The 72,089-nt window shown below is 35.8% G+C and overlaps 2 protein-coding genes across 3 annotated transcripts; one reads left to right on the top strand and one right to left on the bottom strand.

Moving 5' to 3' along the window:
- Positions 1-18,658: 18,658 nt before the first annotated feature.
- LOC114285372 (F-box/kelch-repeat protein At1g57790-like) lies at positions 18,659-38,898 on the top strand. Of its 2 annotated transcripts, none has more exons than XM_082910327.1 (2): positions 18,659-19,205; positions 21,313-22,587. In XM_082910327.1, the coding sequence occupies exon 2, from the start codon at positions 21,325-21,327 to the stop codon at positions 22,474-22,476; it is 1,152 nt and encodes a 383-aa protein (XP_082766453.1). In that variant the 5' UTR covers positions 18,659-19,205; positions 21,313-21,324; the 3' UTR covers positions 22,477-22,587. The 2 variants fall into 2 exon arrangements, with proteins under 2 accessions (XP_082766453.1, XP_082766454.1); XM_082910328.1 differs by lacking the exon at positions 21,313-22,587 and adding an exon at positions 37,812-38,898 and having other exon boundaries at positions 19,070-19,205.
- A 6,839-nt stretch (positions 38,899-45,737) lies between these two features.
- On the bottom strand, positions 45,738-46,542 carry LOC145812954 (F-box/kelch-repeat protein At1g57790-like). The gene is made up of 2 exons (XM_082908209.1): positions 46,261-46,542; positions 45,738-46,217 (listed from the first exon to the last, which is right to left on the bottom strand). Exons 1-2 carry the CDS (start codon positions 46,540-46,542, stop codon positions 45,738-45,740), a joined length of 762 nt encoding a protein of 253 aa, XP_082764335.1.
- Positions 46,543-72,089: the final 25,547 nt, after the last annotated feature.

Genomic DNA, 72,089 nt, shown 5'->3' with positions numbered 1-72,089 from the left:
CCGATTGAACCCAACTCATTTTTATTACCTTTGTTTTACCTCTTTTATTCCGATTTTATTAGTCTCTTTTACATTACCTCACCATTTCTTATCTTTTATTCATTTTTGTCCAAAAGTGTAGAGTATGTCCACTAAGTCCAAAAAGCAATAAGAAGAGGTATCAAACAAGAGATTGTGCTTTAGCATAAGAGAAATGTAATGCCTTGGTAATGAACCTCTGAAAAGACTAAACCATTAAGCATGGAAGGTCTCTTTCTTATGCTTTGAACATCAATCTTTTGTTTGATTCAACTCTTTACCAAATTAAACAAAGAATGGAGGGAGGTTGCAGAGATGATTATGCAAAGGTGATTACTTACAAGGGTAAATATTTACATGAAAACTATATGAAGAAAGCTACCAACTCAAATAGATTGGTATCTATAGCCTAAACAACCAAATCTATGAGGACTTACAGCAATACAAGCATAGTATTCAAAGCCTAAATCAAATAAGCAATTAAAACAGCCCCAAAAACTAAAAAAAAACAGTGCTGAAATTATTTTGAAAAGGGTAGAAAATATAGACAAAAATGGAAGAGAACAAAGCTATGAAGCAAGCCTAAGGAAGGGTGGCTAACCCCTCCACTTTTTGGACTTTTAAATCACATATTTAGCTTCTCAAAACTCTAAAAAATAGTTGCTAAAAGCAAAGAAACAAATGGGAAGAACAAGGATATAAGCTATGGGATAAGGTTCAAGAAAGGGTTGTTAAGCCCTCCACCTTTGGTAGCTTTTAAATCACATGTTTCAGCCCTCAAAATCAATCCAAAACAATGTATAAATAACAAGAAAAAGAGAAGAGAAGAGTAGTGTAAACAAGGAAAAAGATGGCAAAGGTTATACCTCTTGAAGAGAGGATACTCTTGGTTAAGCAAACTACAAGGTAAACACTCTCAAGAGCTAAAATTTAGGGTCAAGAATCTCAGCAAAAGGCCTCAATTTTTTGGTTTAGGAAGTGTATGGATAGTGTATGTGTATTGCAAGACAGAGAGGTAGTGTATTGAAAAAGTTTTGGCTCTTGGGAAAATTTTCTAACCCCAAACCATGAAGGGGGGTCTTGTGTTTATAGAAGAAAGCCTTCTCATGTAGGAAATGTCTATAATAAGCCAGCTAGTGCAATGCATGCACATGGGGACAGCTGGCAGCAAGCAAAATATCTGTTGCGTTAAACATGGCCGGCCGGCCAAGGAGGGGGATGGCCGGCCAACCAAAAATGACCTCCACTTATTGGCCAGCAGGTCTTTGAGTGGTCAGTCTAGGAAAAATTAGGTTTTAGTTAAAAGAGAGTACAAGATTTAGGTTCTAAAACTCAAAAAGCGAAGCCTTTTGTTGAAGAATTCGAATGATTGTACAGCGTAATATTATTTTATCATCTTCAACGTGAGGCGCCTAAGTCTTACAGATGGTCAAAATAGGGTTTCTACAGTTCTATAATCGATTGAGGCATGGTTAGCAGCCAGCCAATCCATTCTTAGGATTACATCAAAACTACTGATGTGTAGTGGAGTCGGGTCCACATTGTGAAGCCCCCGAAATATGTATTCACTTTGAAAACCCTAATGTTTGAATTATTTTCTTAAAGCCCCTCGTTTACTTGAATTAATTCGAATCTTGTCGGTTAGCATTACTATTTTTATTTTTATCAAAACAAGAATTTCCCTAACCGGATTAGGATCCCTAACCTAATTTAATTCTACACAAGTTACATGTATTTAACTCCAGGCCCTCACTCTTTATTTAAATTCTAAACTTACCCAAGAACTAGTACTTGTACCTTGTACCTTGAGTACCATCAATCTTGTAAGATACATATATACATATATATACACCTAGAGGAGTGTGCCTAGAACCTAAAATGATTTAAATAATAACCCCATTACACTTCCCCAAGAAGGAGCCAATTTTCAAGAACCACCATCATGATGTTCTAGGAAAACCAAGACCTAGTACCCTAGACCTAGGGTGATGTTTTCAAAACAAGTTTCCTTTCAACTAAGAATCAACCAATTGTTGCATAATCCTATGGTTCAACTCCAAAACCACCCCTATTCCATTAGATTCCAAGCAAAATCCTAACTTTTCCATCCATATCCAACTAAGGGGCTTTTAGGACTTTTTGCCTCAAAGGTTTGTCTATAAATACCAACACACCCCCTAGCATGCAAACACACACAACACACTCACTCACACACACATTTTGGTTAGAGAGAAGGAGGAGAGCAAGAGGGAGAAGTCTAGAGGAGAAGAAGGAGGAAGAAGAAAGCCTTCTTGTGCAAAGCTTAGTAGGTAAGCCACAAACACAACCTTCTCCTTCATTTTTTTTTTCTAATACATGTTTCTAAAAGTTCTAAATAATGTTTTCAGATATGTTATTACTAATTTCTTATGTTAAAAATGCTAAGGATTGAGTATTGATTCCATCTCTCTTGTATTTTTCCCGTTTTGGCACAAAACCATCTTCTTTTTGTACCAATCTCTCAACTTTTCAAGAGCACTCTTTCAAACAAATTTTATGAGTTAAACATGTGATATTTAGCATATTTTCTTCACAGAAGAAATGAAACTTTCCCTTGGTGAAACCCCTTTTTCATAAATCTTCTTGTTTTGGGCAAAGCACCTTAGAATCTGTTTCTGCAGCCCACTTCCAGAAATTCTAGAAAAATGTACAAAATTATTCTGGGCCTTTATTTTATGTCAAAACCTTCCTTAAGATGTTAGCTTTCAACTAAAATTGGTTTCATCGAAAAACATCAAGTGGTTTGCAAGAAAATCAAATTTTCGTAACGGTCGACAGATCTGGACAAATTCTGGACAGCGCTGGAATATTTTCTAAATAACTTAAAATCTGGAAAAAAGCAATCCCATTTCTGGAAAGTGTTCTAGAAACTAGATCAAATTCTCTACGAACCATAGGGAGACCGAGTCCGGTGGAAGATCTAAAATAGCCCTTTTATTTCAATCTTCATGTGATGTTAAATCTGGAAACTGTGTTATGCATGGATGTTTTATGCCCTTGAATTCATGAAATTGCCTACTTACATATGAGCATATCTTGGCATGTTATTATGTGTATTATGGTTATGTTGTTTATCTTCCTCGCTTTATGGATGCATGCCTATGTGGATATTATTGTCTTGCAAGTTGAATTAACTTGATTTAAAGCATTTAATTTAACGGGAAACCTAATTGGGAGGGTATTGGGTTTTCGCGCACTTGAGTAATGAAAAGATGAGAAATGTGATATATGGATTGTTGGGATGCGTTCCCTATTTGAAAGTTAAAGTCTTGCGCAAGTGGTTTTCGGAACCCTTGAACAGAGCGGTTGTATTCGGACCCTAGGAGGTTTGGTGTAAGGAGGGATTTCGGGCAAGGCCCTATTTTACCATCTCTTTTGAGGCCCTGCAGTTGGCGCTACACGGTACATAACCGTTGGTAGGCATCCGAGGTTAGGTCTACAACAAAGAAGCAAAAGAGGGGGCATACCGAATAATCCGCGTCCGATTCTTGTCGTTGGGAGGACAAAATCTCTTTGGGGGATTTCTAGTTGCTAACATCTAACTTAACCCTTCATTTATTTATTGAAGTATCATGCTTTATTAGTTGATGTTATAATTGTGATTGTGTATTGGACTGGAAAAAAGGGGTACGGTGTGTGTGTGTTTACTGGGCATTCAAAGCTCACGACGTATCATGCCAGGTGACGAAGTAGAACTCATAGCTGGAGACGACAAGCCCGAAACTTTTGAAGACTTTTGGTTATCCTAGAAAAAAATTAGAAGTTTCTTTTTGGATGTTTTGTAAAGACTCATTTGAGGACTTCAACTTTCTTCTGGAATGTAATGTAATGGAACTATCTTTTGAGTTATATATATATTGATTGTTGTATATTCTATGTATGAACCCTTTCGTTACTTATGAGACCTTGTGTCAATACCTTTTAAGATCTGTCAAAAGGGTAGTGCGCTGCCTAAGAAAGCTGGACTTAGAAGGGAGGCTATTTTGACTCATCTGGCGATCTGGGATCTTACTTGATTATTGACCATAGGACTCATTAGTGACTCTCCTTTGACTACAACCTATAGTGTAGAATCGGGGCGTCACATATATACAAGGTTTTATCTTTCAGGGATATAGTACAAATTATATATATATATCAGTACTAAGTGCAGAACTACCGGATGGAAAAGACACAGTTAATGCATATTCCAAGGGTTCAAGTATTGATGCCAATTTAGAAGCAAAGTATGGGGTAACAAAAGAATGAGTTGAACCAGAGTCGAAGAGAACATAAGCTAAATGACCATAGACAAAAAAGTGTACCTGACACAACGTTCTCGGTAACTTTTGGGTTTCTAGGCACCAAGGAAAAAGCTCTTCCTTGACGTTTTTAGTCCTTCCTCACTCCTCCAGGTACTATGGGTTTTGGGGTTGGTTTAGAGGGGCCTGTTATAGGATTGGTCAACCTTGGACAATTTCGCAGTAAGTGGCCAATTTGCCAACATTTAAAGCATGCTCCTGTGTCTTGATGGCATCATCCCCAATGAGTCCTCCCACAAGTAAGGCAATTTGGAATGGTGTCACCTCTAGGGTTGGTAAGATCTTGATTGCCTAAACTAGTTGAGCCCGTTTTTACCTTTTTGGAGGCGCGGCACTAGATCTTCTGTTGTTTCTTTCCCAAAATCACTTCTTTTGACTCGTTTCCCGGAACACAAGGCTTTAATTCCTTTTTTGGCGATGTATGCTCGATGCACCACTCCTGCAAATGTTAGCATCTTCAGAACTTCAATCTTGTTTCTAATGTCATCATCTAAGTTGGCTTCGAACTTCCTAGCTTTCTGGCCTTCGGTGGGAATGACATATGTCACGAATCGGGCCAGTTGAGTGAATTTACTTTCATATTCAACCACCGACATCATTCCTTGCTTTAGATTTATGAATTCTGATACCTTTTGTTCTCATAGTGAATCCGAAAGTATTTTTCATAAAATATTTCCAAGAATCTTGCCCAGGTCACGATTTCTTCTTTTTTCAAGGTAAGAAGCCATCATTCCTGTGCATCATTTTTTAAGGTGAACATGGCGAAGGTTACCTTCTGTCTTTCCGTACAAGGTAGCGCGCGAAAAATCTTCTCCATGTCCCTAACCCAAGCTTCTGCTACCAGTGCGTTTGGATTGCCGGTAAATGTGGTGGGTTTCAAATCCTGGAATTGTTTTATTGTAACTAGTTCTTCTCGCCATTCGGGCATTCCATGATTTATGTTGGTTTGCAGGGCTTGCAGAAAACTGGTAACTGCTGTTTCCATGATTCTTTCTATTGACTCTGTTCCGCTAACTGACGACCCAATTTTGTTACCATCATTGGCCATTACTACAAGGCAGACTTAAGTTGAAATAATTTAATAAGCATGGCATCACATTTATAAAGCATCATAGATATACATATATATATATATATATATATAATACTAGCTTTACTGCAAATATGATATTAGTACAACATACTTATATAGTAGTCAGGAGTTAGTGTCTAATCCTACTAATACAAAAATAAGAATCAAACTAATCATGGTCAGTGTCACAACCCGAACTTGCCCCTATAGGTTTAGCGTCGTAATTGACCAGTAATCCTGGGATTACCAAAGGCCTTTGAACAGATTAAGCAAAAGTAAAGGGAGTCGCGGAAGCAAATACGAAAATACAATGTCCATAGAGCTGTGGATACATACATAAGACAAAAAACTTTAAACATTTGCATACATATATCATAGCATCATTACTACACCAACCAAATGCTGATACAACAAAAAGGGATTTGGCCCTGTATAGAAAATAAACAAAGACATTAAAAGCTTAAAACTTGGTCACAAAGCATCTTGATCACATTGACTTTCAGGAACCTCTATGTGAGGCACGGTGGTTAGCTTGACAAAATAGAAGTCAGACAGAAGCCCTCAAGCCTAGTCCTGCACATGCTCATCTGCATATATATGCATATATATACAAACAGTGAGCAAAAGCCCAGTGAATAACATTATGGTAAAGAGGTTAGTGAACGAATTCCGAACATATCATATTTATAAAACAAATCATAGCAGAATCAATTCTCATATCCGAACATAATAATGGTACATCCAATAGAACATAGCACATCGTCTTCCGACTAGAGTAATCGATTCCGGATACCGATTAAACACATATCACCATAATGAAGTGGCTAACGAGATCCCATAATCACATATATGTCATGGACCCGCATTAACATGTCGTCCCCCATGACTTGGGACTATCTATGGATGCCATAATAGATTTCAAACATAGGACATTCGTTCACGTAAACAAATATTATTTCAAAAATCATTAACTTATCAAATCACATTTGGAACATAATTCATATGAACATATCTTTATAATAACGTTACTCACAATGGGCTTTCCGAAAACGGTCAATCAATCTTCGAATGTTGACCTACAAACACAAAAGTACAGTGCAAAACACAAACATATCTTATCATTACACATGCACTTGGCCATCACGGCTTAGCTTTCTTTACATTGATTCTTATTCAATCCATTTCTAATGACTTGTACACATTAACCACATTCTCGGATTAGCCTCAAATTTTCTAATTCAATTACTCATGTCACTTCTCAGCTTAGTACTCTTTAATGCCGAACTTATTTGAATTCGAAGAGCTTGGCTCGAATCGGTATTCATGCCTAAATATGCTCAGAAAATGATAGGAACAAAAATATGAACACCAAATATCTTTTAAAAATATGCTCAATTTGGCTTGGCTGCTTGAGCACACCTTTGGTCACTCGAACAGACTGCTCTGTCTACAAAAGTACTAGATGGGTGAAAAATATGCTTGAGCCAATAACTTCTATGCTCGAGCTGTGATAACCCTGCTCCGTATTATGCTAATTAATCTTAATTACGAATGTGATTATGTGTTTAATATGATTTTGAGTGCCATTTATATGAATATATGTGGTTTTGAATTTCTATCTGTTCACCGTAGGAAAATCTGTTTGATTATCTGCTTTAGAATTTAAATTGAAGGCCTTATCGGCCACAGAAACCGAAATTGACTACGCTATTGTGATTGGCGTAATTTTTAGAGCCTACGATGAAATTTAATTGAAAATTGATTCAGATCAAATTAAATAGATTAAATTGATGAAATAGTGCTCAATTAATTAGTGTTAATGGAATGTGATTAAGAGAGCCTATAAAAAGGCTCATTTTCACTCAATTCCCCTCTTTTATTCAATTTGGCTGAGAATACTCTAAGGAAAGGGAGAGAGGGTCCGCTAAAGAGAGAGGGGGGAAAGCCATTAAAGATTTGAGCAAGAAACTTGGGTAATTTGAAGACCAACTCAAGAATTAACCATAATTTGAGAGAGTTGAGCTCCTAGGTGAGTAATTGGTTATGAACTCATAAGTTTGATATTGTAATTTTGTGAATGCAAGGCTTGATGGTGATCAAGAACATGACTTGAGTTGAATTTGTTGAATATGGAGCTCGTATGTACATGCATGTGTATAATTACCATGAACTACCATATAGATGCATATTTGAAGGTGAAGCATGTTAATCATGTTGAAATTGAGATCAATGCGTGCATGCATGTAGTGAATTGTTATGAGTTCTCATGTTTGTGTTTAAGACATGTTGATTGGGTTGAATTGGAAGTCATTTAAGACATGCATCCATGAAAATGAGACTATGGACTCAACTACATGCTTTGGAGATGAATTTGGCAAGAATTGTATAAGTATGAAATCGATCCATGGGAATTGAACTTCAAAATGTTGTAATTTAGCATTTGAATCATATTAGAAGGTTTGCATGTGAAGTATAAGTCGTGATATGCAAGTTATTTGATTTTGAATGCAAGTTTGAGCCTCAAGAACAGTTCTAGAAAACCCAGAATTTGGCATGTTTGCTCGAGCGGGAAAAGCCGCTCGAGCGTAAAATGCGTCGCTCGAGCATAAAATGCAAGCTCCCAGCAGTTTTGCAGTCAGTGATGTTCGCTCGAGTGGGAACATTCACGCTCGAGCGGGGAGCTATGTTGTGTGACCTTCAGTTCGAGCGTCCGAATTCATGCTCGAGCGTAAAAATGAGGCAACTAGTACTTTTGCAGACCTTGAGGGTCTGCTCGAGCGGCGGAATCCACGCTTGAGAGGGGACCCCTGTTTTAGAAAATTTGTAAAGGTGTTCTGTGTTTCGTTTTCCATTCTCTTTCATTTCTAAGCACTCTTAGGCATGCATTGAGTATTGTAAATGAGTTAAAAGGATAAGAACGAAGCCTAAGAGGAATATATGAATTAAAGGCGGAATGAATCGTTTGTGACCCATATGTGTTATGTAATGTGTAGGGTTGAGCTCCAGGGCAAATTTACCAGCAAAACACTGTGAGTAATATCTTAATAAAGATATTTTGAAGTATGTTATTTGTCCAATTGCTTATTCCCATATAAGTCTTATAAGTTGTTAATTTGAATTGTGGACAAATGTTTGCTATGCCATATGGTTAGGCCAAAGGCCGTTGGGTACAATTGAATGGGCCAAAGGCCGTTTGACATGAATGACGGGTCCAAAGGCCGTTTGACATGAATGAAGGGGCCAAAGGCCGTTTCACATGAATGAATGGGCCAAAGGCCGTTTCACATGAATGTTGGGCCGAAGGCCGTTTCACATGAATGAATGGGTCAAAGGCCATTTGACATGAATGAATAGGCCAAAGGCCGTTTGACATGAATGTTGGGCCGACAGCCGTTTGACATGAATGAATGGACCGAATGCCGTTTGACATAATTGTTGGGCCGAAGGCCGTTTAACATGAATGAATGGGCCAAAGGTCGTTTGACACGAATGAATGGGCCAAAGGTCGTTTGACGTGAATGAATGGGCCAAAGGCCGTTTGACACGAATGATTGGGCCAAAGGCCATCGAACAGGAAAGATTGGGCCAAAGGCCATCGGATATGAATGAATTTGGCCCGAGGCCGTTTGACATGAATGAATGGGCCAAAGGCCGTTTGACATGAATGTTGGGCCGAAGGCCGTTTAATAGGAATGAATGGGCCAAAGGCTGTTTGACAAGAATGAATGGGCCAAAGGCCGTTTGACACGAATGAATGGGCCAAAGGCCGTTTGACACAAATGATTGGGCCAAAGGCCGTCAGACAGGAACGATTAGGCCAAAGGCCATCGGATATGAATGAATTGGGCCCGAGATCGTTTGATGTGTTTGGAACCGCAGTCACTTGACCTATATATATGTATCTACTAGATAGTAATATGAATTAGGCCCAAGGCCATCTGATGTATGTTGTTCTAAATACCGTTCGTGTATTTTCTTTATTTGATATTATTCACTAGGCTTTCCCTCACGCTCATTCATTTGTCTGTAGGTGAGCCAAGGAAGGTCCAACCCAGCCTCAGTGAAGTTTGTGTGAAACAGTCAAGGTTTTGAAGGGTCAGCCCATACGTCTCACGCACGAGACTTGTTTTTACCCTTTTGCTATTTTGTTATATTTTGTCATGTTGGCGAGAACTTTGGAGTACAATTGTACATAGTTTTGATTGGCTGACCATGACTTGAATGATCCTGTTGTGTAAAGCTTATATGTTAACTTTCCTTGATGTGAGTTATTAGTGTATGTTTGTAAAATGTTATGACGTGCCATGTAAACACAGCTCTACGGACAAAAGTTTGAAACTGCTTCTGTCTGGCCCCCTTAACTCTGTTAAAATATATCTGATTTGGTTTAAGGCCGTAGGTAATCTCGTGATTACTGGCCGGTTATGTCCTTAATACACGGGGGGCGGGTTCGGGTCATGACACGAGCGGTCTAACAACATACAAAGGGTTCGCTCGAGCCACCAAGTGGTCGCTCGAGCGGTCTGTAAAAGACTGCAAAACTACTAGATGCTCAAAATGTTCGATCGAGCGGTAAATCTGTCGCTTGAATGGCCTACAAATTTTCTGGGTTTTCAAAACAGAGTCTTGAGCTTCCAAATGCAAATTCAAAGGCAAAACTCATGCATGGCTTGTCTTTAAAGCTTGAAAACTTATCCATAAACATGAATACATGATCTTTTACAAACCCTTTGCTCAAAACTCATGAATTTAACCAAAATTGGGCTCAAAACTCCCATGCATGTAAGTTTTATAAACTTTTTTCTCAAATCCCATGTTTTTAACAAACTTGAGGTCAAAAGCTCCATGCATGTCCAAAACTCTTTTTCAAAACATGATTTTAAGAGGTAAAATGTAATGGTTCAAACATGATTCAAACATGCATATGCCAATTACCTATAATTTCTACATGAATTGTCAAAATCAAACTTGACATAGCAAAACTCAACATATTTATGCATACATGTAGAATTCTCTTCCTAATTCCTTTCCAAAACTTTATAAACATGAAATTCACTCGCAAAACTTGGTCAAATATGCATGCATGTTCACTTTATTCTCCAAATTCAACATAGATGATGAAGCTCATAATCAAAATGATAGTCTAACTTATATATATATAGCTACATGTATAGATTCAACTCTATCTTGGCCTTTTATGACAAAATACATGCAAGAGATCATGTCAACTCCATGGGTTCAACATTAAAACACATAACCTACAAGAATTAATGACCAAAAGCTAACCTAGAGTCTTGAATTACTCTTGTTCTAGCTTAATCTTGATGGTTCAAGCAAGACTTTGAAATTCTTCTTCAATTTATTGTTTCTCTCTCTCTAGAATGAGAGCTTTCTCTTTCTCTCTCTCTCTCTCTCTCTACAATGCTCTCTCTTAGAATTTTCCACTTAGAAACGAGGGGTTTTGAGCTCAAATGAGCTTAAGATTCATATATATATAGTTATGATGTTATAATACATTAATTAGAACATTAGGCTTTCCAAACACAACTTAATTAATCGAATCGAATCAATTTTTAATAAAATTTTCCATATACTTCTTAAAATTTTGAATACCATATTGATGTAATCAATTCCAATTTCGGAGGAAAATAAGGCTTTCAATTTTCAGATCAAAGCAGAATTCCAGACAGATATTTCTACGAGTAACAGATAGAAAGCCAAATAGCATACAAAATACACAATTAGCACATAATTCCATTCTAAGCACTTAGTTAGCATTCTTAATTATGGATTAATAATTAATTATGGATCAGGGTTGTTACAATCAATTTACAAAAGTCTCCTGATCGAGTGTCTAAAATAGATTGTTAAGCAACCACAAGAACTGGCTTTGAAAAACTGGGCCATGAAACAGCCTTACAAACTTATTCTGCATAAGGGACTCAAACTGCTAGCCACTATGCTCTATCTCAAAACAACACCAAACAACCTGGACCATATAGACAGGAACGCCGTGATCGTACCCCCAGGACCCTCGCTCAGTAATCCGTACAAGTACCTCCAAGTATGTTGCGCTATCAGTGAAATCCACAACTGGGACATGGATAATGTGTTATGGGAGAGGTGTCGTAGTACATATGTGGCAACAAGGGTACGCATGCCCTCTCCTCTCAGCACAGCTCAGGGAAAAAGGTGCAACCACAAAGTATAGATGTCCTAGATTTGGCGCAAGACCAATAACATGGATCGGTCTAATGTATCTCTCGCATGTGCTGCCACAACTAAGTCTTCAAAACTAAAAATCCTCATCGGGGTTAGCTTGTAAGCATACAGGTCTCCCAATAAGCCGGTCAAGTCCTGGGTGGGCTTGTTTGATGATACTCTCTAAATCTCCTGACCCTTCTAGTAAATTTGGGACAATATGGGCTCCTGGGGGCTCGAATCAGAATAACTCTACCAGATTTGCCATTTCCTACTACACAGGAAAACTTAGCCTAAACTTTATTTATAAAAATGATTTAATCGTATAAGGTGTTTTGTTTTTTCTTTTGTTGTTGTTGTCGTTGTTGTAAAGACTCTGATACCACTTTTGTCATGACCCAACCTCGGTACCCAGGGGATAGGCGTCACGACAATAAAAACAAAATTCTAAAATTTCTATATTAATAACGGAAGCGAATAAAATAAAATAAATGGGTACAAAAAAAAACAAGCCTATTTGAAAGAAAAACATTTATTTGGGCCTTAGTTAATTACAAGAGTCTGATCAAAATTATAGGTAGTAAAAAAAACTACGATTTATGCCCAATTTCGACCCCGCTAAATCTCATTGCAGATTGAGAAATATTATACAGTGAGCAAGAGGGTACAAAAATTACCATGGATAATTATTTAGGTTAAAATAGTGAACAATTTAGTTTAAATAAATAAATTATTTAAACGACAAAATTTTAAGTTAGAAATTATATAAGCAAAGTAATCATAACCACGATTCATTACAGAACAGAGGTCACCAAGGTGACAATCAAAATAGAGGTCAATGGATCCATGACAAGTAGAGGATTACAAAGTGACCAGCCAGAAGCCAATGGTTTATTTAAATCTCCCAAGGCATGGGATTCCCGTGATGGTACTTACAAAAAAAAATAATTATATATATAACCATTGTCAAATAATTTCTAAAATTTGAACAATCATATCTATAGGTTTTAATTTAAACAAATAGAGGTCAGAAAATAATATATAACTTATAAAACATGAATTGCATAAAATAAATTATGGTAACTCAAGACATACATAAAATATGTTATGGTGACTCAAGATATAATATAACTCACCTTAATGTCGACTTCTATTATTTTATATTTCCTCTGATTTTCCAAACCCCACTCCTTGCTTCTACTTTTACTTTGTGATGCCTCCGTTTATTACCTCAACCCCTATATATAGATGTCCGAAGTGCTAACGCCTTAAGCCCAATTTCTCCTTTAATCATTACGTGCATAGGTGGCACAAGTTGGCTTTCTCCCGCAATGTTCTTGTCATGACCCAAACCCATCCCTATGGATTAGAGTTACAAACGGCCAATAATCATGAGATTACCTACGACCTCAGTCAGAAATCAAATCATATTTAATAATAGGAGGCCAAATTGCATAAGCAAAATTTTTAAAGATTGTCCAATGAGCTGTGCATACATGGCTTAACCAAAACATTCTCATATATGCAATAACTCACACTATACAAACATCCATATTATGTATTCATAAGTCCAGGATCATTCAAAAGATAGTGTTAACAAAAACCAAGGTTATACACAGATTTGGTCATACATGATCACAGAAAAACAAAAAGGAAAAGTAAGGCAAAAGTAAGGCCTCTTGCGTGAGGCGACCTTGGTTTACTCCTCAAAACTCAGTTTCTCATTGCTCACTAGGACTAGGGCTGGACATTCTGCTATTCACCTATACACATATAAATAAGGAGTAAGCCAACGCCCAATGAATAATACCAAAGTAAAGGAGTTCATGAATGAGATTCGTTTAATCAGAAGTTATAAACTAATCTTGTTGATCGATATCAACGCAAAACGACCTTAGGTCTAACACATCATATATCATATCCGTATTCATGTACCAAACCACATCCGGTCCAACTCGTATTTGCAGCACGACCTTTGGTCCATTATATGCAAAACGACCTTAGGTCTAATTCATAGGCATAATGACCTTCGGCCTAATATATGCAAAACGACCTTGGGTCCACCATACATAAAACAACCTTGGATCCATTTCATATCCGTAACGACCTTGGGTCCAACTAATCCATATTCACATCATGATCCATGATCATGTTCACATTCATTTTAGCGTTCAAAACGACCTTAGGTCCAATCATTTCTATATCCAAAACGGCCTTTGGCCCGTCTCACAATTATATAAAACGGCCTTAGGCCCATGTTATATCCTCTTCAAGTAAACCGATTGGCCTTAGGCCCATTTCATAATCATATATCATTTACTTCACATATTTCATTGCAAACCAAGCGGATAGAATACTCATTCACAGTATCAATCAGAAGTTTAGAAACTTACCACACATGTAACATTTAGAAAATAATATATATACTCAAATTATCTTTACTAAGATATTACTCAAAATATTCTGATGCCTTATTCGTCCTTGCACTTGACCCTATGGCTTGAATTCAAGTGTATTCTAGTCCAATTCTCCAAATCTCCTTCAATTCCTTCACAATTCTCTTCTCCCCCTCTCTCTAAGTGTTGAGTTACTCTCCCTAGAGTGTATAATTCAGAATTTTTAAGCTCAAAGATATGAGCTAAGTCCCTAATTAGTATATATATATATATAGGCCTCGCTAATCATATAGGCTAATCAAAGCTTAGGCCTAATCAAATAAACTCATTTCAATCAAATTAATCTAATTATTTTGATCCGAATCAATTTTTAATTAAGGGATTGTTTGGGGTGTCCTAAATAAGTGTACTTTTTGACTTTTTGGACTAAAAAGTTAAGGAAAAAATATATAGTTGTTTGAGATAGCTTTTTGACTTTTTACAAAAAAATATGTATTAAAAAATTATATAAATTAGTGTATGGGAGAAGATTGGATGGAATAGGCTGTACGATAAGATGAATTGTGGGACAGCGTCGGTAGAGTAGAGGCTGGGAGATGATTCCCGGCTTTTCGGGCATTAAATTGGAGGTGCTGTTCGGCTCGTGGGGGCCCACCACGGGTCTCGTTTTGCTAATCAAAACCGTTCTATGTGTAGAACTCGTCGAGTATTATATTCTTGTAAAAAAACACGTTGATTGGATATTGATAGCTATATAATCGGATTAGTTTGTTTTCAACCGTTAACTACAACACCATCCATTTTATAAATTTTAACTAATTTGATCATATAGTTACCGATATCTAATCAATGTGATTTTTTACAGGCATATAGTATTCGATGAGTTCTACACATTCAATGGTTCAGATTATTAAAAAGGGACCTGTGATAGGCCCTCACAGGTCGAACAACACCGTATTATTTGTACACCTAAATAAGTACAATTTTTCCCATCCCCAGCTGCGCTTGCTCTACCGTCAAGGTTGTTTGAAAAGGAAGATTGTGTAAAATTAATTTTTTAATATTTTTTTGGATAAAGAGTAATAACTTTTTAACTTTTTGAGTAATTTTTTGGCTTTTTTTTTAGTACTCAAACCACCAGGCCTAAATTTCACCGTTGGCTCTAAAAATTACAGTAATCACAATGGGATAGTCAATTCCGTTTTCTATCGCCTTTACAACTTTCAATTTAAATTTTATAACAAAAAATAAATAGATTTTCTTATAGTGAACAGATAGAAATTGAAAAACACATATAATCATATAATTAGCGCTCAAAATCATATCAAGCATATAATTATAAGCATAATTAAGGTTAATTAGCATAACACAGAGTAGGATTGTCACAATTCTCTTAAGCCTTCTAGGCTTACACTCAACTCTTGTTAAGTAATTATACTTGGGCCCCAAGTAACATAAAAATTACATCATCCTCTCTTGATAACATACCATGATTCATAATTAAATTAAGTTATATTTTAGCACACACAACTATTAAATTAGATATATTGTTATTATTATTATTATTATTATTATGGTATTAACAAGATGTTAAAATTAATTTAGCATTTGGGTTGCCACATGTGCAGCACCTCAACACTTCCCATATAAACCACCCGATTGCAACCCCTCACTTTTTTATTATTCTTTTTTGAGAACCCTACATCTTTTCTTTTCTTTTTTTTTTCCATTATGAAAATCCTAGATTCACGGACGACGCCAAGGTAATGGTCCCATCCACCCATGACCTTTCCAAAAAGCTTTAGATTAAAAAAATAAATAAATAAATAAATAAATAAATTATTTGATAACTAATTAATCCCATATAAAAAAATAAAAAATAAAAATAAAAACAAAACAAAACAAGGTGGCCCCATTGATTAGAAACCAGAATTCATTAGGAACCTACTCATTATCTATTACATTTTTCTTTTCAATACTCAAACCAAAATAAAATTGTTGAATGTTACTTGATCACGTATATATGTAAAAATAAAAAAATAATAAAAAAGAAAAGAAAAGAATGTGTTTGACAATATTGACAATAAAGTTATCATGTAGGTGTCGTTTGGTAATATTTACGTTTTCAGTTTTTTGTTTATATTTACAAAAATTTAAAAAACTCAAATAAAAATTTATTTGGTAAAATTTTTGATTTATAAATCAATGGTCTCAGTTTATAAATTTGGCCAAAAAATGAAAGCACAAAAAATGTGTTTCTATTTTTGAGTTTTCAGTTTTTTTTTTACCACCCTACACTAGCCACCACCCGCCACCATTTTCCACCACTGTCTTCCGCCGCCACCACCACCCACCACCCACCACCACCACTCACCACCCATCTGCCACCACCCGCCGCCACCACCCACCAACCACCACCAGCTACCACCCACTCGCCACCACCACCCACCCCTCGCCGCCGCCACCACCACCACCACCACCTACCTGCCATCCACCCGCCACCCGCCACTACCATCTACCGCCCACCACCACCACCCGCCACCGACTTGCCACCACCACTTACCACACACCTGCCACCACCATCCACCACCTGGCACCACCAGCCACCCACCACCACCAGCCACCTGCCACCCACCCGCTACCACCACCTATCACCACCACCGCCACCACCACCATCACCTCCCACCCACCCGCCACTCACCTACCACCACCACCACCACCACCCACTCACTACCACCGACCACCCGCCACCGTTACCCATCCATCCGCCACCACCACCACCACCACCACCACCCGCACCCGCCACCCATCTGCCACCACCACCCGCCACCACCACCACCACCACCACCACCACCACCACTCCCTCGACACCACCCATTACCCGCCATTGTCACCCACTCACCCACCCACCATCACCACCCACCACCCACCCGCCACCACCACCCGCTACCGTCACCCACCCACCCACCACCCGCCACCTACCAGCCACCACCACCCACCCGCTATCCGCCACCCACCTGCCACCACCACCCACCACCCGCCACCACCACCCACTCGCTACCACCTGCCACCGTCACCCACCCACCCACCACCCACCGTCACCACTTTCCACCACTGTCTTCCGCCACCACCTGCCACCACTTGCCATTTTTTACTCTTTTTTATATTTTTAAAATTTTTTAAATAATTTGTCAATTACCAAACACGTTTGTAGTTTACGTTTTTCTAAAAATAAATAAAAAATAAACAAAAACCAGTTTATAAAATTTTTGTAAATATAAACTGAAAACGTAAACGTTACCAAACACACCCGTAATAATTCAAAAAATGATACATCATCAAATACGATTGTAGAAATTTATTTATTTGTTTTTTTGTTAAACAATAATATTTTATTAAAAAATTATTTTACCTAAATGCCGAGCAATTCAAATGTTAATTAGCTTATTTCTTTATCTATTAAAATTTGTGAAGTTTAAATTTTTCGTATGACTCTATTTATAAAATTTTATAAAGTTGCTACTGCTCAGATTTGAAGTGAGACAATGATTCATCCCATTAAAAATATCACCACTAATAGCACTAATATATTAAAAAAATAAAAAAAAAATACAACTCCAAAATCAAAACATCACATCATTAATGACGAAACCCACTGCCACTTAATCAGTGGAAGCACTAATTAGTGCTCCCAAACATTTTTCTTTCAAGTGGGAGAGGACCAACCGAGAGTATCATGTCATAAGGATATTAAAGCTGCCCACTATATTCATTTATTTATTATCAAATTAAATTATGAGAATTTTATTTCCAGCTTCCTCATCATAAATTTTTACTAGTTTAATGGTGGAAACAAAAACTTCAAAGTTTCTACCTTATTATAGTAAGCTACAATTTTTATTTTTTTATAACGAAAACACCCTTATTGCTTGAAACAACCAAATATATTGACAAACTTCGGTTTCATTTTTGTAATAGATTTCAAAATTTAAAAGTCAATAACTTTTGATCTATTTGCGTAAAAGTAAAATGTTTTGGGACCCGAATCTACTTTGCCCTAAATGTCCCGAATGCTCAAAACGACGTCGTTTTGGGCATTCCGTTTTTTTTTTTTTTTTTTTTGCCATTTTCGACTTCTGCAATGCAGAGGAAGAGGGAGAGAAAGAGAGGGAGAGGGAGAGAAAGAGAGAGAGGTCGCGTCGCCTGCGCCGATCGCGTCTGCCTCGCCTCAGCCCCTCCTCCTCCAGTTTTAAGGCCCCCTCCAGTCCCTCCTCCTCCTCCCCCTTCCCTCCCTCCCTCCCTCCCTCCCCCTCCTTCTCTTCTTCGTCTTCCTCCTTTCTTCTGCTAAAAAGAAAAAAAAAATAATAATAATAAAATTAGGGGCATTCGGGGGTCCCGTTTTCGGGCCCAATCACTACCGTTGCATAAAATTTATACTTTTAGAATTCTAAGATTTGCTAAATAAGATCATGATGATAATAAAATTTTGAAAGAACAAAATAATGAAATTTTCATTGAGTTGTTATCTTCAAGCAGACAGAAATTTCATTAAAATTAGTTAATCTCTTCGCACTCTGTCCCAGCTCATCAAAAGCCCAAACCGATTACACAGCTCCCTTATCTATAAGGGTATGTACCCACGAATTTCTCTGATTATCCACTGTTGTCATCTTCAACTTCATGGTCGACGATGGTGGACTACGCTTTGATTTCTAGGGCTTATCATTTCAATTTTCGATGTCAAATGGAGAATTAGAGCTACGATGGAAACAGACCAGACCCAACCCCTAAAAACCGCCCTTAGGCTTAAGTGACCTAATGGAAAACAATTCTTGGACTAGAAGAAGAAAGTCTAACCCTGTTATGGAAGGAAAGGTTTCTTTCTTGTTTCTTCTTTCCTTTTTCTAATTTTTTTTTTTTTTTTTTTTTTTTTTTTTTTTTTTTTTTTCATTCCCAATCAAAAGAGGAAACAAACACGGAATACTAAACCACCCTCGGCTAGGACTACCATGTTTGAAGCCTCGCCAGACTCTATATATATAAGACTAGACAACATGCTTAGCCTTGGATCAAAATAGTATTAAGCCCCATTCTCAAGGGCCTAAAGTCAGAGCATCATCGGTGTGTGCAGTGGGCAGCCAATCAGCCACGACAACAAGCAGCAAAGAGCCACGTCCGGTGAGTCCTCTCTCTCTCTCTCTCTATCAGATTTTAATGGAAGAATAGTTGCCCTAATTCATGTGCCCTGAGGTCTAATATATTTGCAGAGTTGATTGTGAATTTATGTGACTATAATCATACTTCAGAGGAAGTATAGTAAAAAATTTCTAATACTGATATCTAACCTCATCTATTTCTCTGTTAATTGTTGTTCTTGTAGAAAAAAAAAAATATATATATATATAATATTATAAAAAACAAATATCTTGTGAAGCAAAGTTGTTTAAATTAAATATATACATGCATCAATACATATTTGTCTTTGCAAGGAATAAATTAATAATGCAATATACTTAATACTATTTATACAATAGATATGTTAAAAATTACTATTATCTTCCCAAAAAACTTTTTTTTAGTAAGTTAATGAAATTTTTTTGATAATATTAATTTACATAAAATAATTTGAATAATTTTTTTCCAAAATTGCTAAAGAAATTTAAGTATTTGTGTGTATTGCATTTAATTTAAGATACATATTGATGATAGTATTGATTTAGCTCTGAAAAGTATTCTAACAACACTCTTGTATAGTATTTATCACTTGCCATTGAAGATCACAAACCATACATTACTTCTAAAAGATTTAGACTGCTGTAGTTCTATAACCTTCTTCTCTACGTTTTGATAAATTCTTGATGTTTTCTCAATCATCCATATTTGTTTTACTAACTAGTCACTAATATTTCAATCAACATATTGTTCCCTATTAGTAGTTTCAATGGTAGTGTGATTTACCTAGCTGTGATATTGATTCCCATGTTTGTGAATGAATGACAGCATATACAAAGTTCTGTCGCCTGAGTTGTCTTATCTAACATAAAATTAATTGGTATTAGGAAGGAGTTCACTTATGTCTTTTATTACATTTGACATTGTGCCCACCCATAGGCCTATTTTTAGAGCAGCAGATGCTCTCGTGAATCACCTAAAGCTAATTAGTGTTAGGGAGCGGTTCCACTTATGTCTTTTGTGGCATTTGATATAGCGGCCGCCACTAATTATATTAATAGAAGCGGTCGTATATAGTGACATTGTATAACCAACAAGTTCAATAGCGCAAAAGTATCAAAAGATTTGCAGTTGTGATGGACAAATAATAAGAATCAAATCTAACCCCCTCTCTCCTGCAGTGTCATGTTAACGCTTAAATTGTTAGTGATCTAACAAATTTTAGGAGCCCAAATTATGAGTCATAATTGTAGAGCTATCTCACATTCTCTTGATGCATTCATTCATGTTAAATTTATGCCTAGCTAGATTGACTGAGAAGATGTCAATGTTTTGCTTGTTCTTGTGTTAACATAACTGAAAACTCTAGTAGTGGCTTCTTTTTTTTTTTTTCCCCTTAAAAAAAAAGAAAAGAAATTCTCTTAGCTTTCTTTCCATTTATTTTGGGAATGATTTTAACTTCACACTAGAGGCTTCCTCATGACCATGATCTCCCTATTATGGTTGATACGTATATTTTTTGCTGATACCAGAAATTTAAATTAATTTAGTACTTTTTTAAAAAAAATTATTTCAGCAGATCATAATGGATGAAAGTTTACAGATAATTTTATCTCTGTATGTGTTTGGTACTCTTAGATCATCAATTTTGAAAATATGCAATAAAAGCTTGTTAGTAGATAATATCGTATTCAATAATTATATGAAGTATCTGAATGACAAAGTGCATTACAGATTACATTTAGGCTGGATTGTCTTCTTATGACCATGATTTCCATAATATTATCTACAATTTTCCACTCTTGATTATATATTCAATTTGTCATAAGTATGCCCTTTCTTTGTTGTGCAAGTATTATTCATCATTGATAATTTTATACTAGTTCTGAAACTCCTTACTGATGTGTAGATTTTCTGACCTTTCTTCTTTTCTATGTTAAAAAAATAATAATAATTCTTGGGCTCAGTTTGGATGATGGTTATTAAAGGCTTGTCAAATTCACTCTTGAAATCTAAACCTAAACCTAAAATACTGTATTGAATTAAAGGGTACCAGAAAGTTACCATTTTATAATGTAACATATTTTTATTTTATTACTTTCTTTGGTTTCAGGAGGTCATCATAATGGATGAGAATTTGACTGATCAGCATAATTTATCAGAGCTAGAGAATACAACAATGGATGCCATGATGAGAGATTGGACTAATCTTCCAAGTGAGCTTTTGAGCTTGATCTTGTCACATCTCTTTCTTTATGATATCAAAAGGTTCCGCAATGTCTGCAAAACATGGCAATCAGTTCCTTCCCAACAAGTAGTGCCATCTCCAATTCATTGCCCAATCACCCAATCTCATTGGCTCTTGTTTTTCCGTGGATACAAAATGCCTTTGAATTTTTACAGCCCGTTATACGGGGACACATACCAAATGGCTATTCCTCCTGAGTTATCCGGTGCAGTGCTTCGCTTCTCCAATAATGGTTGGTTGCTTATGTCTAGGGGTAAATACTCTATGTTCTTCTTCAATCCCTTCACCAATGCAAAAATTGACCTTCCAGATTTACCTGAATATTACTATTTTGATACTGTATCCTTCTCTTCCGTGCCCACATCCTTAGACTGTACCGTTTTTGGCATACTCGGCCTTTTTAATGATATAGCTTGGTTTTCATCCATTTCTCGTGGTGAGGAATCTTGGACTTGGGCTAAGGTTAATAGCAATCTAAATTTTCAACCATCTCATACTAATCCAGTTTTCTACAATGAGCTCTTTTACTGCTTGGGTCAAGATTGTAACTTGGGGGTGTTTAATCCAAAGGAAAAGGATTCGAGCTGGACAGTTCTTGATGGCCCCAAGAAACCCCGTGGCTGTGATTCTGTGTATGAAAGTTATCTGATGGAGTGTGATGGAAAGCTATTGTCGGTGTTTGTGGGCAACAGGGGACGAGGGGTTTCTGTTTACACATTGGATGAATCGGAGATGGCATGGCAGAGAGTAACTGATTTGGGTAGCAAAATGTTGTTTGTGAGTCACTCCACATCTTTTTCATCGACCAAAGTAGTAGAAGGAATGGAGAACAAGATACATTTCCCCAGATTTTGTGGAAAAGATGGGGTATTCTATTGTCTTGCAACCAGTCGGTATGGATCCTTTGGCAGTAACATCCGTAAAAAGGACCTTCGCGGCACAGAAGAACAGCTACACTGTAGTTGGATTGAGCCAATAACTGGAACATATACTGAGGAAGAGCTTAACTGGCTTGCGGTGGCAAGTTGATGAGGTGTAAATTAATAAAAAAGAAAAGAAAGACTATTCAATGTACGAATCTCTCGTTAAAAGCATGTTTCTTAAACTCTAATTTTTACAAATTTTCCTACATTAATTTTTTTTTTTTTTTTTTCCTTACCACTCAAGTGTGTAGTGTTATACTATTGTTAGAAATTGAAGTTTCGTTCTGATCAGTTTCTGACATGAAGTGAGGATTTGTTATTCTTTTTTTTAAGTATGATTACATTATGTTGATTACATTATGTTATAAATTTATATGCTTAATTAATCTGATGTCCAAAATGTTGGCTATAAATTTTATGTATTATTAATTTATTAGGCATCTCTTAGAGAAACCCTCACCAAGGCCAAGTTTGCTCTCAGCAAAGCCTGATGTCTCTCTATCTCCCGTTTCTGGTTTCACTGTCAGCCTGGCACTTTTGCATCCATTTTTTCTTGCTATTTGGCTCCCACATGCCAGGGGCAGGATAGGATCTTGATTTCAGGGGCCAAATTTAGGGAAAGATTTCTGTTTTCGAGAAATATGTTTTCTGAAAATTTTTGAAAAATGCTAAAAACTAATTTAGTGAAAAAAAAAAAAAAAATTTAGGATAAATTACAAATATACCCCTTAAGGTTTATTTAAAATATATATTATCCCTTATAGTTTTCAAAATTTCATTTTGCCCATTCAAGTTTCCAATCGCATAACAAATGATTCATTTTATTAATAAATTATAGTCAAAAAAGATATTAATAAATTATAGTCAAAAAAGAGTTTTTAATGATGTTAGAAATATGATTCAATTAACAATTTAAATAATTTTATTATTGTATAATAGAACAGTTAAGAATTCTATTTTATATTTTTATAAATTTTGACAAAGGGATATTTATAATTTTCAAAATTACATGGAACAATTCATTTTTAAAAAAAATCTTAAAAGGTGTAATTATAATTTATCCAAAAAATTAATAAATCAATTTTTTTAAATATGTTTTTGGTTTGATTTTCCGAATCAATTCCATTTTCATCAACTATAACCGGCTGGAGAAAATTTGAAATCTAAAATGAGAATTTAAAATGAATTTTACATTTGCTAATAAATGTCAATTTTTTTTTGTTAATTTTTTAAAAAAATTTCTAACCACTACAGATAAAATTATATAAAAATGATAAATTTTTTACATTTTTATTTTTTTTATAATTTTTTTACCTATCTAATTTTTAGTATATGTTTGAATAATAATCATATAATGAGTGGTGGTTTTTTGATATTTTTGGATAGTTATCATTTAATAGATGGTCGTATTTGTTGTTAAGTAATATTTTTGGATGGTTATTATGTAATGGATGGTTATTATTCTTTAATGTGTAATCGATATGTTTAATATATGAAATATTTTGAATTTTGAATTTTTTGATTTAATGGATTGGTTTAATAATGACATTAAAATTGTTGTCATATTTGACTTTTGAAAAAATAAAAACTAATTTAACGAAAATAAATATCAAAAAAAAAATTATTTTAAAAAATTATTTCAACCCTCCTAAAAGATAAAATTATATAAAAATGATGTGCTTTTAATTTTTTTTTCACCAATTTAATTTTTAGTTTCTTATAAAAAAAAAATTGAAAATAGATTTAGGCTTCGTAGAAGGGTTGGGTTGGGTTGGGGCTATTTTAGTCACAAAAAGATAAAATAGACTTTTTAGCCTAATAAAACAAAACATCATATCCAATCTATAATAATTACATTCTTTATCTCACAAAAGTCAAAAAGGCAAAAAAGCCCTTCTCAAATGAGGTTTTTCACCCCAGGCTAAAATAGCCAAAAATCAACCCACTTTCCAAACGAACCCATTATTCATTAACAAAAGGCCATTACATTTCAAACAACATACAAGTTAACTAACATAAAATTAGTTGTATAACAACTTTACCTTTGAAATGGATTGCTTGTAAAGAAAACATTTTTTATTGTCATTGTTTGGAATAACATTCAAAATTCCCTTGTTAGAAATTGAAGTTTCTTGCTGCTCAGTTTCTAAGATGAAGTAAAGATTTGTCATTCTTTATTTTGGAAAGAGGGTTAAAAGTTATCTCTTTTTTATTATAAAAAATGTGAGAGATGGTGTAATCTAAAATGAGTTAAAAGTAGAAAGATAACTTTTAACTATCTTTCCAAAATAACCCTAAGTATATACATGATTGCATTATATTATAAATGTATGTGCTTAATTAATCTGATGCCGAAATCCTACTTCTGCTATGAACATTCTCAATTATTAAGCACTAATTTCAAAATATAGGACCGTGTCGAGGGAAATTGCAAAAATACATATATTTGCATGTATTTTTTTTTCCCCTTCTCAAAAACAATATTAATGTAGTAAGATTTTTTTTCATTTATAATTCGAGAATTAATATTTAAAATTTTGCATCATTAACAAAAAAAAATAAAAAATTTGGAGCCGCCAGTGGCTGCCAATATTCCTAGGGTATCTGCTACATGTTATAAAGGCAATTCCCATTCCACATAAAAGTTTAAACACAATTTCGGCATATATTTTTAGCTTTTCAACAACAATAATGGTTCATTCCTCTCTCAACCTTTTTCCCATATCATTGTGGGTGTCCTTCCTTCTCCGGCGACAACGATAGCGGAGTTGGGCAGTAGCTACGGGAACAACGTTAACGGGAACGGCGGGCTTTCAAGCAAATCTTATTTTTCAAACCACATCTTTGAACAGATCGATAGTTTTTCCTGGATCGTAACTGTTATTTTTGGCAATTTTCTTTTTTGTTGATTGTTGTTGTTTGTTGTCTGTTTGTTTTTTGTTTTGTTTTTGGTTGGGATGGTCCTTTGGGGTCTTGATTTTGTACTGTTATTGTCTTTTATTAATGTAATGTTTCCCATGTTCTAAAAAAAAAAAAGTTTGAACTTGATGTTTCAATATTTGGTAACTCTTCATGTTTACAGCGAATCTTTAATTAAAACCTTAATGTATTTAAAAAGAATGTTATGCTTTAACATCTTTCAAACACTAGCTTTCTGTCCGGTTGTGCTTATTAACCAATTCAATAAATGGTATGCCGCTTCAGAGACAAACATTTAATGATGTATCTGTTGGAAAAATGATTTAATATAGGCATATTTTTTATTAGTTCAAATTTGAGTGGGCCCCGAACGTCTTTTGGGGTGGGTCCGAAGAGGTGACGTGTTCCTTGCCGCGTGGCAAATCACACGGTGAAGACGGAACATCAAAAACCATTTATGAGTAAATGAGAAGTTGACGTCATTTTCGGGTTTAACATTAATTTTTAGATAAAATTCATTTGAATTTTTTAATAAAAAATTATTATGGAAATTTTATTTAAATTCTAAATTTTGGGTTCCTAAGTGGTTTCCTAAAATTTGTACCTCTTACTTTATTTATTAAACTATTCAATTTGTTTAATATATATATATATTCAATAGTTTGATATATATATATATATATATATGCATATATATATATATATTCAAAATAGTTTATATATTAAAGTTGTAACAGGTTGGGACAGTTCCACCAACGGTAAACAATTTGGAAAATTGTTTTATCTATTCAAATAGTTTATTACATTATTTCCCTACAGTTGCTTTGACTTTGTCTCCAACGGATTCTTTTTTGAATAAATTCGAATCAGTTGAATTCAAAACATGTGGCACCTGTTGACCATTGTTTGTACCGATTCGGACTATTTAATCTGTCTCTTTATTGCCTATATATAGATTATATTCCAGCAATTTTGAAAAGAAAGAGACATCCGAAAATTCAGTCTGTTTATTTTGCATTTGCTGTCCAGAATTTATAACATTTGCATTATTCTTCATAATAGAGTTAGAATAAAATTTCAGAGAGTTAGAACACAGGTTTGATTCGCCGAACAAATTGTTTGGAGTGCTACTACAATTTGTGAAGATCATTGTATCCTGGGAGATAGACGCCACTCAACCGTAAGCACCGTAGCGGGGCGAATCTGTCTTAAGGACAGAGTGTCACACACTCGACTTGGTCTTAATTTTAATTCGTTTCGATAAATAAATCTGGTATGTTATTTATTTATTTTGTTTGATTTTATTTCAAGTTATTTTATTTACACAGAAGATTGTTCCGACAATCTTAAGACAGATTCGAATTATTCTGTTTACAGAATTTTTCATTTGTTTTCCTTTTTCATTCTTCGTAAATAATTTCGGAAGAAAATTATTTTCTGTGGATTTACAAAATAATATTCTGGTTAGAAAAACAAATAGTGATTATATGCTATTTGACAGATAGTAGTAATATACTGTCTCTTTTCTTTGACAACAACTAGTAGTACGATACTGGTGTCATTAACAATTCAGAATATATTTTTGTGGAATTTTTTCAGAAATTAATTTTGGGTTTTAGAAATTATTTTCTGAGTTTTATTAATTAAAATTCTGTTTCAGTATTTTAATTATTGAAGTGTTACTGAAATTAATTTTCTTGTGTGGAATTAATTTGGTTAAATAAAATTTTATTTTATTTCCAAATCAATTGAAAAATAAAAGTTATAGTTTTTATTTCTTTTATTTTTACAGAATTTAATTTCTTGTGTGGAATTATTTTGGTTAAATAATATTTTATTTTATTTCCAAATTAATTGAAAAATAAAAGTTATAGTTTTATTTCTTTTATTTTACAGAATTTAATTTTCTGTGTGGAATTAATTTGTTTAAATAAAATTTTATTTTATTTTCAAATTAATTAGAAAATAAAAATTACATTCTTGTTTCTTTTATTTTTATAGAATTTAATTCTGTGAATTTGGTTTAATTTTATGTGTAGTATAAATTCTAATTATAATTTTGTTTTATATATTAGAATTGATGGCTACTGAAACAAATGCCTAAACAAGTACTACTGTGGTGGCTGCAATGACGCCAACCCTCTCTCCTGTTGTAACAGTACCGATAAATCACGGTGAAAAGCCAAAGAAGTTCTTAGGAACTGACTTTAAAAGATGGCAACAGAAAATGTTGTTCTATCTTACAACTCTGAACCTAGCTCGTTTCCTCCGTGAAGATGCTCCTATCCTGAAAGAGGATGAAACTAACCGGCAAGTGGTTGCTGCGGTTGATGCCTGGAAACATGCCGATTTCCTTTGCCGGAATTACGTCTTGAACGGACTTGACAACACATTATACAACGTCTACAGTCCAATCAAGACAACAAAGGAACTTTGGGAATCGTTGGAGAAAAAGTATAAAACGGAAGATGCCGGTTCAAAGAAATTTGTGGTTGGCAGATTCTTGGATTTTGTAATGGTTGATTCAAAAACTGTGATCAGCCAAGCTCAAGATTTCCAACTCATTCTGCATGACATTCACGCAGAAGGTATGTCTCTCAGTGAATCCTTTCAAGTTGCAGCATTAATTGAAAAATTACCAAAAGGCTGGAAGGAATTCAAGAACTACCTCAAACACAAGCGCAAAGAAATTTCTATGGACGAGTTAATTGTGCGTTTGAGGATTGAGAAGAACAATCGCAATTCTGAAAAGCGGGCTGGTATGCTTCCTATGAAGTCTAAGGCAAATGTGGTGGAACATGCTTCAAAAACCAAGAAACGAAAGTCTTCTGAAGAAAGTTCATCACAAGGCTCTAAAGGGGGGGGGGGAAATAAAAAGTACAAGTTTAATAGCAAATGTTACATCTGTGACAAAGAGGGACATCGGGCCAAAGATTGCCGTAACAAAGACAAAAGCAAAAGAAGAACAAGCAAGAAGCCTACTCAAGCCCACATGACTGAAGTGGACAATATTTCTAATGGTGTCGATGACATTAATCTTTCTGCAGTTATTTCTGAGGTAAATCTTGTCGGAAATCCTAAAGAATGGTGGGTGGACACTGGTGCTACTCGCCATATTTGTGCCGACAAAAAGATGTTCACATCTTATTCTTCAGTGGACAATGGTGAACAACTTTTTACGGGCAACTCCTTAACTTCCAAAGTTGAAGGACAAGGAAAGATTATACTCAAGATAACATCTGGAAAGGAACTCACTCTCAACAATGTGTTACATGTACCGGACATTCGCAAGAATCTTGTTTCCGGATCTTTGTTGAGTAAGAATGGGTTTAGGCTAGTATTTGAGAGTGATAAATTTGTACTTACTAAGAATGAGATGTACGTAGGAAAAGGTTACATGTCTGATGGCCTTTTCAAGGTAAATGTAATGACCGTTGTACCCTCAGTTATTAATAATACTACATCTTCTTCTTACTTGCTTGAGTCTTCAAATTTATGGCATGGTAGACTAGGACATGTTAATTATGGATCTTTGCGTAGATTAATTAATATGGAATGTTTACCTAAATTTAACATTGATTCAAATTATAAATGTGAAATTTGCGTTGAGGCAAAATTATCTAAAACTCCTTTTCATTCAATTGAAAGAAGTATGAAACCACTTGAATTAATTCATAGTGATATTTGTGATTTTAAATCAATTCAAACTAAAGGTGGGAAAAAGTATTTTATCACTTTTATAGATAACTATACTAGATATAGCTATGTTTATTTAATTCGAACCAAGGATGAAGCTTTGGAAACTTTCATTCAATATAAGAATGAAGAAACTTAGGAGAGATAAAGGTGGTGAATATGAATCACCTTTTGGTGAATTTTGTAAAGAACATGGAATAATTCATCAAACCACCGCTCCTTACTCACCTCAGCAAAATGGAATTGCTGAAAGGAAAAATAGGACTTTAAAAGAAATGATGAATGCCATGTTAATAAGTTCTGGATTACCTCAGAACTTGTGAGGGGAAGCAATACTTTCTGCTAGTTATATTTTAAATAAAATACCTCGAAAGAAAGCGAATCAAATACCTTATAAATTGTGGCATGGAAGAGTACCATCCTACAAATACTTAAAAGTGTGGGGGTGTTTGGCTAAAGTGGCTATTCCTAGTCCTAAAAAGACTAAGATAGGTCCTAAGACCATTGATTGCATTTTTATTGGTTATGCCAAGAATAGTAGTGCATATTGGTTTTTGATTCATAAATCAAAACGTTCCGAAATGCATGTAAATACTATTATTGAATCTCGGAATGCATCTTTCATTGAACATGTATTTCCGAATAAGATTGAACAAGAGACTAGTAATAAGAAAAGATCTTTTGATGCTATTACTAGTAATGATCAAGAACATGATCAAGAACAAGAGTTAGATCAAAATGAAGAAGAGGAACCTAGGCGTAGTAAACGTGCTAGAACCTCAAAATCTTTTGGTCCAGATTTTCTAATATATATGGTAGAAAATGAGCCTTGAACTTTTAAAGAGGCTATGTCCAGTCCTGAAGCTCCTTTATGGAAAGAAGCTGTCAACAGTGAAGTTGAATCCATCTTGCAAAATCACACTTGGGAATTAGTGGACTTACCACCAGGTTGTAAACCTCTTGGATATAAGTGGATTTTCAAAAGGAAAATGAAAGCGGATGGATCAATTGACAAATACAAGGCAAGACTTGTGGTCAAAGGATTTAAACAAAAAGAAGGTCTTGATTACTTTGACACATACTCACCGGTTACTAGAATAACATCCATTAGAATGCTAATTGCCATTGCATCTCTATACAATCTAGAAATTCATCAAATGGATGTTAAAACCGCTTTCTTAAATGATGAGTTAAATGAAGAAATTTACATAGAACAACCAGAAGGGTTTTCTGTTCCAGGGAAAGAAAAGAAAGTGTGTAAATTGGTTAAATCATTATATGGTTTAAAACAAGCGCCAAAGTAATGGCATGAGAAATTTGACAAGGCAACGATGTCAAATGGATTTAAAATTAATGAGTGTGACAAATGTGTTTACATTAAAAACACAGACAAAGGTTATGTTATTGTATGTCTTTATGTAGATGATATGCTCATCATTGGTAGTAATAATGATATGATTAAAACTACTAAGAAAATGTTGAATAAACATTTTGACATGAAGGACATGGGCATTGCTGATGTAATTTTTGGTATGAAAATTACCAAAACATCAGAAGGATATAGTTTGTCACAATCTCATTACATTGAGAAAATGCTTGACAAATTCAGCAAAGATGATGATCATCTTGCTAAAACTCCTGTAGATGTTAATTTGTATCTTTATAAGAATGTACAGGAAAGTATTTCTCAATTAGAGTATGCCCAAATTATTGGAAGCTTAATGTACTTGATGAACTGCACTCGCCCAGATATAGCTTATATAGTAAGTAAATTAAGTAGATATACGAGTAACCCGAGAGTAGAATACTGGAAAGCAATTATAAGGGTTCTAAGATATCTCCGATTTACTCGTAACATTGGGCTTAACTATACTAGATATCCAGCAGTACTTGAAGGATACTGTGATGCAAATTGGATATCGGATACTAGAGACTCGAAGTCCACCAGTGGGTATGTCTTTATTCTTGGTGGGGCGACTGTATCTTGGAAATCTTCCAAACAGACTTGTATTGCTAGGTCTACTATGGAATCTGAATTCATTGCTTTAGACAAAGTAGGGGAAGAGGCAGAATGGCTTCGCCACTTCCTTGAAGATATTCCAATTTGGCTAAAACCGGTGCCTGCTATATGCATACATTGTGATAGTCAATCAACTATAGGTAGAGCACATAGTCATATGTATAACGGTAAGTCACGACACATTCGTCGTCGACATAACACCGTAAGACAACTACTTTCTAATGGAATTATTTCCATAGAATATGTTAAGTCTAAAGACAACATAGCGGATCCACTAACCAAAGGGTTAGCAAGAGAGTTAGTTGAGAATTCATCGAGGGAAATGGGACTTAAGTCTATGAAATAAGAGTTACCACAACGGCAACCCAACCTAGTTGACTGGAGATCCCAAGATCTAGGTTCAAAGGGACAACCGAGTTGTGATTGACTCAGAAGGATCACTGTGGAGTCCAACTCCTACCCATTTCTATGATGAAATAAGTGATGTCTGTAGCGATTTAGGTTAAGTAATACTTTTAATGATTCTTATATCTAGGTAAACCTAGTGGAGTATGACAGGATGCTCTTCATAAGAATCACCTATGTGAGTGTGAACTGAGCTGGTTCTATAAGATTTGTGAAGGGCTACAAGTCTTTAGAGCACTCATGAAGACCAGGTTGTTCAGGGCCAAAATGAACACAATAGTGAGAACTAAACTGTGTTTGGGAATATACTGTGTGAGTTCTATTGTCTTGGTTTATTCAAACGGCACAGTTCAAGACATCATGTTCACTGTTTAGCTAGTAAATCCGATAGTGTCTCACAAGAGAAGGTTCAAAGCCAAAAGCTACCTATCCTTTGCAGAATATTACCAATTTCTTAACTCTCTGATTAGATCATGTTGTTGCATTTTCTCTCCGTCAAATTCCATTCATGTGGGGGATTGTTGGAAAAATGGTTTAATATAGGCATATTTTTTATTAGCTCAAATTTTAGTGGGCCCCGAACGTCTTTTGGGGTGGGTCCGAAGAGGTGACGTGTTCCTTGCCGCGTGGCAAGTCACACGGTGAAGACGGAACGTCAAAAACTATTTATGAGTGAATGAGAAGTTGACGTCGTTTTCGGGACATTAATTTTTAGATAAAATTCATTTGAATTTTTTAATAAAAAATTATTGTGGGAATTTAATTTAAATTCTAAATTCTAAATTTTGGGTTCCTAAGTGGTTTCCTAAAATTTGTACCTCTTACTTTATTTATTAAACTATTCAAATTGTTGGAAAAATGGTTTAATATAGGCATATTTTTTATTAGCTCAAATTTGAGTGGGCCCCGAACGTCTTTTGGGGTGGGTCCGAAGAGGTGACGTGTTCCTTGTCGCGTGGCAAGTCACACGGTGAAGACGGAACGTCAAAAACTATTTATGAGTGAATGAGAAGTTGACGTCGTTTTCGGGTTTAACATTAATTTTTAGATAAAATTCATTTGAATTTTTTAATAAAAAATTATTGTGGGAATTTAATTTAAATTCTAAATTTTGGGTTCCTAAGTGGTTTCCTAAAATTTGTACCTCTTACTTTATTTATTAAACTATTCAATTTGTTTAATATATATATTCAATAGTTTGATATATATATATATTCAAAATAGTTTATATATTAAAGTTGTAACAAGTTGGGACAGTTCCACCAACGGTAAACAATTTGGAAAATTGTTTTATCTATTCAAATAGTTTATTACATTATTTCCCTACAGTTGCTTTGACTTTGTCTCCAACGGATTCTTTTTTGAATAAATTCGAATCAGTTGAATTCAAAACATGTGGCACCTGTTGACCATTGTTTGTACCGATTCGGACTATTCAATCTGTCTCTTTGTTGCCTATATATAGATTATATTCTAGCAATTTTGAAAAGAAAGAGACATCTGAAAATTCAGTCTGTTTATTTTGCATTTGCTGTCCAGAATTTATAACATTTGCATTATTCTTCATATTAGAGTTAGAATAAAATTTCAGAGAGGTAGAACACAGGTTTGATTCGCCGAACAAATTGTTTGGAGTTCTACTACAATTTGTGAAGATCATTGTATCCTGGGAGATAGACGCCACTCAACCGTAAGCACCGTAGCGGAGCGAATCTGTCTTAAGGACAGAGTGTCACACACTCGACTTGGTCTTAATTTTAATTCGTTTCGATAAATAAATCTGGTATGTTATTTATTTATTTTGTTTGATTTTATTTCAAGTTATTTTATTTACACAGAAGATTGTTCCAACAGTATCACATCATATCAAAAATTCAACTTTTTAAATATTATTTCTAATTTTAAGTTTGACCACATCATATCAAAAATTTATTTATCAAAACCATCTATTTGCAATCGAGTGATCCACACCAGAAGGATTCTCTTATCTTTTCTGCCTTAGGCACTCCTTTGAACTGGTGTAAAGATGAACCTAGTCAAAAACATAAAATTATTTGAAAAACCTTTCATCTTGTTTAGATACAAGGAATACAACACTGGCGAAGGAGAACAAGAGGGTGAAACAAAAAATTGATTTCATAATTAATTTGTTGAGGCTTTGATTTGTTAAAACCAGAAATTGGCGTGTGATTTTGGGTTTTGTTAGTAGCATCCTTCTTATGTCATGGTCAAAAAAATTGGGTTTCTGTATATGTTTTACTGTAAACTCATATTTTGATATGAACTGAAATTATTTTTTGTACTTTCTCTATATTTGTAGGAATAGGTTTATGTATGATGAATGTATCATTCAGAATTTTTGTATAACATTAGGCTTTCTAGGATATGTATGTTGATTTTAGTGAATATTTATCTCTTCTTTAATGGGTTGTTTAAAAAAACTGTTTTCATTGTTATTTTTATCTATTGTTTGATTTGTTCAATCTGTTTTCTATCCTTTCAAGGATAAGAAACAAGGACGTTGATAATAATGGTGAGTTTTGGTGAGCTGATTTGAAGTTTTGGAGTGAGGAAGAAGAAGATAAAACAATTGAAACTTTGAAAAGAAGATGATGAATATGTATAAGTGATTAGGGTGTATCATAAAAAAAAAAAAATTTAATTTAAGATTTAATATGTGTTGTCCTTATTAATAAATTTATATTAAAGTATAATAAAAATTAAAATTTCAAAATTTTACTTGAACGTAATTAATAATGTTTTGGGTGCAAATAAAATCACCCCGTCTTGTGGACTAAATATTTTTCCAACCCTTAAAATATCGCTTGAACGGTCCATCACGCTGATAGCTAGAGATGGCAATCGGAAACCGACCCGATGGGGACCTGATCCCCCGACTCCAAATTGAGCGGTTATTTCTCGAAATATATCCCCCGACAGGCCGGGAATGGTATTAAAAATTGAATCCCCGATGATATTTGGGCCGGGACAGGGATACATGTTTCAGTCCCGGACCCGGCCCTGCTTGCCCCCACATGAAATTACTATTTTGCCCCTGTTTATATATATAATGTATGTGTATGTGTGGGGTTTGGCAGCTGAACACTCACTCACTCACACAAATACGAAACTGTTTCACCTCTCTCTCTCTCTCTCTCTCTCTCTCTCCAGGTGCTCCTCACGGCGTCGGCGGTGGCGCTGACCTCTGCTGTCCTCTCCCTCCTCTCATCTCGCCGATCTCTGATCTCACCGATGGCGGTGGCGGCGGCTCCTCCGACGTCGTCTCCCTCCTCCCATCTCGCCGATGGCGATGGCGGTGGTTCCTCCGCTATCCTCTCCCTCCTCCCCGATCTCGCCGATGGCGGTGAAGCCTTTCCATCTCTCTGATTTTTCTTGATCTGTTGTACATGATCAGTTGTGTACAGAGATGTCCATCGCTATACAGAGATTTTTTGATATGTTGTGTATAATCTCTGTTTGCGTAAAAAATGTGATATCTTAGATCTGTTGTCCTCACTGATTTTTTCATCTGTTGTACATGATTTGTTGATCTGTTGTTGGTGTATGATGTTGTTGATCTGCCCTTTTTTTTTTTTTTTTTTTGTTTGGACCGGGGAATTTTCGGGGTCGGGGAAACCCGATCCCGGTTAGGGGACGGGGATGGGGGCGGTGATAGGTTCCCCGTCGGGGATCGGGGGCGGGAAAATTTTTGTCATCGGGGATCAGGGACGGAGAGTGTGATCCTGGTCCCACCCCGCCCCGTTCTCATTCCTACTGATAGCCCCCGTTAGGTCTAAGTGACCTAATGAAAAACAATTCTTGGACTAAAAGGAACCCTATTATGGAAAGGTTTCTTTCTTGTTTCTTATTTCCTTTTTCTAATTTTTTTTCCTTTCCTAATCAAAATAGGAAATAAACACATAATACTAAACCAGCCTAGGCTAGGACTACCATATTTCAAGTCTCACCAGACTCTACTCTATATATACGATACTAGACATCATGCTTTGCCTTGGATCAAAATAGGGCCTCAAGTCAAAGCATCGTCAGTGTGTGTAGTGGCCATCCAATCAGTCATGACAACAAGCAGCAAGGAGCCACATCCGGTGAGTCCTCTCTCTCTCTCTCTCTCTATATATATATATATATATATCATATTTTAATGGAATAATAGTTGCCCTATTTGATGTGCCCTAAGGTAGATTGTGAATTTATAGGGATTTTTTATTATATAATTATACTTAGGAAGTAAAGTTTCGGATATGAAAAACAAAATTAAAAACTAAAAGAAAAATCTGTCAATTCTCTGTCCATTGTTGTTGTATTATTGTTGTCAAATAGGATACCTACGGTTTGTCTTTTTTTATTTTTATGAATAGCATATCCTTCCGAAGATATACTTGAACACCTTTAAAAATAGGTAAAATGAATAAATAAATATAGTACTAAAAAATAAATATGTTGTTAGAATAAAAAACTAAATAATTTATAATTCTATAAATTATAGAAGCAAAGTTCTTTAAAATAAGTATATGCATGTGTCAATACATATTGTCTTCGTAAGGAAAGCGCTAGATACTTCTTACCATAAAATAAATATGCCAAAACGGTTGAGAAATAAAATAAAAAGTACTATTCTCATCTCAAAAATACTTTTTTTTTAATAAGTAAATGAAATTTTTTGACATTAATTTACATAAATTAATTTGAATAATTTTTTTTTCCCAAAATTGTTAAAGAAATTTAAATATTTATGTGACATGCATATCTATATCATAAGATATATTTAAAAGAGTATTGATAATAAAATCAATTTACCTTTGAAAGGAATCGAATCAAGATACTAACAAAACTCTTGTTTAGTATTAATCACTTGCCATTGAAGATCACAATACATTACTTCTAAATGACCTGAACTGGTGTAAATTTTCTATACCCTTCTCTTCTCTACGTTTTGATAAAAATGTTTTCTCAATTCATCCATTTTTGTTTTACTAACTGGTAACTAAAATTTCAATCAACATACCTATTCCCTATTAGTAGTTTCAATGGTAGTGTGATTCTTACCTAGCTGTGATATTTGCGCGTAGAACTTATTTTTTCCTCCCATTTTTTCTTCATTTTGGGAATGATTTTAACTTCACACTGAAAACCTCCTCATCCACAATAGTTTTGTTGACCCATTAATCTTCAAAATAAGATCTTACTAACAAGTGTTCTTAAGGTAAAAGTAAAAGACAAAATATTTGTTTAATGCAATATATTTTTCACTAATTTAAATTTATTTTTTTATTAAAATCAACACAATTTTCAATATTTTTATACGTTTTCAAGAAAATTTTTACACAGTTTCCAACATTAAACAATGCCTATGGAACACTTGTTACTATCTGTCTTAAAATATCATTTCATTAATATTAAACATTGGTAAAAAATAAATTGGTACAACATTTGCATTTACTCCGTTTAAAACATTCACCCCAACGGTTCAATAAAAAATAAAAGATTCCATAGGTTAAAATAAATAAAGGCAATGAAGTGTCACACTCTCTTGAATCGCCATCACAATTGAATCACTGGAATAATTTTATATCACAAGTTTACTTGTAGTTTTTTCCCATGAATTTGATTGAAAGTTGGATTTGTGAAGTATTTTAGGGCAAAATTCATTTTACTCCCTTATGATTTGAGTTCAGAACATTTCACCACCTTATGGTTCAAATATATGCCAAGAGACTCTTGGTGGTTTTGGACTAAATTGCAACCGTTACATTTTTCATCTAAATTGACGGAAGGTGTAACACACTTGCCAATTTTGAGAGTGGTCATTGTTTTTTCATGAAATTAAAGTGAAATAAAAATACAAGAAGTCATTTATCGGTGGTGCAGGTGCTACACGCACTGATTAGTATGCCAATTAGTGTAGCAATATATGTTATGACATTGTCATTTTAAAATTAAGACCCCATCCATTATACAAATTACAAAGATTATAACCTCTAAAAGTATGCCACATCATTTGTTAGTATACCAATTGGTGCATAATATGATTCGTCATTTATACCCTATACGTTATAATGGCCTTCTGGTTGTAGCATAAAAGTCTAAACTTGACGTTTCAATGTTTGGTAACTCTTCATGTTCACCAGCAAATCATTAATCAAAACCTTAATTTATTTAACAGGCATGTTATGCTTTAAAATCTTTCAAACATTAGCTTTCTATCCAGTTGAGCTTATTAACCAATTTAATAAATGATATACTGCTTCAGAAACAAGCATTTAAATTATTACTTCTATATCTACATATAATATACTAGCAGGGTTATATCTAGTTGAAAGTGCTAGAAGTACTTTTCGAGTTAGATAATAAATTTTCATGGTTGCTTCTGTTATTGGCAGGAAGCTAAGGGGAGCTCATTTGAGAAATTTAAATATATTGTAGTATCGGTGCCTAGATAGATGCCAATGGCAGTAACAAGATCTCATATTTCACTTCCTCCACCTCCTCTATCGTGTCCTTGGCTCATCTTCAATCATGGAGAGCATGGAAAGTACTCCACTCAAACCTTCTTTAACACATCACAAGATACCTACGTCATGGGAAGAATACCAGAGTTGTGCGACAAAATGATTGTTACATGTTCTCACGGATGGCTAGTATTGCTTGATCTTGAATCCGATGATTGTTTCTTGTTGAATCCAGTTTCGATGAAGAAGATTATGCTTCCACCATTACAATACTTTCCGTTCTTCTGTTGCATTCTATCATCACCCCCAACCGATCCCAACTGTGCACTCATTTTTGTCTGTCGAGAAAAACCAAGTGCCATGTTTTGTCACCTGGGTGATGGTGAATGGACCGAACAACATTTAAGATCTGCTGAATATTTCAGATCTGCTACCGTATGTGGGGGAAAGATTTATGGCATTACTTTAGATGGAACTCTGCTTACGGTAGATGATGTTGGCTCCAATCTGGTTGTGACAGAATTGGGGTCAGAGAAGGCACCAAATCCATCAATTCCAGAGACATCAAGGTTGGATGAGAATTTAGTTGATTCGTGTGGAGAGTTGTTTATTGTAGTCAAGTCTTGCCTAGGGATGACTAAGAAGATAAGGGATATAGAAGTTTACAAATTGGATTTTTCAAGATTGTTATGGACAAAGGTGGACAGCTTAGGAGATCGAACATTCTTTCTCTGTATAACTGGCAATAGTTTCTCTTGTTCTGCAGCCAAATCAGGGATCAAACACAACTCTATCTACTATCTGGAGGGAAACGACCGGGACCTATATGTATTTGATCTTGAAAATTATAGCATCTCATTCTCTACGCCTTGCCCACTTCAAAGTAATTGGCTGCAACCTAAATGGATTATGCCTATTTTATAAGCCTAGCAACAGATAATTTTGTTTATATATGTATTTTTCTTCTTTTACATCATACTGTACTTTGTCCTATCAATTATCATACTTTCTCATTTCATGTTTGCTGCTCATCATTATTCAAATTTCTTTACCCCGGTGTGCCAACGGTAATGATGGCCTCCAAAATGCTGCTCCACCCCACACTTCAAAAACTGACTTGGATTTGAAGGGATGCTGTTGAGCATGTCAATTTTGGCATGCTGATACTTGATGTTTTTCTTTTTTTGTTTTTGTTTTTGTTTTTTTGAATCAATCAAGTACCAATTGTCAAATATTTAAATTTTAACAGTAAAGTCATTTGGCATATCGGCTGGAGCGCTAGAGCCATCCAAGCCTTCAAAATACATTGGCATATCCAAATTTGAAAGTTTGGGTGGAGATGCTCTTATGCATCAAAAGGATATTTTGAATGCAATGAACTCGCTCAGTTTTTCACGACACTATTGTTATACTTATAGAGGATGAGTGCTTTTGAATTTGATTTAGGCTCCGTTTTGTTTTGCTTAAATTTTTTGTTTTTATTTATTTAATTTTTTTTTTTAAAATCTAGTTTTGGTTAATTGGTTGATCAAAAGTAAGTAAAATATTTTAATCGTAAAGCGTAAAATGATCTACATTTAAAAAATTAGTAACTTCTTTTTTCCCCCTCATCACGGTTGATACTACTCAAGATAAATATCAATTTTCATGGTTGATACAACCCTGGTGGGAGGGTCAGCCTATGAAGAAAAATGAAAAAAAAGGTTAGGAGAATTATTCCCCTTGCTACTTCGTGGTCCATATGAAAACGTAGGAATGACTGTGTATTTAGAGATGCCAAACATGTAACTTGGGATTTGTGTGAGCTTATAAAAATCAAAATTGCTTTATGGTTCAAAGCCTCTTGCAGAGATCTTCATTACTCTCTGAGTGATTTTGTTTTCAATCTTAATCAGATTAGAGTGTGTATTGGTAGTGGTTCAGATGGTCTTGATCTTTGGAGTGAGGTCTGCTGTGCTTATAAGTAAGGTGTGCTGAAGGATATTGTTGTTGATTGCAGGTTGGTGGTCTCCTGTGTTGGAAGGGTGTCTGAATGTCTTTGTTGTTTAAGCCTTAAGCTTTCCTTTGTTTGCTGCCCTGCTGCTGTTTGTGCTCTGGCTTTTGGGAATTCATAGTCATAAGCTAATATCACCCTTTTTTGGGAATTCATAGTCATAAGCTATGTTAAATGGACTAGAGAATGGGTGTGTATCTATCTAGAGGTTGGACTTATCAAACATCAAATTTAAGGATACACAGACTTGACAAAAAAGGGTTATTTTAAATTTTAATCTATTAGGTGAGATAAAATAATGTTATATGTAATATATAAGGTTAGAGAGGCATTTTACTCATTTTACATATATTATACAATAATATATACATATAATAATAGTGTTAAACACAAATATATAAGAAGTGTCCAATGAACAATATGGCACACATATCTCACATCTTTACCCCCCAAGTGCCGGGTGTGTTATTTCATTTATTTTGAGTCCATATGGCATAGGTCATATGAGACACCAAATTTTATCTCACTTTTCACAAGCAAACATGACCTATATAGGATCATCGGATTGCTAATCTAATTTCATGACCTATGAAAAACAAAATCTATATAGAGCTCCAACTTACAGAAAGTCTTAGTCAGTATGCCACCATTGCCGCATAATTCCATACTCACAGTCCCAACTAAGTGCAGCTACAATAGTATATGCATTGCTTACACATCTGCATGCAAAACTACAATTGAAACATCTATGTAGTATTGAGAAGAGAAGTCCGTTATGTCCATATACAATGAAATGCTAGATTTTTATAGACTATCTACCTTACAAAATAACTCTTATTAAATGCACATGCCACCAAATATGATTTAGGTTGTGTTTGGAGTACTGATTTAGATAGGAATTTAAAAAAGGAAACAGAAAAAGTGTCTTTCACATTTCACCTATTTTTTCATTTTATCTTTATAAATTCTTACCAAAATCAATACCCCAAACACAATCTAAATATCCAGAAAATGAACTTATACCATCATTACTTGAACAACCAAACATGTATGGCTGCATGTGCACTTAATAAGATTTTAGTAAAATTATTTGTGTTCGTAACCTTATTTCATTTTTATATTACACAAGAAGGGGCCATTGCAAAGGCCAACGCCTATGTTACATTGAAACAGGAGCAGGTGCATATTTACATATCAGATTCTATCAAATTTTAAATTTAAGGGTACATGAATTCAACAAAAAATATCATAATTTTATGTTTTTAATTTAACATATTATGTGAGATAAAATGATGTTATATATAATATACAGTCAAAAAGACATTTTATAACAATAATAATACAACAAAAATGACAGTGTTAAATACAAAATATAAAAAGTATCTAATGAAAAATGCCAGACACATATCCTATACATTTATCCAAGTGTTAAGCATAAGACATGCGTATTTGATTTATTATGATGAATTCACGTAATATAGACCAAGGCATTGGTGGATTTGATGCTCTTTCATCAAGCGTGATATTTGAGTTCGTGTCTTCTTATTATGTTAAACACCCAAAAAGAAAATTTATTATTTTTACAAAAATAAAAAAACATGGAATCATCATAAATCCAAATGACATAACAGTGACCTTTTTACAAACAGAAAGTATATTGATGTGTTTTTGGTTTTAAAGGGAGGATTCACAGATTAAACACTTCATTTTGCATATATTTTCCTGTTTTATTGCAACTCCAAAAAATAAACAGGGTCAAGCTACAAGACTCCATAGGACTCACTTTAGATTTTTGAGACAAGCCGAACTTTTAAAATAGGATTCTTTATACATAACCACAAAAAATAAAAATAAAAAAGTTACGTAAAATTATAATTACTCTTAAATTTTATTTTATTTTTGGTAACTACACAGTCTGTTTACATATACAATAACTATAATTATATATTAAATTCAAATTTATACTATAAATATAAATAAATTAAGATACAAAAAATTAATTAGAAGAATTCAAAAAACAGAAGCAAATGTTAACAAGTGTCTCTAGTACATTATCTCATGTCGAGATTGGTCAAAAAAGTACTTTGAAAACAGGTATAAAAAAAAAAAAAAAGGTTAAAAGAGCATTGAAATTAGTAAAAAATAAATAATTTAAAATAGGTGTAACATATTTAAATTATGTGTTTGGTTTGTGTTTGTAGAGTAATTTTTGAGATAAAAAATACGAAAATTTGTTTGGTTTACCTTTTTTCAAAAATGGTTTTGGAAAATTGTTTTGGAGAGAGAGTTTTAAAAAAAATGATTGATTTGATGCGTATGAGAGAGAAAGTGATTTTGAAAAGTAGGTAACCAAACAAAATTTTGAGATTTTTTTTGAAAAAATTTGTTTGGTTTGATTACTCTTGAAAATTTGTTTGTAGAGAGTTTTTCCCAAAAATTTTTCTGAAAAACAAACCAACCAAGGCCATTGTATTCTAGAAAAACATTGTTTCTTTTTCTAGTGTCTCTAATGTTGTGTTTGGTTGGAGGATTTGGAGAGAGATTTGGAAAGGAGAATGAAAAAGGTAAGTGAAATGTAAATAAAATAAAATATATTTTATTCCCATTTTACTATATTTTATTCACATTTCACCTACTTTTTCCATTTTTCTTTCTAAATCTCTCCTCAAATCCTTCAATCAAATACAACATTTGGAACTCTAATTAGCAAAACCAATATAAAATCCAGTTTCATTGTTTCATAATTTAGCAAAATTTAGGTTACAACAAGAAAAAAAACAAATAAAATCTAAAACTACGAAACCAAATAAAAATTAAACCAATTACAGTAAAATATCACTTAATCATTAATCTTATAATATTTTTATCTGTAAAATAACTAATTAAATTTAGTTTAAACATTACTCTTATAATATTTTTATCTTTAAAATAACTAATTAAATTTAGGGCTGGTTTGGGGTGTCCTAAAAAAGTGCATTTTTTGTCTTTTTGGACTAAAAAAGTTGAGAAAAAAATATGGAGGTTTGGGTTAACTTTTTGAATTTTTATGAAAAAATGTGTATTAAAAAATTGTATAAAAAAAATGTGTAAGAGATGATTAGAGAGTGGTGGGCCCCAGCCGTACACAATGCAGCCGTGTATTGGGGTTGGAAATTATTGGCTAATTTTTGTACAAAGCATTGGACGGTTTTGTTTGGCCCGTGGGGGTCATCACGGGTCCCATTTTAATAATCTGAACCGTTCAATGTGTGTAACTCGTCGAAAACTATGTACCTACAAAAAATCATGTTAATCGGATATCGATAGCTATATGATTAGATTTATTTATTTTTCAATCATTAATTATAACACCATCCATTTGTTGTATATAACTGATTTGATCATATAGTTATCGATATCCGATTAATGTGATTTTCGGCAGACATATATTACTCGACGATTTCTACATATTGCACGGTTCAGATTATCAAAACGGAACCCGTGATGGCCCCATGGGACGAACAACGGTGTGTATAAAAATCACACCCAATCATTTCTTTTGTTCTGCACGGCCGCACACAGCCACTGACTATTTGTCAATTCCGTGTGTACCTGTTTTGAAAGAAATTAATTTTTTAAATTTTTTTTTGGATGAATAGTGATATCTTTTTGGATTTTGGAGTAACTTTTTGACTTTTTGGCTGATTCAGGTTACCCCAAACCAGCCCTTAGTTAATCTAATGCATCTATTATACCCTATTTAATAGATAACATAGCAAATATTTAATAGATAACATAGCAAATGTATTCAAACTTTTCTAGTAACATGGTTGATTCAAGATAAAATTGCACACTTGAATAAGTTAAATTAGGCCCTCATTAGACCTTAAATCTGTTAAAATTTAGAACTCCTAGGCAGAATAAAAAGTAGAATACCTCCATCAATTACCTTAAAATCCCCTATTATGTTTCATTAAGACAATCTATATTAAACAAAAGAGAGAACATAGGTTCAATGTAGGGAAGGTAAAAGAAAATGAAAAACATAGGAAGCACAATTCAAAGAAAACAAATATTGATAATTTTCAAACCCATTGAAACCTAAAAAACCGAAAACATAATATATATATATACATATAAAAAGATTTTATTTGTTTGGTTCTTATATCCTTAATCGTTTTTTTTTTTCTTTGTGGTTAATTTCTTTTACCAATCGGAATATTTTCTGTTCAAATATACGAATCTAGATCAGATTGATGAAATTCAAAGTACTACTAAAAAAAATAAAAAAATTTCTCAGAATAACATCTAAAAATCGATTCTTTTATATCTTTATTAGGATCTGAAAGATTTGATTTTTACTCTAATAGAATGATAAAAATAAATAAATAAAGTCATGTTCTAATGATTATGTGTTAATGATCAACGAAATTTACAAACAAAACAATATATATATCATACCTTGTAAGTCAGATCTGTAGGGAAAAAAAATGATATTTTTGTGAAACTGCTTGGTTACTTTTTTTTTTTTTTTTTTTTTTTTTTTTTTTTGATCTACAGGATGAGGCCGTCGATCCATGAATGTGCCGACGGCAGTGGTAATAAAGAAATGGTGGCGGTGGCGGCGGCGGCAGGCTACTGTGAGGGACGATGAAGGGTGGTCGGCGCTTCCGTGAGAACGAAACTGAAGGCCGCCGGGGCTGTGGGTGTTGTGGTTGCGTTGGGCGAAGACGATTGAGGATGATAGGAAAAAGGAGATGGATAGGGATAGGGAGAGGGAGATGAGAGGCAGAGACGATGAGAGAGAAGAAGAGAGGGTTTAGGTCCAAAATTCATCTCTCCTGTCTGCCTCTCATCTCTATCTCCTTTTCCCTACTATCCTCAATTGTCTCCGCCCAACGCAACCACAACACCCAGCTGCCCCGGTGACCTTCAGTTTTCGTTACTCACAATAGCCCCACCGCCGTCGCTGCCACAGCCACCACCACCGCCACCACCATCTCTTTGTCACCGCCACCGTCGGCACATTCATGGATCGACGGCCTCATCCTATAGATCAAAACAAAAAAAAAAAAAAAAGAAGAAGAAGAAGAAGAAAAAAAAAGAGTAACAGAGCAGTTTCACAAAAATATCATTTTTTTTTCTACGGATCTGACTTACAAGGTACGATATATATATTTGTTTTGTTTGTAAATTTCATTGATCATTAGCACATAATCATTAGAATAAGACTTTATTTATTTATTTATTTATTTATTATCAATCTATTAGAGTAAAAATCAAATCTTTCAGATCTTAATAAAGATACAAAAGAATCGATTTTTAGATGTTATTCTGAGAAATTTTTTGATTTTTTTTAGTATTACTTTGAATTTCATCGATCTGATCTTGATCCGTTTATTTGAACATAAAATATTACGATTGGTAAAAGAAATTAAACCAAAAAAAGAAGAAGAAGAAGGATTAAGGATATAAGAACCAAACGAATAAAATCTTTTTATATGTATATATATATATATATATTATGTTTTTGGTTTTTTGGGTTCTGGGTTTGAAAATTATCAATATTTGTTTTCTTTGAATTGGGCTTCCTATGTTTTTCATTTTTCTTTTACCTTCCCTACATTTAACCTATGTTCTCTCTTTTGTTTAATATAGATCGTCTTAATGAAACATAATCATAGGGGATTTTAAGGTAATTGACAGAGGTATTCTACTTTTTATTCTGCCTAGGAGTTCTAAATTTTAACAGATTTAAGGTCTAATGAGGGCCTAGTTTAAGAAATACACTTTAACGACACGTCTTTCTTTTCATTTTTATTAATTTACACCTAATCAACTTGCCATCGCAAGCCAGTCAAGCTCTTCCTCAGTATATGTTCTAGTTATTGGCTCAATCCAACTGCAGTGTAACTGTTCTTCTGTGCCAGTGCCACGAAGGTTCTTTTTACGGATGTTACTGCCAAAGGATCCATACCTATTGTTGCAAGACAATAGAATATCCCATCTTTTCCACAAAATCTGGGAAAATATACCTTGTTCTCCATTCCTTCTACTACTTTGGTCGATGAAACAGATGTGGAGTGACACACAAACAACATTTTGCTACCCAAATCAGTTACTCTCTGCCATGCCATCTCCGATTCATCCAATGTGTAAACAGAAACCCCTCTTCCCTTGTTGCCCACAAACACCGACAATAGCTTTCCATCGCACTCCATCAGATAACTTTCATGCACAGAATCACAGCCACGGGGTTTCTTGGGGCCATCCAGAACTGTCCAGCTCGAATCCTCTTCCTTTGGATTAAACATCCCCAAGTTACAGTCTTTGACCCAAGCAGTAAAAGAGCTCATTGTAGAAAACTGGATTAGTATGAGATGGCTGAAAATTTAGATTGCCATTAACCATAGCCCAAGTCCAAGATTCCTCACCACGAGAAATGGATGAAAACCAAGCTATATCATTAAAAAGGCCAAGTATGCCAAAAAGGGTATAGTCTGAGGATGTGGGCACAGAAGAGAAGGATATAGTATCAAAATAGTAATATTCAGGTAAATCTGGTAGGTCAATTTTTGCATTTGTGAAGGGATTGAAGAAGAACATAGGATATTCACCTTTAGACATAAGCAACCAACCATTATTGGAGAAGCGAAGCATTGCACCGGATAACTCAGGAGGAATAGCCATTTGGTATGTGTCCTCGTATAAGGGGTTGTAAAAATTCAAAGGCATTTTGTATCCGCTGAAAAACATGAGCCGATGAGAATGGGCGATTGGGCAATGAATTGGAGATGGCACTACTTGTTGGGAAGTAATTGATTGCCATGTCTTGCAGACATTGCGAAACCTTTTGATATCAAGATCAAGCTCAAAAGCTCACTTGGAAGATTAGTCCAATCTCTAATTATGGCATCCATAGTTGTATTCCCTAGCTCTGATAAATTATGCCGATCAATTAAATTCTCATCCATTATGATGGCGTTAAAGATCCTCTAGAGTGTATTCTCTAGAGTGATCTCCTAGAGTGATCCATCCAATGGTTGTGATTCAGTCTCACCAAAACGACGTCGTTTTGGTGGGTAATTTTGAAAAAAAAAAAAAATAAATTTCAGTCTTGTGTTGTTCCCCTGTGATGAAGCATTAGAGAGAGAGAGAGAGAGATAGAGGGGTTGAGAGATAGAAGGAGGAGAGAAGAGGAGGAGGCCGCCACATCGCCGCCCAGCCCTAGCCCCTTCCCAACCCCGACGTGATGTCGCCGCCGCTTCCACGCCGCTGCCGATCGCCGTCAAAGTTCCTCTGACACCGCAAGTGGTGGCGATGAAGAGAACCACCATGTGTATGCTAAACAGGGCTTGTAAAATAGAGTAGTCATCGCCTCTGTTCGATGGATTGAACACATCTCTCAAACATGAATTGGGTTTTGAAGAATCACCATTAATGGTTGTTTTTGGCTGTGGGTTTTGAGTAACTACTTGGATTTGAGAAGAATTTGGTTGTTTTTTAGTTGATTGTTTTCTTCAATGAAATTTGATATGGTGGGTTTGTTTTTGGATAAGATTAGTTATTATTGGTGATTTGTATTTGTAAATGAGGGTTTGTTTTTGTTGGGTGTTTGTTTGAAATTCATGGTTTACATTTGTGGTAAGGCTTCTGCTATAGAAGATAGCAGAGTGAGCACAAGAGAGAGACAGTTGAATAAAGGACGGCGGCGGCGGAGGGGCGTCGGGAGGCAGGGCGGTAACGTCGTCTCCCTCTGCTTCTTTCTCTCTTCTTCTCTCTCTCTCTCTCTCTCTCTCTCTCTCTCTATCTTCTGCGTAGGAATTTTGAAATCTAATTTTTATTTATTTATTTATTTATATTTTTAAATTACTCACCAAAACGAGGACGTTTTGGTGAGACTGAATCTCAGCCATTGGATGGATCACTTTAGAAGATCACTCTAGAGAATCCACTCTGGAGGATCTTAACGCATTATGATGACCTCCTGAAACCACAGAAAGTAATAAAATAAAAATGTTTTACATTATAAAGTGGTAACTTTCTGGTACCCTTTAATTCAACGCAGTATTTTAGATTTAGATTTCAAGAGTGAATTTGACAAGCTTTTCATATCCCTCATCCAAGCTGAGCCCAAGAATTATTATTATTTTTTTGACATAGAAACGAAAAAGGGTCAGAAAATCTACACATCAGTAAGGAGTTTCAGAACTAGTATAAAATTATCTATGATGAATAATACTTGCACAATAAACAAAGTGCATACTTATAAAAAATTGAATATCTAATCAAGAGTGGTAAATTGTAGATAATATTATGGAAATCATGGTAACAAGAAGACAATCCAGCCTAAATGTAATCTGTAATTCACTTTGTCATTTAGATACTTCATATAATTACTGAATACCATATTATCTACTAACAAGCTTTTATTGCATATTTTAAAAATTGATGATCTAAGAGTACCAAACACATACAGAGATACAAGTATCAGTAAATTTTCATCCATTATGATCTGCTGAAATAATTTTTTTTAAAAAAAGTACTAAATTAATATAAATTTCTGGTATCAGCAAAAAATATACTTATCCACCATGATAGGGAGATCATGGTCATGAGGAAGTCTCTAGTGTCAAGTTAAAATCATTCCCAAAATAAATGGAAAGAGAGTTAAGAGAATTTATTTTTATTTTTTTTGAGGGAAAAAAAAGAAGCCACAACCAGAGTTTTCAGTTGTGTTAACACAAGAACATGCAAAACATTAACCTTTTCTCAATCAGTCTAGCTAGGCATAAATTTAACATGAATGAATGCATTCTACAATTATGACTCATAATTTGGACTCTTAAAATTTGTTAGATCACTAACAATTTAAGCGTTAACATGACACTGCAAAAGAGAGGGGGTTGGATTTGATTCTTATTATTTGTCCATCACAACAGCAAATCTTTTGATACTTTTGAGCTATTGAACTTGTTGGGTATACAATGTCACTCTATACGACCGCTTCTATTAAAATAATCAGTGGCGGTTGCTATGTCAAATGCCACAAAAGACATAAGTGGAACCGCTCCTAACACTAATTAGCTTTAGGTGATTCACGAGAGCATCTCCTGCTCTAAAAATAGGCCTATAGGTGGGCACAATATCAAATGTCATAAAAGACACAAGTGAACTCCTTCCTAATACCAATTAATTTTATGTCAGATACGTTCAGTTTCCTCTGTTCTCTTCGCAGTGGCATTAGTTCTTGTTGTTTATGAACTATAGCAACCGGCGCTAGCTTCGCCATTTTAGCAACAAAAGGAATCATGCTCTGATCTTTTGATTTGTCACTCCTAAAGCAACATGATCTCACACTCTCCGTGTGCCTCTTTTTTGTTCTTTTCCTCGAGCCCAAATGCTGTCTTTGGGGCATTTGCTCGGCTAAAGTTAGTGGATGCCTTGTTTAGGCAATAAGGATCGATAACTCAGGCGACAGAACTTTGTATATGCTGTCGTTCATTCACAAACATAGGAATCAATATCACAACTAGGTAAATCACACTACCATTGAAACTACTAATAGGGAACAATATGTTGATTGAAATTTTAGTGACTAGTTAGTAAAAGAAATACGGATGATTGAGAAAACATTAAGAATTTATCAAAACATAGAGAAGAAGGTAATAGAACTACACCAGTTCAAGTCTTTTAGAAGTAATGTCTAGTTTGTGATCTTCACAGGCAAGTGATAAATAATGTACAAGAGTGTTGTCACAACACTTTTCAGAGCTAAATCAATACTATCATCAATATATATCTTAAATAAAATGCAATATGCACAAATACTTAAATTTCTTTAGCAATTATCGAAAAAAAATTATTCAAATTATTTTATGTAAATTAATATTATTAAATTTTTACATTAACTTACTAATTTTTTTTTTTGGGGATGATAATAGTAGTTTTTAACATATCTATTGTATAAATAGTATTAAGTATATTGCGTTATTAATTTATTCCTTGTGAAGACAAATATGTATTGATGCATGTATATATTTAAGTCAAACAACTTTGCTTCACAAGATATTTTGTTTTTTATAATTATATATATTTTTCTACCAGAACAACAATTCACAGAGAAATAGATGATGTTAGATATTAGTATTAGAAATTTTTCTACAATACTTCCTATGAAGTATGATTATATAATAAAGTCACATAAATTCACAATCAACTCTGCAAATATTAGACCTTAGGGCACATGAATTAAGGCAACTCTTCTTCCATTAAAATCTGATAGAGAGAGAGAGAGAGAGAGAGGACTCACCGGACGTGGCTCTTTGCTGCTTGTTGTCATGGCTGATTGGCTGGCCACTGCACACACCGATGATGCTCTGACTTTGGGCCCATGAGAGAGAAACGATTGAGACCCTCACCTCTACAAGACTCCACAAGACCCCCACAAATCTGACTTATTCATGATATAGATCCCATACATACATGGAGGGTAGGACCCCGGGGTCATCCCAAAAGGGCCCCAAACATTTTCTCCCTCGAGAATGGGGCCTAATGTTTGATTGGACCTTTTGAATTTCTAATAATAGTCATAGCCTATTTTGATCCAAGGCTAAGCATGTTGTCTAGTCTCATATATATATATATATATAGAGAGAGAGAGAGAGTAGAGTCTGAGACTTGAAACATAGTACTCATATGCCTAGGCTAGTTTAGTATTCCATGTTTCTTCTTTTGATTGGGAATGGGAAAAATTTAGAAAAAAGAACGAAAAAACAAGAAAGAAACCTTTCCATGATAGGGTTAGACTTTCTTCTGGTCCAAAAATTCTCTTCCATTAGGTCACTTAGGACTAAGGGTGGCTATTCGCTTGATGGGTTGTTCAACCTCATATTTTTAGGGTGTTGGAAAAAATATTTAGTCCACAGGGTGGGTGTTTGGGAAGTGGGTTTTTGTAGGTTTTTTTAATTGTAGGATGTTATTGGAGAAATTTTTTTTTTGTTGTGTTTGCGAAGATAATTAAATTTTTTTTGTAGTTGGATGTGATGTTTGTGAGAGAAAAAGTGAAATGATTATGGGATTTGATGTGATATTTTGTTTGGATTTGTTTTTTTTTTTTTGATTTTGTAACCAATTTGTCTTTTAGTGAAAAAAAACCAAAAAACCTCCTTCCCAAACAGTGCCTTGGTAGGACTAAACAAAATGTTTGGCCAAGCTAAAATATTTGAACTTATTTAATTTTCAGACTACACTTTGGATAATGAATTTTAGCTCAGACTGGTCCAACCCGCCATTTAATTTTTTTTTTAATTTTAATTTTTATATTATTTATTTACAAAATAAATAAAAATTAAATATATATATATATATTTCTTTCTATAATTTAAACTAAAATATTTCTTAAAAGATTAGGTAAATTACAAATATACCCTTTGAGATTTGATTAAAATATGAATCCCCCCTGTGGTTTTGAAAATTACATTTCACCTCTGAAATTTCTAATTTCATAACAAATCGTTCCTTTTATTAATAAATCATCAAGTCAATTAACAGTTTTTAATGATATTAAAAATATGTTTCAATTAATAATTTAAGTAATTTTATTATTGTATAGAAAAACAATTATGAATTTTATTTTTTTAGTTAATTCTATTAAATAAAAAATTCTAATAAGAGGGTATTTATAATTTTTCAAACCACATGGAGTAATTTGTATTTTAAGCAAACCTCATGGGGTGTATTTGTAATTTACCCAAAAAGATTATATTTATTTTATACTTAAATTTTATTAATATTTTAAACTCAAATAGTTATTAATATTTTGGACAAATTACAAAAAAAAAAAAAAACCCTAGAGTTTCACGTATTTTTCAAATTAAATCACAGGATTTCAATTACATCAATTTAAACTTGAACTTCATATTTCTTATCAATGTTAACCATCCGTCCATCTATGTTACTTTGTTTGACAAAAAAAAAATTTGTTGCACATGTGACACATTTTCATTCATTCATTTTACTTAATATTAATCTTATATTTGAATATGATCACACTATATCAATATCATGGTTAGTACATATTATATATATAGAAGAAGAGATAATACACATACATAATATATAAATATATAGAACCAGAACCTAAACCTGAAAGAAAATTTTAACAAAATTAATCTTTGAAATCCTACTTTCTAGAGAGATAAATCGTATAGGGGAAAAGATTAAACCCTAAAACCTAATATATATATATATATATATATATATAATTTAAAAACGAATTTGAGATTTTCAAACCCTTGAACCTAAGATTTTCCTCACAAGTCACCAATCACCGGTTGCCGTTCACCGGTCACCAATTGCTAGTCATTCGCCGTATTTGACCTTTGGTTTTTGTTTCGTTCTGGGTTGATTGAAAATTTACACAAGTACACCAAGCAAACACAAATAGAAAATAAAATAGTTTATTAGAGTGTCACATGTCATGTTTAGGAAAAGTATACTAAGGAGTTTTAAATTTTTTTTAGAGTGTCACAACATATCCATCACGTTGTCATATTTAGAAAAAGCATACTAATGAGTTTTTATTTTATTTTGTTTTGAGTATCACATCATATTTACTATGTTGTTACATTTGGAAAAAGTACACTAAGGATGAGTAAAAATTTTGAAGTGTCACATCATACCTGTCACGTTATCACATTTGAGAAAAGTACACTAAGAAATTTTTAATTTTTTTGGAGTGTCCCATCATTGAAGTGTCACATTAATACTTGGCATAGTGGAGTGTCACATTAATGCTTGGCACATTGGAGTGTTCCTTATTTGCTGCCACTCACAAAGCCTAACTCCTCCCCTAAATTCTCGCAACCCAGAATTATTGGGATCTGATTTACCAAACGTTGCAAACAACATATCCACCAAAATCTCCAATCAACCCCCTAACTCATATAAGACAATAATGAAAAGAGAAAACTCGTTCGCCACAATATTCCGAAATTTTAAAACAGGACCAAGCTGTATAGAAGACTTAACACATAGGACTCGCCCATCTAATAGAATAAACATGGGACTATATAGATTAACATTTTGGTAAATAGGATTCTCTAATAATATTTACTATATTTTTTTATACTCACGAGTCTTATCAAGCCGAATTTCATTTATTTGAGCTCGACTCAATTAATAAAAGGCCCTAAAATAAGTTCAAACAAACCCAGTTTGAATTATTTTTTAACAGTTCGATTCATTTGCAACCTTATCTTAAAACTTGTTGAATTTTGCATTTTATTCATCAAATTCAAACCTAAACTATTAAAAGCTTCCCAAACCTGCCTATTATGGTTGGGTTGGTCCAGAACTCTTTGGGTTGGGGACATTTGGACGCTTGAAAGAAAAAAGAAAACTATATTGTGTAGGAACAAAATTGTTTATTTATTTATTTTTTGTCAGCAAAAAACTTTATTGATATAAAGCACAAAACATGCATACATTACATCAACAAAGCGGGAAGTGCACTAAGGATCATAGCTAACCTTAACTATCCCAACTAGGTTGGCACCACAAAGGAAGCACAATCATATGCTAGCACTAGCCCAAGATTGGTGAGGAACAAATCAGAAGCAACCAAAGTAAGATAAAGGGAAAAACAAAAACAACAAAACATCCAACAAAGCAACTACAACCAATGCAACTCCAACAAATCAACCAATGCAGCAGCCAAAACACTACCATACCAGCAGTAGCAATTATACTAGACCAGAACATACAGCAGCATCATTCCTAATGCAGTATTACTCAACATCATACAGCAGCAGACTACCAGACCAGCAGCAATCTACTTCAACCAGAGCAGCCTCCTACCAGCAAGCCTCTAAGCTACATCATATAGGAGGCCAAACAGCAACATACAGGGTAGCTTTGCATTAATTGATGTTGTCTAATGCCCTTTACATACTCAGATTCTGTCATTCTTTCTCTACAATGATCTTCTTTACTTGTTAATTAACGCTTTGTTTCCTTGTAGCAAGAGGTGTGAGATTCCAAATCTTCTGTGCTTTTTCCTTCATGATCAAAAAACTAAAAACATGACACAGATAATCAGAGAGGAGGAAATCAGAGAGGCAATCAAGAGTTGTGAGGGCAAATAAGGCCCCTGGGCCTGACGGGTTCAACATGTCATTTTTTAAGAAGTGTTGGGGCATTGTAAAATATGATGTGCTTCAATTCATGAGAGAATTTCATTAGAATGCAAGCTTGGTCAGAGGACTCAATAGTTCCTTTATTGCACTAATCCCAAAAACTGATAGGCCATCTGGATTGAACGAGTAGAGGCCCATTAGTTTGATTGGCTCTTTGTACAAGATTCTTGCTAAGGTGCTAGCAAACAGGATTAAACAGGTAATGCCCAGGATAATTAGTGAGGTTCAGTCTACTTTTTTGGGTGGAAAACACATACTAGATGGGGTTTTGATAACTAATGAGGTGATTGATGGATGGAAAACATATAATAAAAAAGGCTTGGTAATCAAATTGGATTTTGAAAAGGCGTATGACTCAGTGAGTTGGGAGTTCTTGTTTTCCATGCTTTCAAACTTTGGCTTTGGTGAGAAATGGATGAGCTGGATTTGCTATCAATTTGGATGATTTTTATTACATTGAGGCTCCGTTTGTTTTTCTGTTTTCATGTAAAATGATTTTGTCCAATTTTTATTTTTATTTTTATTTTTATTTTTCGGTGTTCGGTTAATATTTAAAAATATTTTCTATGACAAAAAAGTAAAGAATCAATTATGGAGTAAATTCTGAAAAGAAAAAAGATAAAAGAACATCATATTCGTGCATAATTTTCAGGTAGAATTAAACACAAATGATGTGATAATGTCACTCTTATAACTATGAACTATAGCAATGCGAATTTTAAATTCCAATGAGTAGATATAATGTAACAAATCATTATATATAGATTTTTTGTATACAAATTTTCATTTGTGTATCATTAATATTAAGAATAAAATAAGAACGGTTTTTTAGTTTAAGATCTCTTGTAACGCCCCCAAAATAAATACACAAACTCATCTCATAAGTGGAAGTATAATTGAATTACAGGCTTTCATTCATCAGAGTTTGGTATACAAAAGGTGACACGTGCGATATACATTCATAAATAGTCTATCCTGAATTTACAGCATGTGTTACAAGTAAACGAAAGATAAAAGTTGAACAGATATTCAAATGCCCTAAAGGCTTACATCATTCCAAGATAATTTTTGGTTATAACAAAAGTGAGCCCAGCTCAATTTCAACTTAAAAGCTCTTGGCTATACAAAACAGATGCAATAAAAAAATAGAAGCTCATGCTCCAAATCCCTCTAAGCTACTGCCTTGGAGGAGGCATATCACCAATACCTAAAAATAGTTTTTCCCAAATAGGGTGAGCCAAGACCTAGCAGAAACAATCTAACACATCATATGAGTCTTAACAAAGATATAAGTAAAGTGTGCATATACAATGTCCGTAGTAAAATCATTCATGTTTTACAAAATCATAATATGTCGAGTTTGATATCCCAATCCTTGTTATCTCAATTTCATCCACGTCAATTCATTTCATCTCAACTCATGAGCCAATTTCATTATTTTTCAGACAACCCAACTGAGACTACAACTCAGTGGTTCTCAAATTAAAACATTAATCACACAAACACTTCAATTTGCCATTTTACAAAAATTTCGTCCACAAGAATTGGCAGCCATGTATATACTCGCGGTTTCGGAACTTTCACCCTGGACACACAGGCCAACTTAATCCAATGGAGTCCATCCCCTTTCTCCTTCCAAACATGGAGTTCATTCTCTTTCTCCTCCCAAACATTATAAATATACAATGTATTTAAAACACAGTCATATTCAATGACAACCAACAAGAGATTAGTTTCAATTCACCTAATCCTCATGCAATTTCTACAACGATCATAGCTATCCTCCACCGATAGCCCAATACAAATATGTCTAAATAGATATTCAATTTCAAGACAGATAATTTATTCAAAATTTTATAGGTAAGTGATAATACATATTCTTCTCCACTATTTATGTCAACATCCATTCCATTTCACGTTTTCAATCCCAATTCCATTTATTTGTACAAAATAAATATTTAAAATATTTTAGGGCAAACTCCCTCTTTCCCAAATATCAACCCAAATGCCAAAATCAACTATTTTGTCATAATATAACCTCATATTCAATCCCATAACCATTTATAATTCATTTACTTAGAAACACCTCTTTTGATTTAATACCCAAACCCTAGGTTTGTTCATAGTACACCTAAATTTCCACCATTTTTACGCAACAACTCATAACTAAGTTAAAAATCATATGAAAGTGTAGAAAATTCCTACCTCAAAGTTAACAGACGAACAAAGCAAGGTGGAACCTTTAACAACTCCGAAACCAAGTTTCAATCAGATCAAAACGGAGCTCTTGGAATGCTCTAACTTTTTCTCAAAGACATTAGGGTAGACAACCCAATGGATCCAGGTTAAAATGTAAAGAGAGAGAGAGAGTAGATCTAGGGTTCTGAGAGAAAAAGAGATAAAAAAGTGAACAAAAAGGAGGCTACTGCGAACTGATATATGCACAGTCTGCTCGAGCGCAAGAGTTGACGCTCGAGTGTCAGACACAACAATTCATTCTGCTCGAGCACAAAAAGTGACTCTCGAGTGCAGAATACACACATCCAGTAGTTTTGCAGACAGAAGAACATTGCACGAGCGCAAGAATGGCCGCTCGAGCACGTACCCACTCGAGCGTAGGAAACACCGCTCGAGCGTAGAATACACTATCCTAATAGTTTTGCAGACCTGCAAAAGTACTGAGAGTTTGCAAAGTACCCTTGAGGGCAAGAAGTGCCGCTAGAGCGGAGGAGCAAAAATCTAGGCGACAAATGTTTGGAAACTAAACAACTAATCTATCCCAAACACAACCATAACAACCCAAAAGACAAACTCAAGGGACAAAACAAAGGAAAAAAGAGATGAACAACAACATTAAACCATGAAACCCAAGTCCAGAATACAACAAAAGGTAGGGTCAAAATTGGAATCGTTATAATATCCCCTCTTAAGGAATTTCGTCCCCGAAATTTCAAATCAATTTCAAAGCCATTTTAAACTATTCTCAATCATGATAATCTATCAAGTTCAACATCATGACTTACCCTCTGGTCATTCATTCTCACTAACCCAATACACAAGTTCTGACACTGAAGTACAATTCATATATTCCCAAAACATTCACAATGTTCATGATAAACCCAAATTTTCAAAATTTACACGGCATATACAATGTTTCCAAAAGTGATACAACACATACAATATTCCATATTCTCAAAACATATACAATGCTTATATTGAATCTGTGTTTCCAAAACATCCATAACATATACAACGTTCTCACATTTTTAAAGCATATACAATGCTTTTACACTTCATTAACATAATCAAAATCTCAATATATGTTCAAACATTAACAAATAAGTCTGGATATTTCTCTTGGACTTCCAATTCATGCTCCCAAGTTGCTTCATCAACCCCGTGATATTTCTACAATACCTTAACCAAGGGAATTGTCTTACCTCGCAAGACTTGGTCCCGAGTATCCAACACTCTCATCGGTCTCTCCTCATATGAGGCATCCTCATCTACCTCTAAGTAGATCCAATCCAACATGTGTGATGGATCCGACGCATACTTTCGAAGTATGCTAATATGAAACACATCATGAACATCGGAAAGCTATGTAGGCAATGCCAAACGGTAGGCAACCTCTCCGACTCGCTCAAGGATCTCAAAAGGCCCAAAAAATTGAGGGGACAACTTCCCACTCTTCCCAAACCTCATCAAATCTCGCCTAGGTGATATCTTCAAAAAGACATTGTAACGATCCCAGTTTTGCCACTTCGCTGAGTATGTCGGGGATCGAGTTGCCCAAATAGCTCGCGGGGGTCTGGGGAGCAGCGGCCCTTGGGGGGTCCAAAGGCAGCGCCCTGACGGGGATCGAGCTGCTCGGTCAGCTCACGGGGTCCAAGGGGCAGCGCCCCTTGGCGAGTCCTGGGGCAGCACCTTGGCAGGGTTGAGGGGCAGCGCCCCCGAAGCAAAAATGCCAAATGCATTAGAAGTTGCTTGTCCGCTCGAGCGACCGTTTATGCGCTTGAGCGGAGAATGTTTGGTTTCAGAAGTTTGACCTGTCTGCAAAAGTACTGGGAAAGTGTATTTGACGCTCGAGTGGGGCTTTCTACGCTCGAGCGGACCATATTATATTAGTTTGTGAGTCTGATAGTTTTGATCACTTTTGTGTATCTCTCAGTCTCTAAAAACCCTTTTCTTTCCCTTCTCTTTACATTTCCCTATGCCAAATTGGATTAAAACCTTGATTTCTCAAGATCCATTAGAGTTCTACCATAAGTTCTTTATCAAAGTTGGTTAACTTCTCGAGGGCTTCGTTGTGTGCGGTGAAGATCGAGTTTCGACACCGTTGATCTTGGGATTTCATCTCAATTTTTCTTCAAAACTTGAGGTAGGGATTTTCTTAGAGTTATATATATATATATATTTTTTTGCAAGATCTATATGATTTTCGAAATCATCTTTTGATAGCTTTGAAAATTGATTGTTGATTCAAGAAGTTGAGCGATTTTGAAAGTGAGTTTGTCTCTTGTTCTTTTAAAATGATCTTATGGGTTTTGATCTTCGTTGATTGAAGAAAAGATGATTTTGGAAAGTTTTCTTTCAAAAGATTTGAGTTGTATAGTTTTGGTGAGAAAACCTAGAGTTTGGGAATTTTTTAAAGAGATTGAAAATCCATGAATGATATTGTTATATTTATTTTGTGTGTCAAAATAAATGGATGTTTGGAAATTTTCTTATTTATATTTATATAAATGATGAATTTAAGGGAATATGAGAATTGTAGTTCATTTTGGAAATTATTGCTCAAAATGTTGAAATAGTCTTGAAATGACTAATTGTTGAGGATACTTGAGAAGAGGGAATTGTGTTATTCTTTGGATGATGAATTGGAATAAAAGTATTTATATTCATCTTGTGTTATTGGCATATAAATTCATTTGATTATATTAAACATTGAAAGTTGATTTGAAAACTTGCATTAAGAAAAGAATGTTGAGAAACAAGTTTCCATGAATTGGTTTTGGGGTAAATACAGTAGTAAGTCTTGACAGGTGGTGTAGATGAAATTGAATAGGTGTCAAGCCTTCCAGTTAATACTGGTAAAAATGACAGATTATAGGTGTCGAGCCTTCCAGTCAATACTGGTAAAAATGACAAATTGGTAGTACTTGTATAGTCTACTTGCAGACACCAACCTAGGGATTACTAGAATCGTATTTACTGCCCTTGAAATAAATTGTTAAGTTTTGAACAATTGAAATTACATGATATCATTGAGCATGATGGTTTTCAAAAGACGAAAATGTGATTTATCTTTAAAAAGGGCATAGCATGGCATGTGCATTTTATCTCTTGAGACTTGTATAAAATGTATATAATTTGTTAAAAATTTCCTACTGGGCTTTATGCTCACCCTACAGGATTTTTGTGCAGGAAAAGATGTGGTGATCCCACCCAACTAGGGGCGTGGAAGTATGTGTATTTGGGAGTACAATGCTCTCATTTTGCTGTGACTCTGTGTGTAAGCCAAGGGCTGTGTTTGTGTGGGTTTGAATAACCGTTTTGTGTAACCAGGCTCAAGCCTTGGAAACTTGTAAACCCTTGGAGGTATTTATTTGTTTATTTACTTGTTGTTGGATTAATGTATTGTTGCATGAAGAACTATTGTATCATGTAATGTAAGTTTGAAGATTTATATTGAAAGAGCCATGATTGTTGTCTTATCATTTGGGCTAGAAATTTGGGGCGTTACAACTTGGTATCAGAGCTACCGGGTTGGAATACTTGAAGCTCGTGGGAAGTGGTTATTTAATCACAATGGGTTCATTTAGCATGCTTAGGAAGTGTTATGCATTTTGTGACTTTGTGATAACATGCTCATGTGACTAAATGGGTATGGGATTGGACTTTTGGGATGTTGTTTGTGCCTGTTAAATTCCTTGAGGTCTTATTAGAAGGGTACTTAATCAATACTCATTTTACTAAGAATTTTTGGTTTTTCGTGGGACGAATCTCATCATAAGAGTACAATTCATATGTGTTTACATGACTAAGTGCTTATGTGGGGTGAAATTTAATTGTTATATGGTAGAGGAATATATAGCATTATTGTGATCAAACATGTAAGGCAAGTTGCGGGCACGTGTGGGTTAGTGTGCTAAATTGATTCTATTGTCATTTATAGGATGTCAGGAAGAGGTCAAACCCGTGATGGTAGAGACAGGAAGCGTGGTAGGGCTCGTCGAGGTGTGCATGAGGTACCAGTCCATGAGGTTCCGACGGAAGAGGAAGAGTCCGGCCAAGCTAATGTGGCCGAACAAGGGGGGGAGGCGGGAATCCCGGGATAAACGGGTCAAGCCACAATGGGAGCCCTAGCTCGAGAAATGGCAGGGGCTTTAAGAGTGTCTATGAACTTGTTGAGGGTGGAGAATCAAGCCCGACAGAACACCGCGGAGTCAAGGGCGAGTTTCCTTACTAGAGAGTTCTTATGGGCCAAACCGGATGAGTTCCATGGTGGTCCCGAGCCCAAGAAAGTGGATGAGTGACTCAAACAAACTGTGAAGACATTTGAGATTCTTCACATCGAAGATAGTGAACTAAGAGTGACTCTAGCGAGTTACTAACTTAAGGGAAACGCGGGTCAATGGTGGAAATATGCCAAGGGTAGAGTGGAGTCGACATGGGAAGCCTTTGTGGTTGATTTCCAAGATAAGTACATACCTCCCACAGCTTGGGAGAGATTGAAGCAAGAGTTTAAAGACCTTAAACAACTCGACATGCCCATGGTCGAGTTTGAGGCTGTTTTCTCTAGTTTGTCTAGATTTGCTCCAGAGTTGGTGGTAACGGAAGAGCGACATTGCATTGAACTTGAAAAGGAATTGAAAACAAAAATTATGTTCAAGCTTGTCGGAAATATGATACGGGAATATGACCGTCTTGTGGAAACGGCGACACACGTAGAAATTTCCATACGAGCCGAGGAGAAGAGGCTTTGGAGTTCGAGGTCTAGGGGCCAAGAGTCTCAAGGAGACTACAGGCAGAATAAGAAGAGTAGGAACACCTATCCATCCCAATCCCAACCACAGCAGTCTAGATCCACTTTTCCTTTGCCTAGTGCAGGTCTGGAAAAAAGTGCATCGAGTAGCTCCTTATGTTTCAAGTGTGGCCAACCGGGTCACAAGGCCTTCTCTTGCCCACAAAAGGGAGGAGGGCGGTTAATGTTATCACCACCTGACCGATCTCAAAGTCAGTCTCAGTCTCAGTCTCAGTCTCAGAATAAAGGTCAAGGGTTTAATTGTTATCAGTGTGGTCAACCGGGGCATATGAAGAGAACTTGCCCACAGTTGGGAGGCGCATCTGGCGCATCAGCGTCGAGGCCGACTTAGAGCCACCAGCAGGCTCAATCAGTCCAAGCTTCGTGAGTTAATTAGGGAGCCACTTCGGCTCAGTCAGTACAACAGGCCTATGCTCCGAAAGGGGAACAAGTCAATCAGGGGCCACAGGAGCGCGTGTATGCTGTTGCCGTGCCAAAGCAGTTGCCAGAATCCTTAGTTGTGAGAGGTATTTTTGTTGTGTGTAATTCTTTGGCTAATGTATTGATAGACACGGGTGCGTCTCATTCATTTATATCTACTGCATTTGCTTCGGCATTGAGGTTAGAGGTAGCATGGTTAGTGCCTTCACTTAGAGTAGAGTCACCTATTGGGGGTACAGTTGATTTAGACCGGGGTTGTCGTGATTGTGAAATAGAAGTTTCCGGGCGTCGACTTCCGTTTTCTTTTGTGTTGCTAGATATGTCGAGTTTTGATGCCATTTTAGGCATGGACTGGTTGTGTTCTTATTAAGCTGTGATTGATTGTTACCGTCAGAGAGTTACGGTGTGCACTTCGGGTGGTGATCATTTCTATTTTCTGGGGAACCAAGTTGATAGAGCCTTGTCGCCAGTTATTAACCCTTGTAGTAGGAGCAAGCTTAGTGGCCTTCTTACAACTCTCTTGGATAGTGAGAGTGACGGGGCTCGTGTTGAGTTACCAAGGATAGTTTGTGAATACCCAGATGTCTTTCCAGAAGACCTTACTAGTTTACCACCTCACCGGGAGATCGAGTTCTCTATTGAATTAGTGCCTGGCATGGCACCGATTTCTATGTCATCGTATAGATTTGCACCCGCCGAATTGCATGAGTTGAAGATTCAACTGCAAGAACTTTTAGACAAGGGTTTCATTCACCCTAGTACATCGCCTTGGGGAGCGCCAGTTCTCTTTGCGAAGAAGAAGGATGGGTCAATGCGGTTGTGTATTGATTACCGCAAGTTGAATAGAGTTACAGTTAAAAACAAGTATCCTCTACCCAGAATAGATGTTTTGTTTGACCAACTTAGAGGGTCTCGTTACTTCTCAAAAATAGATTTGAGGTCGGGGTACCATCAGTTAAGAGTCCAGGATGAGGACATTCAGAAGACAGCCTTTCGTTCTCATTATGGCCACTATGAATTCTTTGTAATCCTTTTTGGGTTGACCAATGCACTGGCTTCTATAGACACCCCATTTTTGATCGACCTTAAGACTCAAACGTCATCGATTGAGTGCTCGGTGATTGCGCATGTTGTGCTCATTCTGAGGTTTCAGAGTTTCGGCTGAGGTCCTTACCCCCGAACCTCGGGACCCTTTCATGCTTTGCCTCGGTTTGCGAACTAGGTCTTGCTTTCTTTTCCTGGAGGGAGGGAGAGGTCTTGTAGACCATCTCTCAGTGGCCGTAGGCTACTTTTCATGGTCGTAGGCCACTGTTCCTATTTGGAGACCAGTTTTCGATTTTCGAAGTCGTCGGTCGCGCGCCTCGGTTCGGGACCGCTTAACATTCTCCGTTTGGCATGATTTTTGGCACACACCTTGTTTCCTCTGTCTAGAGGGACACTGCGGCCCGGGAGACCACCTTTGTGGTCGCACGCCACTTTTGGTGCTTAACAACCTGTTTTCGGGGCACCCGGCCGCGCGTTTTGTCCCTTGAACCCTTATTTTGTATCGGTGTTGGTTCATTTTTGGCATGAACCTTGTTTTCATTGTTTGGAAGGTGGTACAAGGGTGGGAGACTACTTTTTCTCTTGGAGACCACTTCTCTCTCCGCCAGCCGGTTTTCTTGTCGGGAAATTGGCCTCCTTGATTTTTGAGCCACATTTGCTGGTCTTCCACCATACCACTAGCTTGCATTCAGTTGGGAGACCATCAAATGGGCCGGCCGACCACTTTTCCTTGAGGGAGACCACTCACCCTGGTCGGCCGACCAGGGGAAGTGGTCGGCCGACCACCTTAACTGGTTGGCCTGCTCCCTCCAGTTTTTTCTCTGTGAGTTGTTACCAGCTGTGCCAGCTGGAAGGCACAGACTGCATCCTCCATACACGTGTATGGAGGATCTTTGGCCTTGGTTTTTAGCTTCTTTGAGAAGCTTTGGCCTCCTTTGTCTATAAAGGAAGGCCTCCCCCTCCTTTGTGAGGGTTCAGATTTTGGTTAAGGCACATACACATATCTCTCTCTTTGTCTCTATATTTAGGCTTAGGAAGTGTATTGTTCTTGACCCTTTTGCACCACACCTCATAGCCTAACACTTCCACCATCAACCCAAGGTTCTTGGAGGTCATTTTTAGAGGTTAAGGAGCTGGATTTTTGGTCCAGAAGTTGCTGTCTTTGTTGAGCTTCAAGGGTAACTCATTTTCTCCATTTTTAAGCATTATTTTGACCCTTCTCTTAGCCTCATCTGCATGCTTATTTGAGGTTTGTTTTCAGTTGAAAAAAGCTTTACTTTTAAGCATTATTCATGTTTGTTTAAGGCCATTTTCCCGTTGGAGGTCATCTATCCTCTTGCATGCTTCATTTAGTCTTGTTTTGAGCCATGCCTTAAGGCCTTTGTGTTGACCTTTGCTTGGCCTTTTAGCCACTGAAATCCAGTAGATTTTCAGTGGTTGGCATGCTGTTTTGAGGGCCAAAATCAGAGAGGGGTGACCCTCTCTCTTTTGGCCTTGTTTGTTTGCATATTTGGCCTTTCCAAGGAGCCTATATTTTCATACTTCCTAGCCTTGGTTCAGGCCATTTTTGGTAACTTTTAGGACTTGCCTAGACTCTGTCTAGGGCTGGTTTGGTCACCTCATGTTTGCCTCTTGCATGTGTAGAATAATCCTCTTCATAGCTTATCAAAGGAGCATGTTATTCTTGCATGTATTGGTCATGTTTCAGTGGGTTTTTGGTCATTCTTTGGCATATCATAGCTCTGTCTTTGGCTGGTTTAGTGGCCTCTTGAATGCTTCACATGCTTGTAGTGTAAACCATGTTCACTAGCTTACATTCCATGTTGTTTTGGCCATTGATTCTAGCATATTTTGGCCATACTTGAAACTGATTTTGTTCATATTTTGGGCTGCCTTAGCTCTGTTTTGAGGCCTCTTGGTCGAATGATGCTTGCCATGCATACTTGTAGTGTAATATCCTTGCCTAACCTTGAGTTTTGGATCCCCTTGCATGCTTAACTTGAGGTGTTTCCATGTCTTGGCATCATTGAGCATGTTATTTCAGAGCCTATACTTGTGCCATGTTCCCATGTTTTCCACTCTTTAAATGCGTTTGAGAGTTGTGCTTGTATATCTCATTTATGGGCCATTACATGAGCTTTATTTTAGTGCATTTCAAGCCATCATCTTAGTCTATTTTGCCACTATTTTGGGCCTGCATAGGGACTATTTGGGGTTGGTTTGTTCATTTGGGCATTGCTTTGCATACCTCTAGTGCAATGCACTTCACTAGTTTCGGTATTTGAACCATTCAACATGCATAACATGAGTTGTTCGCATGATTCGGGACCATTTTGTGTGTCATTTCAAAGCTGAAACATGTGGTGTTGTATGCCATATTTCATCCTTTCCATGCTTTCATACAGTTGTATCTTGTGCCCTAGGCTTTGGGCCCTTGCATCTTGCATGTTTGCATGTGTTTTGTTGCCTCATTTTGTCGCATGTTTGATCATTGCATTGCGCATGCCTTGTTCACTTCATTGTGTATGATAGTCTTCACATGTGCATTGTGTATGACATATAGTATCATGTGCATTGAGTATGCCATTGTTAGTTCGTAGCATTGCGTATGCTAGTTTGCATGTTTGCATGTCATCCTTTGCATGTTTGCATGACTTGGTTGCATTGCCTTAGGATTGCACGCTTGAGGTTGCATTGTGCATGCCATTTTACTTGTTGCATTGTGTTTGGAATAGGAGTTAGTCCAAACACGGGAAATGAGGGATGTTTCATACTCCAAGTGATGAAACGTGCCTCGATTCTCAGTCGCCGACACTCTTGACTAACACATGATGGAGTTTAGGCATTTATGTGTTTATATGTGCATTCATTTCACATTGAGTCGTGCAATCCGACTCCTCGGTCATCATGCATTGAGATGCGTGATTAGTGGCCTGAGGATCAAGGACTATACTCCCTAGAGCTTATGCAATGATGGGGAGAGTGGTCGTACACACATGTGTTGCAAATACCTTGCTTTCTCTCTCTCTTGCCTTTGTTGCAGAAAATGCAAAAACCAGGAGAAGAAACTGGTCGGCCAACCAGCTTTTCTGGCAGGCCGACCACCTTTTCTGGTTTTCGCCACCAAGGGTGGTCAGTAGGTGGTCTCCAATGCCTATAGCTGGTCGACAGCCTCCCCATAGATTCCCAAGGTAGAGTTTTATCTCCTTGGAGCTTTGCACAAGTTTCTGAAATCAATTGCAAACAAAGGCGAGTTAGGGCATCGCGATGGATTTCTTGACAAGGTGACTCGAGCATGCATGCATCCTTTATCATTCAAAGCAGAGCTAAGGCAGCCCATTTTACATAGTTTGCATGCTAGTTTAGTTAATTTGTTAATTAGCTAGTGTTGTGTAATAATTAGTTAATTCGATTCTGTATTATTTATTCGGACCCTCCGAGAGAGGGCAATGTTGTAGACATAAATAAAACAACATATCATGAGTTCGAGTCAAGTTCTCTAAATCCCCAGCAGAGTCGCCAGAAACTGTGGACCCGACTTTCTTCGTGCGCCCCCCTTTCGGAGAGGCGCAAATTGGTCTTACTACAGTTTAGACTCCTGTCATGGTTCTAAATCTAATCTCACAAAGTGCAATGTGAGACTGATAAATACCAAAGAGTCCAATCCTACAAATCATTTTGGAAAATCAGATTTGGAATCAAATAATGCCAAAACTGGACTACTTTGTCAGATTACAGAGTCGCCACCTAAATATTTTATTTTTGGGAAATTTAGGAAACCCTGACTCGTGCCAAAGGCTACGTGTCCGTCATCACCAAAGTTGCCTCGGCTCGGGAACTTGGGTATGAGAGGAGAAGGTCATGCAATGAGCACTCCCACTCGCCTGATCAAAGGATCAGCCTCTACTAAGCATGATACGTTGTTTTATAAACCATGCGTTCTTATTCCGATTATTAGCTAATATTACTATGCGATGCGCACAACATACAAGTACAGACTAAGTCACGAGACTTGGAACAAATCAACTCATGTTTGTTTTCGAAAATGGTTTGAAAGTGCCACTCGCAAGTGGGCTAAAGCGCGGATTTGCCACCCTCAAGTGGGCTTAAAAAACCATGACTTTGCCACTTCGCAAAGCGGGCTTAAAACTCACATTTGATGAATTGTCCCAATTCAAACAATAAAGCCTTCATCCACAGGCATTCATACAGTTTAGCACTTAAGCAAATAGCCTCATGGCAAGCATGCTATCATGGCAACACTCACACTCATGCAAGTATGCTAAAGCGTAAAAACTTACAGTGTACTCCGAGCCAAAACAATAACCTGTTAGGAAACAATGCATGATCCTAACTATGTTAACAATGCCTAATGCAACACATTTAAAAGTGCAATTAAATAGGCTCGACTATCTAAGATGGCATATGCATGCAACGATTGATACATGTATTCACATAGGTTTTTGAAATACGATGCAGTTTGAATGATGCGCCGAGCCTGGTGGATGCAAGACAAATAAATGAATGCAAACATGCAAAACATAAGGTATGCTAATCGAAAATGACCCTAAACTAACTATCGTAAGCGGTTAAGTAAAAGGGAGAAAGAAGTGGGGTTGGAAGACATGCACACACACACGCACCCTTATTACAACATTGCGCCCTCTCACAGGAGGGTCCGAATAAATAATCTAAGCTACACTAAGCTAAGCTACTTATTACAAACCAACTAATTAACTACACTAAGCTAATTAATTACAACACAATTGAATAACTAGCTACACTAAGCTAATTAATTACAAACCGAATTAATTAATTAAACACTTAACTAATTAATTATAAAATAACTAAGCTAATGAACTAATTAGCTAAGGAATTCAAATGAAAGGCCTCGGGAAGCGAGGGAGATATGCATGCTCGATTGCGTCCTCTCAGAAATCGACCACCTTGCCTCTAGATGCCTCTATTTGCACATCTTTGGACCTCTGAAAATTATACCAACCTCCAGATTGCTTCTGTTTGATCTCAAGAACACACTAAGGGTTGGTCGGCCATGATTGGTGGCCATCGGCTAGTACTGGAGGCCAGTCGGCTACTTTGGTGGCAAGTCGGCTGGTACATGTGGCCAGTTGGCCACTGCTTTGGTGAACTTCCTCCTTTTGCTGCAACAGAGAGCATACAGAGGCAAAGCAGTGTATTTGCAAGGAAATGTATGTACTACCATCCTCCTTATCATGTCTTAAGCTCATATGAGTATGGCACTTGGCTCTCAAGCCACCAACCAAGCATTTTCAATGCATGGTGGCCAAAGAACCAAGCTTGTACAAGCTTAATGAATGTACACATAAGACTCGAAAGGCCGCCACCCTATCATGCATGATCAAGGGTGACAACGACCAAGAATTGTGGCACGTTTCATCACTATGAGTATGAAACATCTCACATTTCTTGTGTTTGGATTAACGTCCAATCCAAACACATGCAATGCAACACAAATGCTTATCTTGTTCATGTTTTACTTGGCTCATTCTTGTTTACACATTTTAGCTTACCAATTAGTCCTTTAACCGGTTAAATCCAATGTGAAAGTCCTCTAATTGGAAAGATGGCCTAAGCCACTATTGCCTTGAGCATGAAAGAAGTCTCATGCTGTTGATTAGGAGGAACCCTCAAAAGAGAGTTAAAACCACTAGGCAGGAGAACCTCAATTTCATGCTCAAGCCAACGAGGGGCTCAAGACCACTTTCAAAAGGAAATTCAAAAGTGAAGAACAAAGGGAGATTGCAGACTTTCAGTGCTGATATGGCATGCTAAAGACATTAAATCATGCAAGCAATACATGCAAGACATGCTAAGGGCCTAAAAGCATTAAACTAGTGAAGAGCATTACACTAGAGGCATGCGATATAAAGCTTTAATGACTAAACCAGCTTTGGACAGAGCTTAAACATGCCAAAATAATAGCTAAAACATGTTGAGATTAAGGCATAGAAATCAAGAAAATCATGCGCACATGTTGGCTCGCAAGCAAGACACAAAGTACGACTCTTAGAAGCAATGAAAGAGTAAACTAAGTGAGAGTGTAATAGTGATATATGCACTGAAATCACATGCAAAATGATGCCATATCATGCAATCATCTCATACAAAGCATGTTAGTGGCCTTAAAACACAAGGCTAATGAAGGTCATTTACACTATAGTTGTGATAACCCTGTTCCGTATTATGCTAATTGGTCCTTATTATGAATGTGATTATGTGTTTAATATGTTTATGTGTGCCATTTATGTGAAAATATGTGGTTTTGAATTTCTATCTATTCACCGTAGGAATATCTGTTTGATTATCTGCTTTGGAATTTAAATTGAAGGCCTTATCGGCTACAGAACCTGAAATTGATTATGCCATTGTGATTGGCATAATTTTTAGAGCATTCGGTGAAATTTAATTGGAAGTTGATTTGGATCAAATTTAATGGATTAAATTAATGAATTAAGTGCTCAATTATTTAAAATTAAAATAAAGTGAATTAGAGGGCCATTTCATGCTCAATTCCTCTCTTTTCTTATTTTTGGCTGATATCAACTCTAAGAGAGAGGGAAAGGGTCGGCTAGAGAGGGAAAAAGAAGGAGAATTGTGTGTTTGGCTCAAGTTTGGAAAATTGGAAGGTTGGACTCAAGATTCAACTAGAATTTGTGGAGATTAAAGCCTCTAGGTAAGTAAATTCATGGATTTCAAATTGTAATTTTGTGAAATCAAGGTTGAATAATGATCAAGAGCATGAATTAAATTGACTATGATGAGATTGAGTTGGTTTTGTGGAATTTGAAGTCAATAGATGCATGCATATAAGAAATTGCTATAAATTTCTATGTTTGGGCATAAAGTGTGTAATCCATGCTGAATTTTGGTTGAAGTCCATGTATTTGGTCATCTCTTCATCAATTAAGTTGGGAATAATGAGTATCTCTCACATACATGTGCAAATCATGGAGGTGTGCGTTTTGAATGTTTGAATTTAATATGTTGGTGATGAGTTTGGGTTAATTTGAGTCATGCATGTAAGTAATTCTTGGAATTGAGCTTCATAATGTTGTAATTTGGTGTTTATACCATGTTGGTATATGTATATGTGAAGTTTGAGCCAAAATCATGCATTTAGAGCCTTTGAATATCAAGTTGAAGCTCAAGAACATGTTCTGGAAAATCCAGAAAATTTGATGTCCGCTCGAGTGGGAGAACCGTCGCTCGAGCGTGAAATTCGGGCTCCCAGTATTTTTGCAGACATGGTGTTCGCTCGAGCGGGGGAATTTCACGCTCGAGCGGGGAGCTATGTAGGCAGACCTTCAGCTCGAGCGTCCGAGTTCGCGCTCGAGCGTGAAATTGATACAACTAGTACTTTTGTAGACCTCATGGGTCCGCTCGAGCGGGTACGCCTATTTCTGAAATTTTGAAAATACATTCTATGTTTTGTTTTCCGTTCTCTTTCACTTCCAAGTACTCTTAGGCATGCATTGAGCATTGTAAAAGAGTTAAAAGGATAAGAAAGAAGCCTAAAGAGGAATATGTGAATTAAGGAACGGATTGAATCGTTTGTGACCCATGTATCTTATGTGATGTGTAGGGTCAAGCTCTAGGGCAAACCAACCAACCGATCACTGTGAGTAATATCTTAATAAAGATTTATGTTGTTTGTCCAATTGCTTACTTCCATGTAAGTCTTATAAGTTTTTTAATTTGAATGGTGGACAAAAGTTTGACATGAATGATAGAACGAATGGGCCAGAGGCCAGTATGAGTCTGAATGATAGAATGAATGGGCCAGAGGCCAGTATGAGTTTGAATGATAGAAGGAATGGGCCAGAGGCCAGTATGAGTCTGAATGATAGAAGGAATGGGCCAGAGGCCAGTATGAGTCTGAACGATAGAGCGAATGGGCCAGAGGCCAGTATGAGTCTGAATGATAGAATGAATGGGCTAGAGGCCAGTCCGACATGAATGAAAGAATGGTTGGGCCAAAGGCCAGTCTGACAGGAATGATTTAATGGTTGGACCAAATGCCAGTCTGACATGAATGGATTGGGCCCGAGGCCGTCCGATGTGTTTGGAACCGCAGCTGTTTGACCTATGTATATATATGTGCTAAATAGAAATATGAATTGGGCCCAAGGCCGTCCAATGTATATTGTCCTAATGCATCTTCTTTATTTGATATTATTCACTGGGCTTTCACTCACGCTCATTCATGTGTTTGTAGATGAGCCAAGAGAGATCCAAACCCAGCCTCAGTGAAGTTTGTGTGGGACAACCAAGGTTTTGAAGAGTCAGCCCTTGCGTCTCACGCACGAGACCAGTCTTCGCCCTTCTGCTATTTTATTTTATTTTGACTTGTTGGCGAGGACTTTGGTTTATGTTTGTATATAGTTTTGGTAGGCTGACTTAGACTTGAATGATCCTGTCTGTATAGAACGTTATGCTACTGTACTTTCTGATGTGAGTTATTTATATGTGTATGTATGGTTTGTTATGATGTGCCATGTAGGCACAGCTCTATGGACAAAGTTTTAAATTTTGCTTTCATTTGGCCCCTTTACTCTGATGAGTTAAGTCTGAAATGGTTTGAGGCCGTAGGTAATCCTGCGATTACTGGCCAGTTATATCCTTAACCCATAGGGGCGGGTTCGGGTCGTGACAGAGTGGTATCAGAGCACGAGTTAATAACTCACACACTTGTCCAAAAGAGCAATAAGCGTCTAGAAAAGATCTAGGATGCATTCATGTGTTAAGTATGAATTTGGAAGCATTGAGAATATGCTTAAGTGTTTTGATATTATGTGCCATAAGTTTGTGATTTGCTTGCATTGCAAATTATTTGAATATGTATGCTCTTTAGTATATGCATACTTGTGAATCTTTGTGTAAAGTATAATGTAAGTTTAATCAGATGGTGAGAACCAGAGCTGATGAGATAGAAGAGTCCTCTACTGCCAGAATAGATAGAATGGAAAGGATGATTCAGGAAATGGCAAAAACATTGAGGCAACAACAAGAGTGGCAACAACAGTGGCAGCAGCCACATCCCCCACCTCCACCTCCGACACCACCCGCGCCAAATAATCAGAATGATGACCGGATAATAGCTCTCACCAAAGAATTTAAGAAAATGAAACCACCACAGTTCCACGGGGGATTGGATCCATTGAAAGCCGAAGCATGGGTCCTTGGCATTGAAAAACTGTTTGAAGTGTTCCTGTGCTCGGAGGCATAGAAAGTGCTTCTACCCACCTTTATGCTACAAGACGAGGCAAGAAGATGGTAGATGTTAACACGTGAAAATCATAAGGATGTTGACTGGGCGAAATTTTTGAAAATCTTCTATGATAAGTACTTCCCGCAATGTGTTCGGGACAGGAAGGTGTCAGAATTCATGGAACTTAGGCAAGATAGTATGACTGTAGCCAAGTATGAGGCCAAACTCACTGAATTGGCCAGGTTTGCACCACATGTGATTGACACTGATTATAAAA

Source organism: Camellia sinensis, chromosome 15 (genome assembly GCF_055761805.1).
Source record: "Camellia sinensis isolate YWXY chromosome 15, ASM5576180v1, whole genome shotgun sequence".
Lineage (NCBI taxonomy): Eukaryota > Viridiplantae > Streptophyta > Magnoliopsida > Ericales > Theaceae > Camellia > Camellia sinensis.
Note: the sequence above shows the minus strand (reverse complement) of the source record. Positions and strands in the feature narration are given on the sequence as shown.

Bases quoted from the DNA above. Each gene is read 5' to 3' on its own strand.
- LOC114285372 (XM_082910327.1), top strand. From the start codon at position 21,325: ATGGATGAGAATTTGACTGATCAGCATAATTTATCAGAGCTAGAGAAT.
- LOC145812954 (XM_082908209.1), bottom strand. From the start codon at position 46,542: ATGGCTATTCCTCCTGAGTTATCCGGTGCAATGCTTCGCTTCTCCAAT. The intron at 46,218-46,260 runs GTTAATGGCAAT...ATACTAATCCAG, and splicing joins AATCTTGGACTTGGGCTATG to TTTTCTACAATGAGCTCTTT.